We start from the raw sequence: 72,089 nt of genomic DNA on the forward strand, positions 1-72,089 counted from the left end.
GGAATGCCATCCAGTCGGGGTCATGTAGATCTGACAGGTCATGTGAAGTAGGGACTAGGGCTTCGTTCCTGTCTCTAGGTTAAGGCAGTTATCCCTCCATGGGGGATGTGTTCACAAGGTCCTTTTGTGCACCAGGGATACATCCTGGCTCCACTGTCTGAGGTCCCTTAGACTGCTCAGTCCTTCTAACTGAGACCCATATTCAGGGGGGCCTGAGTCAGTCCCATGCTGGCTTCCCAGCTATCAGTCTGGTGGCCCGTTAGATCCTCCTTGTTCAGGTAAGCTGTTTCTATGTGTTTCTGCCGCCTGGTCTTTTCTTCTCCCTTTGCATCTGAGTTCTACTTTGACTCAGTGTTTATGTATGGGTGTTTGCTGCTGTTTCCAACAGGCATTAGTTGAGGGCTCCATGGATAAGTTAGTTGTTGATCTCACTATCCGGGAAGGACATTTATGGTAGCCTTTCCATGGAAGCTCAAATTGTTAGTTGGCGGCAGTCTTGTAGTTCTCTAGACCTTTCTCTGTGTTCAATTTTATCTTCAAACCAATATTGGCCCCTCTTTTATGTTCTCTCTCTCTCTCTCTCTCTCTCTCTCTCTCTCTCTCTCTCTCTCTCTCTCTCTCTCTCTGTCCTGTATTCTATTCCTAACTGAGCTCTATCTTCCTGGTCTCACGTGTTTTCCTTTTCTCCCCCTTGTTTTCTCCTATTTCTATCCAAGATTATATGTATTATCACCATCTAAAGACTCAAAGTTCAAAGTCTCTAAGACATCCAAAGCCTCTCTGAAATTACATTCTCACTAAAATTCCAAAGCCTTACCAAACTTTGTACATCTTCCTACAATTCCAGGATGTCTTAACTGTGAGCTTGTGTGGAGTAAAAAAAATAACCTACATATTTCAAAAAGGAGGAGCGAGGACAGAGTTACAATCATATTAAAGCAAAAACACAGTCTAACAATGAAAACCCAGTGTCAGACTTCTGTGACTCTTGACCTACTGAATCCAAAGCAACCAGGCAGCCGCACATTTTTGGCTCTGCCATTTACAGCACACAGATCTTGTCTCATAGACTCTGGACACGTGGTTTCTGCTGTTCCTAGTGGCTGCCCCACAGTACTGACATCTCTATCTCTGGGGTCTCTATAACAACTGTGCTCACCTTTAACTGTAATCTTTGCTATGCTCTCCTCAGGGATTCTGACTTTGCTACATGGTGCCAGCTCTCATCTTCTTTCCATGATCTCTTCAATCCTGGAACTTCTACTGGAACTGAGCATGCAACCTTTATCAATTGCCTTTTCGGGTCTCTCGGTTCCAAGCTTCAGCTTCTCTGATGGCCCTTCCATATCTCCAAAACCAGTACCAGATGGAAATTTATACCTTATCAAGTTTGGCTGTCAGTACAAATAACAGTTTTGGAACCCACAGATTCTGTGTGCTGACCTAAAGGAAATCCTTCCCAAAGGATTTTGCCTTAATAATTGTCATTATTATTACAGTGGATTCTTCAGTTCCAGCCAGCTCGTATTGATTATCCAAGCAAAGAGAACGTTTTGCCTTTTAGTAGTTTTTGTCTCCTATAAAACACAGCTGATTATTCAGATTCAGCCAACCAGAACTATAGAGATTCTTAATTCAAAATATTGAATGGCCTGAAAGAGCCCTGAAAGGATTCCCAAACTTCCCTATGAAACTCCATAAAACTCCATTGTCTCTCCTGCTCTCACAATTGTATTCCATATTCTCAAAAGAGTTTATTAAGCTCTGGACAGTCAATGGCTTTTCTAGCTCGATGTTCCAAAGTCCTTCCACAATCCTCTGAAAAACATGATCAAGTCTATTATAGTCATGTCCCATGAAGCTGGTTCTAATTTTTGTCTTCATTTTTATTACTTTGATAAAGGCCATGACAAAAAGGCACTCATAGAGTAAGGGGTTTATTTGGTTTTCTGGTTAAAATCCTTCTTCAGGGGAAGCGAAGGGAGGAAGTGAAACAGAAGCAATAGGAAAATGAACTGGCTTGTTTTATATGGCTTGTTCAATCTCCTTTCTTTCACAATTCAGCACCATCTTCCTAGGGATGTTCCCAGTGAACTGCTCCCTCCTGCTTAATCCTTAACCAAGAAATTTTCCCATAAACTTACCTATCAGTCAATATTATAGAGGATTTTTTTTTATTGAGATTCTCTCTTCTCAAATAACCCTGTCTTGTGCCATAGGGGGAATAATAATTATTATTTTGCATGGTGCAAAAACCAACTAAAATTACCAGTTTGTATTCATTTGTAAGTCATTATTTTTAAGTATTGTCTTGTGAGTGGACAATTGAAGTTTCTCTAGAGCCATTTCATAATAGGCCCAGCCTACTGAAGTTGCTGAGCTTTTCTAGGTTAAAAGCACATTCACAGGACTCTTGCTTAGTCCAGGGTATGAATGAGGATGAGGCAAGGCCTAGAAGAAGGTAGAACATCTTCACAGTGTGAGAGATGACACCTGTCATGTGCAGAGAGTTTAGAAAGGATGCAGTATAGAAGCCTATTATGGCAGATGCTCTTGTCAGTAACTGATCTAGAAATATCATATTAGTGATACTATTCATAAAAGAAAGGTAGAATTTTGTCATCATTAAATCTCAACAGTACATTATAAAAGGGAATGAAATAAGTGTAAGAAAACTCATATAACTTATCAGGAATTTATTTACCTTCTAAAGCAAAATTCAATCAGCATATTTAAAGAAAAAGTACCAATTTTCAAAACTATCATTGAACCATTATAATGGCTATCACGGACTCAAAAGTTCCTACACAAAGGAAGCAAAAAGAATATGTAGTCTGCACATGAGATAAAATGAAACAGAAGCAAACACACATTCCTACAGGGCTTGAGATGCTGGAATTAGCAATGGTTTTACAACAGACATATCAGGACAGGAAAGGCAATAATCTTATACCAATGTTTTAACAATTGTCTTTACCCAATTTTCTTGGAAAGCTAATTTGCTCAAACAGAATGCATCAGAGAACCTGAAAACTCTAGTTACTAAAACACGGACTTAATTATCCAGTCCTTCCTCAAAAAGGTCAGTATGGATCTAGGTGGTTATGAAGGAAAATTCCATAAAATATTGAAATCAAATATATTATCAAGCATGTATACACTCACTCATAAAGTAGGTGAGGAAATCATGTATGATCCATTTCATTAGAACATAGTCCCATACTTAAATATGGCAAGGCTGCTTAAAGATAATCAACACATGCCTTTTGATCCTACACAAATACACTGTTCTAGGATATTAGCAACTACACAGGGCTTGGTGCACACACAACCAGTCCTGACTCCCCAGCTCTGGACACTGAAATGATCAAGAGTTTAAGGCCAGGCTGGAAAAAGAATAAAATTTTATCAATGCATACCAGAGATATAAAAACATGACTATTTATTATTCACAGATTAAAGAAATTGGTGTTCCTCTTTTAATTTTTTCATATTTTCCAACAATTATTGGGAGCTTAACAGCAGATAAAAAATATAGATTTCTTTCTTTTTTTTTTTTTTTTTTTTTTTTTTTTTTTTTTTTTTTATAAATTTCTTGCTTTTGGTTTTCTCCAAAGGTCTAGTCTAATAGTGTATCTTAACCATCAGATCTCCTTGATGTTATAGCACGACTAAGAGAGTTATGTCCTCTAACTATTATTTTTATTTCATGCTTAGGACTACTGGAAATCAGATTCATGATTGTTGCATCACTCATTTTTGAATTTCTGAAGTGCCTGGTAGAGTCAACTGCAGTGGTGGGACACTAATTTTGTTTCATAATTTCCATTTATCACAGTGGGGAAGGCACTTCAGAATAGCCTAATGCATACAGACAGGAGTGTATAGCAAAGACTGAAGATAGCAAGATGATAATAAAAAGGGTGGTAAGTCTGTAATGTATGAAGTCCTGCCTAAATCTGCCAGTGCTTCTCACTGTCTTGTTCCTGGCATTTACTCTGAGCCCTTAGAATAATTTACATGGTGAACCAGATCTCGGGCCACATTCTATGTAAGGCAAACACTTGGCTATTGGTATTGGAAGAAGTAAATTTGAGAGGTTGAATTCAGTCCTGTCAGTGTTATAGGTCTTGTCGTGGACTGATGTTTGGTGTTCGTGGTGGCTGTAATCAGAACCGAAATCAGCCCCCGTCCAATCCTGTGTGGTGGTTGTGGATGAGGGAAAGGCTAGCTATAGGCAGAGACATAGGTTAGTGTCAGGAGAGCAGATTCAGTCCATACTGAATGCGCCTAGTTTATTAATACATCAATTTAAGTAATCAACCAAAGGTGAGGACAACAGCTGAAGACTTCTATTACCAAGTATAAAGGGCAAACAGCAATTACTTTCCTTAATCCTAAAAACACTCCAAAGCCTTCAGGGTGAGTGTAAACCCCTCTGGGCCAAAGTCTATTGTTATTTAGATAGGAGCCATTCACCACCAAGGAGATCCAGGCTTCTTGGAGCCTTTATGCTAATGTCATAGAGACAATCGGAGTGATTTGACCTCTTTGAACTCAGGGCAGGATGGAATCTCAACAAAGTCTATTTGATTAACACCTGTTGAAATTCTGGACACCAGTGCCTGACCTGGTAGATCATGGTCAGTAAAATGTTTGAATATATTATATGTAGTACCCTGGGGAAATTGATAGATAACTGTGGGACTTCATGGGAAGGAACCTCCAGAAACCTGCATGATCTGCCAGATTTTCATCTGTTTCTCTTCCCTAGGACAGTTTTAGGTGGCTTGTGAGTTCCTCCAAATATTGAGCCTGACAATAATATTGATTCAGCCAGTAACTTTTGGGGTAGGAGCCTCTTCTGAGCATGGTCTGATGGACATGGCTAGTATGAACTGATAAACAGGTAGAAGAAGTTTATTCTCTCCTGTGATGGTTGGAGATCTGATCACAGCTTCTAGTACCTTGGACAGAAGACTAAAGCAGCTTGCTGCTGCCATTTATTAGAGCTCCCCAAGTAAATAAAATATTTGATAACCCTTTATTTTGAGATCTCATGGACTGTTACACCATTCACTTTATCTGGCATCCAAACAAGACAGCTGGAAATAATTCTCAGGAAACAACACCAGTCTCCAAACAATTGGGTTAGATTTTGTTTTCTTTTTGCTCAGTGTTACAGATAATCATCAACTTAAGGGTTGATTGTAAGTTGTAATAGGATTGTGGGTGGCATAACTCAGGAACTTCTTTGGAAAACAAAAAGTGGGAATGAATGGGATGGAATAATACGTAGATTACTGTGTCTATTTGTGAACTATTTTAGCAAATATTGGTTATAGACTATTTACATTGGTATGGATACTTGTATATTGATGCACATATAAAATTACTTTTGTATTCCTATCTAAAATAATTTGTATATTGGTACAAATTCAAAATTATATTTGTTATATTGTGCATATTACTATTTCTGCTTGTAATATTTTGCATACAAATATGCAGTTATTTTGTCATACTGTATGTATATATGTTTCTACCTCTGCTAAGGATATTTTTCTCATATTACACTATACAGTTCTATCTCTGATCAGAGACAAGTTCAAAGTCATTGTCCACATTGTATACATCTGTTTAAAGATTGTTTATTTTTATATGTGTAACTTTTGTCTATAAGCTATATAGGTTATTGAGAATTTCAGGAAATATTCACCCATTCTTGTCATACCTAGCTATGTTAGGCAGGGTCTCTAGATGATCAAAGATGTACTCTGCCTAGACAGATGATCTCTTCAAACACTTCAAAGACTTATGTAAAATGACATTTAATGTTTTAATAATTTAAAGTCTGTTGAAATTATTCTAAATTGTTCCTGGTAGCACCAAGCTATTTCTCAAGAGATTGATGGGAACTTAAGACACTGCATTTTGAGCTTATTTTCTTCCTGGCAAAGCTGACCTTTGGGCAAAGAAATGCCCTTTCTTCAATTGCTGACAATAAGCATGCTGCCCAAACTGAACAAGCAGGTTAGAAGAAAAGTTACAGCTAAACCTTGCCAAGACAAGGTAGGAATGTCTTTCAAATTTTCCTGCTTCTGCTTCTGTTGAGGACTTTCAGATATTCTGGTCTCTTGGCCACAGTTGACTTCCCCAACATTGCAGAGAGACTTTGGGTGACTTCCAGGGAATCAGCTGTTTCTGTCATTTCTTGCTCTTTTTGAAAGTTCCTTGCTTATACTTCCTGCGTACTCAGGGTTGAAGAGTAGATAGTCACTTTCCTCTCATTACTTAGATAAGACACTTTAGGTACAAGACTTAGACTCCTCAGGATAGAAAAACTATTGAAATAATCTCTATTATTTGCTAATGACTTTGTTGTATATAGATTTTTATTAAGTTTAGAACCCTCTTATTTAGACAAAAATGGAATTACTGTGGGAATTCATTCAGTCAATACTTTTTGGGATATAGGCTCCATCTGGGCTTGGTCTGAGGTGCTACATGTGGACTGATTATCAGGAAGAAGAACTGTGCTCTCTCTCTCTCTTTTGTGGTAGTCAGAGAACTGATCACACCTTCCTGCAATACTGGACAGAAGACTGCAGTGATGCTCTATTGTATTACCATTCTCAAGTGCTCCCCAAATAAATAAAATATTTGATATCCCTTTATTTTGGGCTCATGTGGACTCTCATATAATTCACTTTAATTGTTTTTGTTTGTCTTTCTTTGTATTTTGATGAGACAGGAAATTCAACATATGTTCCAGGAACTTTTTCCAACAAGCTTCACTTCTGAAGTATATTTTTGCATCAGATCCTTCCCAAAAACCAGCTTGTAGTGCCCTTCTCCTTGCTTCTATAGGTACCAGCTGACAGCTGTTTTAGTCCCTTTGTTCATAATCATTCCCACTAAAAGGAGTAGATTTTACAGATTATAATGAAGTGGGAGAAAATTCATAGAGAGGGAGGGAGATACAAAACCTTAAGTAATTCAATCTTTAATAAGATATGTTATATAAAAGACCTTACTCTATTCTTGTAACTTTTCTGTGTTTATGAATATGCATAAAAACTGATACAAAAATAGTAAGATAAGTAGGGCTGTGATGTGGTGATACCTTGCTTGTACAAATAAAGCCCATCTGAAGATCAGAGAATGGATCTTGCCTCTAGCTAACCATAGAAGTCTGGAGTCCTATAAAGACAGACAGGAAGTGAGATGTCTGGGAAGAGGGAAGAAGTAAGCAGGAAGAAACATGAACTATATTTCTTGTCCACAAAGATGCTAACGAGGTACTAGTAGCTTTGGCTTGCTCCCTTTTCTATCTGATTTCCTAGCAATTCCCTGTATATATGACTCCAAGCTTTTATTATTTAGAACAATTAAGATCTCCTTCTTTGCAGTGTGACATGGTTTTAAGCTCACTGTATTATTGCCAGAGATTGATTGTTGCCACCTAGCTCAATTATAGTTGCTCAAGAAGTCAGAAGCTATAACTGCCATTTACTCTCTGAATGATAACACAGACAATCCATTGAATTCAGTAGTAGATGTAAGTTGTAGTCTATATTTAATGCTATCATACCTTCCAATGGAATATTTCAGTATTTTATTATTATTAAAATTATTTTTTAAATCTCATATATTGTAATTTATTTACATAATCTTTTCCCCTTCAACCCCTCATTCTAATGCCTTGCATGTTCCTTCCCACTTCTTCTAAAATTCAGGTTCATTTATCTTTAATTATTATTTTACACACACACACACACACACACACACACAGAGAGAGAGAGAGAGAGAGAGAGAGAGAGAGAGAGAGAGAGGAAGAAATACATAAATACTACCTTTTGAGTCCTTTTAGTGTTGCTCATTTGTACATGCTTTTAGTGATGACCACTTGATTTTGAGTAATCATTTAGGAAGCTGGTCCCTTGAAAACATTGATTCTGACTCTCTTAGGAGTCAGGAAGTGCCTGAAGCTCTTATACAAGTGCAGGGGGGGGGAGGGGGGATTTCTTCCATTCCCTTTGACATATCTGTTGGTATTGTTATTGTTCAGGCCTTCTTTGGGAAACTGAATTGTTGAACTGTTACATGTGTAGCTTTCCTATCATACATATAAGACACAATCTCTCAGCCAATTTACTGAACCTTTGACTCTTACAGTTTTTTCACCACCAATTCCATGAGGTTTCCTGAGGCTTAGTTACAAGGGTTATTTTAGTTACAAGGGTTATTTTGTATCAGTTGAGGCTGGACTTGTCCAGTGAGAGCTCTCTGCATATTGACCAGTTCTGGTTTTCTGCAACAGTCTTTGCTGTAAAAAGGAGATTCCTTGAAAAATGGTGAGAGCTACACTTAGCTCTGGGAATAAGGTGAATTATTTAGGAAATGTGGTACATGTAGATGATGGGGAATTATTCAGTTATAAAGAAAAATAAAACCTTCAAATTTGCCAATAAGTGAATACATCCACAAAACAGTATTTAGTAAGGTAATCCAAACCCAGGAAGACAAAAGTTTCATGTGTGCTCTGAATTTTTGTTCCTACATCTAAATCTGTAGATATCATAATGCAACCTGGAGTAAGCAAAGAATCCAGGAAAATAAAAATGGACAATGTAAGGTAGAAGACACCTGAGTAAGGGGTGATATAAATGGGGAATTGAGAAAACTATCACCTATCATCTGTCTGTCTATTTAACTATCATGTATGTATGTATGATGTACTATCTATCTATCTATCTATCTATCTATCTATCTATCTATCTACTTGTCATTTGTCTGTCTATCATCTATGTATGTATCTGTCATCTATTTATCTATCTACCTATCTATATGTATCTACCTGTCATCTATCTATATATTATCTATCAACTTTCAACATTAAAAAAATAATGCCAGTTGTTCTGACAGTGGTTCCTACAAGAGCAATTGACTATTTAATAAAGTCACCAACACCAAGCATGAGAAATTTTCTCTAGAGTTTTTGGGTTGTAGTGTCCACACAATGATCAAAACAGTATACATAGGCTACTGTTACTGCTCTTGGTATATCCCAAAATTTGAAGTCCTTATTACTAAATTTTTATGTCTTTTAGACATGGGCCTTAAGCGACCCAAGCTGGGTCTAACCTGAAAGCCTATTATTGGAAGATTAGATCTTATAGTACCCAATGGTGTTAGACAAGCTGCCAAGGGAGAAAATCATCAGTATTCATTTCTTGATATAACACCTACGAACCATAGTATCTAACAGCATGGAAAGAAATCACTGAAGGTGATTGAAGGTGTTGGTTGAAATAACCAACATTTTTCCAACTGGCCTTAAGGCCAGATAACAGGAAGCAATCCATGCAAGGTACTGCCAATGAAACTACTCATAGATACATTCAACAAAAATATAGAAGAAAACTTTCCCAACCTAAAGAAAGACATGCCAATGAAAGTACAAGCTTACAGAATACCAAATAGACTGGACTGCAATGCAAAAAAAAAAAAAAAAAAAAAAACAGTCCCCTCACCACATAATAATCAAAACATGAAACATACAGAATAAAGAAAGAATATTAAGAGCAGCAAAGGAAAAAGGCCAAGTAACATATAAAAGCAAACCTATCAAAATTACATCTGAATTCTCCATGGAAACTCTGAAGGCCATGAGGTCCTGGATAATCTACCAATACTAGGAAACCACATATGCCAGCCCAGACTATACCCAGCAAAACTTTCAATAACCATAGATGGAGAAACAAAGGTATTCCATGACAAACCAGATTTAAACAATACTTACCAACAACCCCAGCCCTACATAAAGTTCTGGAAGGAAAACTCCAACCCAAGAAAGTCACCACACCCATAAAACCATAGGCAATAGATAATCCCAACAGCCAAAAGAAAAATGGGGAGAATTCCACACGTAATAAGAACACCACAAGCAAATCCAAAAGAATTAACAACAAATGGTCATTAATATCCCTCAGTAGTAATGGTCTTAACTTGCCTATAAAAAAGCACAGGTGAACAGAATGAATACAATGACAGAATCCATTTTCATACTGCATACAAGAAAAATACCTCAACTTCAAAGACAGATGTTACTTCAGAGTTAAGGGTTGGGAAAAGATTTTCCATTTGAATTGACCCAAGAAACAAGCAGCTGTAGCAATCCTAATATCTAACTAATTAGATTTTAAACTAAAATCAATCAAAAGAAATGAAGAAGGTCATTTATTATCATCACAAGAGAAATCCAACAAGATGGCCTCAATTCTGAACATCTATGCCCCAAATACAAAGGCACACACATTCATAACAAAAACATTATTAAAACTCAAATTGCACATAAAAACTCACACACTTATAGTGGGAGATTTCAACACCACACTAATAACATTAGACAGGTCCACCAGACAGAAACTAAATAAAAAAAGAAAGAAAGAAAGTAACTAACAGAAGTTTTGACCCAATTGTGTTTAACAGACATTTATAGAACATTCCAGCCAAATACAAAAGAATATACCTTCTTTGCAACACTACATGGAACCTTCTCTAAAATCAACCACATACTCGGCTATATAGCAAACCTCAATAGGTACAAAAATATTGGAATGACCCACTGTATCTTATCAGACTACTATGCTTTAAAGTTAAAATTCAACAACACAAATTGCAGAAGCACTACAAATTCATGGAAGTTGAACAATGTGCAATTGCACCATTCCTGGGTCAAGGAAGAAAGAAAAAAAGAAATTAAAGTCTTCCTAGAATTCAATGAGAATGAAGACACAGCATACCCAAACTTATGAAACACTTTGAAAGCAGTACTAAAAGAAAAGTTCATAGTAGTAACTGCCCACATGAAGAAACTGGATAATAGTCACAACAGAGAATAAACAGCACAACTGAAAGCTCTAGAACAAAAAGAAGCAAACTCACCCTGGAGAAATACACATTAGGAAACAATTAAATTGAGGGGTGAAATCAATAAAATAGAAACAAAGAAAACAAAACAATGAATCAATGTAACCAATAGTTGGCTCTTTGAGAAAATCAACAAGATGAATAAACCTTTATCAAAACTAACCAAAAGGCAAACAGAGAATATGTAAATTAACAAGATCAGAATGAAAAGAGAGACATAACAACAGACACTGAGGAAATTCAGAGGATCTTCAGGTCATACTTTGAAAACCTGTACTCCACAAAATTCAATAATTCCATGGAAATGGCAAATTTAGTGGATAGATATCTCTTACCAAAATTAATCAAGAACAGATAAGTTTTAAATAGACCTATATCCACTAATAAAATAAAAGTAATCATCAAAAGTCTCCCAACCATAAAAAGGTCCAGGGCCAGATGGTTTCAGTGCAGAATTCTACCAGAAATTCAAAGAATAGCTGATACCAATACTCTTCAACGTGTTCCAAAGAATAGAAGCAGAACAGTCATTACCAAACTCTTTTTATGAGGCTACAATTACCTCAGTACACAAGCCACACTAAGATGCAACTAAGAAAGAGAACTACAGACTAATAGCCCTCATGAACATTGATGCAAAAATACTCAATAAAATACTGGCAAATGGAATCCAAGAACACATCAGAGAAATCATCCACCATGATCAAGTAGGCTTCATCCTGGGATGCAGGGAAGGTTTAACATACAAAAATCCACCAATGTAATCCACCATATAAACAAACTGAAAAAGAAAAACCACATGATCATTTCAATAGATGCTGGAAAAGCCTTAGATAAAATCCAACAACCCTTCATAAAAAAGGTCTTGGAGAGATCAAGGATAACAGGAACTTAACTAAACATAACAAAAGCAACATGCAGCACACAAACATCAAACATCATACTAAATGAAGAGAAACTCAATGCAATTCCTCTAAAATAAGGAACAAGACAAGGCTGTCCACTATCTCCATATCGCTTCAATATTGTACTTGAAGTTCTAGCTAGAAAAATAAGAAAACAAAAGGAGATCAAGTGGATACATTAGAAAGGAAGAAGTCAAACTCTCACTATTTTCATATGATATGATAGTTTACATAAGTGACCCAAAAATCTCAACAAGGGAACTCCTATAGCTGATAAACACCTTCAGCAAAGTCGCAGGATACAAGATAATCTCAAAAAAAATCAGTAGCCCTACTGTATACAGACAATAAAGGGGATGAGAAAGCAATCAGAGAAACATCACCTTTTACAATAGCCACAAACAACATAAAATATCTTGCTAACCTAACAAGTGAAAGACATATATAATAAGAACTTTGAGTGTTTAAATCAAATAATTAAAGAAGATACCAAAAATGGAAAGATCTCCTATGATCTTGGATAGCTACGATCAACATAGTAAAAATGGCAATCTTGCCAAAAGTAATCTGGGAAAGGGGAAATGATGAGATCTCCCTTGCAAATTAGGAGCATGGGGGAAAGGAGATGGAGTTAGGAGGAAAAGAAGGGCATGAAGCAGCAGGAATATTGAAGCAGCAGGAATATTGAGTCAGGAAAAGAATATAGGACAGCAAGAAAAGAGATCCCATAATAGAGGGAGCCAGTATAGGTTTTAAGAGAAATCTGGCACTAGGGAAATGTCTAGAGATCTACAAGGATGACACCAACTAACAATCTGAGCAATATGGAGAGGCTACCTTAAATGACCTTCCCCGATAATGAGACTGACGACTACCTTGTATACCATCCTACAGCCTTCATCTAGTAGATGATGGAAGCAGAAACAGACACCCACAGCTAAACACTGAGCCTAACTCTTGGAAACCAGTTGCAGACAGGGAGGAGTGATGAGCAAAAGGATCAAGACTAGGCTGCAGAAACCCACAGAAACTGTTGACCTGAACAAGGGGGAGCTCATGGACTCTAGTCAGGTAGCTGGGAATCCAGCATAGGACCTACCTAGATTCCCTGAATATGGTATTAGTTGAGAAGACTAGGCAGTCTATGGGGCCTCTGGTAGTGGATCAATATTTATCCCTACTATACGAATGGACTTTGGGAACCCATTCCACATAGAGGGATACTCCCTTAATCTAGACACATGAGGACTGTGTGGGTCCTGCTACAAAAGATATGACAGACTTTGAAGACTCCCCATGGAAGGCCTCACCCTCCCAGGGATGCAGAAAGGGAATGGGATTGGAGTTGGTGAGGGGAACTGGAGAAGACAGGAGGGTGCAGAAACTGGGATTGAAATGAAACAATCTTATTTCAAATTTAAACAAAACAAAACAAAATTAGCCATAGCTACTGAGATCCTTGATCGAAGAGGCAAAACTGACACCACTGCTTTCTAAATAACTGACTATTTTAAAAGCATATCCCAGGCTTATGTGTATTTCTTTCTAGAAGTTATTTGTACATTATACATTATTCTCCTTGTATTTGATTTTCTCATGTACAGCATAAAGTTGATGCTGACAAATACTCCTTCTTCATTGGATAGTTATGAGTGTTCAGTAGGCCCTTTTATTGTTCAGGGGTGTTAGCTGCTATCATGGTTTCATAAACTGAGCTTTATGCCTTTAATAGTATTCTCTAATAGACTTCTTATTAGGCAGAGAATAGAGTTCTATCTCAGAATATTTGAGAATGCCCAATGGATCCAATGAAGAGCTTTATCAACCAAGTTTACAAAATATGCAGAGTAGTGCATTAGATGCTATCGTACAAAGAGATTTTATATAACTAATTTAAATAGTGCAATTGTTTAGAGAATATTTTGGAAACTAATTTGGCTAATCATGATTCCAATGGCTCCTCTATATAGATCACATTGCCCAGTATCTATAGCTTGCACAAAGTTTTCTCTAGAGTTATTCAATGGGCTACTATATAGTAGAAACATTTTTGAAAGTAAGTGAATTGATGAGTTATTAAGTTCTCTATAAATGAAAAGATATATACTATAACAGATTCAGATGATGTTTCACTGGGCAATCTTTTCCTCCTCTGCCTTCATTTCTGTCTCACTTTGAAATGAGAAACCAGACATTAGTGCTGCTGAAACTTTTAGCAGCAGTTTTTAATTGTTGCTTTGTTCCATGTAGGGGCTTTCGATACTGCTTCTGTGACTTTCCTACTCACTCTTCACTCACCACTACCCAAACTGGACATCTTCTGGTTCTTGAGTCAAAGAAACCATCAAAATGTATTTTAGTATCTAGGCTGTTGCTTTGGCATTTTTATCTTAACATAAATGGTATGAAATATAATTATAACATCTGAATATAAATGTAAAATTTGAATTAAGGCTTATAACAGTGTTTCTTTGATGTTAACATGCCCACAGAATTAATTTAAATGTTTTAATTGTGGAGTTCTAACCTCAGACATTTTGATTTAGTTATTTTAGGGTGGGGTCTGTAACTGAAGCAGACGCCTAGATTTTAATCTGAGTAAACAGTGATGTCATATTTAGAAAGGGGACATCTGTGGAGATGTATATGTTCATATGTCTATATGCATCTTTGCCTTCTCCTCTTTGTTAACAAGAAGCCCACTAGAGGGCTGTGTGATGGTTAATATTAACTGTCAACTTACAGATTTTATATTTCCCTATGAGTCACACCTCCTGAATCACCCAGTTATCTAGTTTAGATTAAACTCTACAAGGGATTTTCTTGGTTAGACTAACTGAAGTAGGACAATCTACCTATCTGTGAGAAGGAATTTCAAGGGACAATCTTTTTTTTTTTTTTTTTTTGTCCTGCTTCTTGTTACCTCATGTCGGTCAGTGAATACACTCTGTTGCTCCTGTGGTTGCTGCTGTTTCTTCTGCCATTCTTGGCTACATCAGTACCCAGATAGTTATAAGTTCCAATGCAAAATTGCTTCAGCCAGACAAGTCCATTGGTGAAAGAGTAGCATGAGCATCAAAGAAGTAAACAAATACTTTTTATAAAGATTCAATCTAAGAACTGCAACACAAGTTAAAAGCTTTTCCTTGCACTGTTATTTGTAGCATGAACCTGTGATCAGAAGCATTATCGGCCCTAGCAGAAAACCTACTATTATTAATTTGTTTTGTGGACATAGTTTTAAATTCACTTCTTCTGATTCATTACTATATCCAGAAATTAGTACATCATCTGTCAACTCTTTTTAGACAATTTTCTTTTTAACACTAAATGATAATTGACATTGTGTAAGGCACAAAGAATAATGCTCAGTCTTAAAAGGAGCATCTATATCACATCTCCTTCTCAATGCTCATGGAACATTGTGGAAGAGATGACAGAAAGATTCTAAGAGCCAGATGAAGTAGATTCCTCAAAAAAAAAAAAAAAAAAAAAAAAAAAAAAAGAAAGAAAGAAAGCGGCGGCGATGCAAGTGTCCCTGGCTGCTCTGGAATATCTGGAAGAAAGCAGATTAAAAAGGCGGTAGAAGTTCTGTTTGCACACTCCAAGAGAAAAAAAAAGTAAGTTACTTTTGAATGGGAATGAGGATTTATTTTTAACGGTGATATTATGGAAAATTCCAGTGAAAGAACTGCGTGTCAGAGTGTCTTTGCCTCATAGTATCCTATCTGATTCATCAGAAGTCTGTTTACCAAAGATGACTATGAATCACCCAAACAAACAGAATGTTTTTATAAAAAGCATTTGAAAAAGCATGGCGTTAAAAGCATCTCTCGGATTATCCCTCTTGAAACTTTAAAAACAGAATATAAAGCCTATGAAGCCAAGCTCCGCCTCCTGGGTAGCTTTGACATCTTCATTATTGAAGAAAGAATTTGAAGTCGTTTGTCCATGCACATAGGAAGGCAATTCTGTCAGACGAAGAAAGTTCCAGTACCTGTGAATCTTCAGGCCAAGAATCTGTCCAAAGAGATTGATGTATCACAGGGACCATCTTAAACATCTCTAAGCAGGGGTCTTGCAGTGCTGTGCATATCGGTCACACTGGAATGGAGCCGGAGACTCGGCACATGGTTGAAAACATCCTGGCTGTCTCAGAAGTGCTTTCAGGGAAATTGCCCGAGAAATGGCAAAGCGTGAAGCTCTTGTTCCTGAAAACTGACACGTCCATTTCTCTCCCCACCTTTTCCTCATTTGTTACATGTCAGGATGAAAACACATCGTATCCTTCCGTAGCATGAGGAGAAGGGAACTAAAGAAAAAAGTGAAGCATGGAAAAGAAAAGTTGAAAAAGAAAAGCAGAATATTAAGGAAAATTTCCAAGAAGGATGCGTCCCTTTTAACTCAAGGTGACTTAGCATGTGAAACCAACAGTACTCCAGTGAAGGCCCCAAGGTCCCAGAAGAAAAAGACCGACCGGCAAAGAAAAAGCACAAATTGAAGGGACAGACGAGTGTGAAGAAACAATTCCACAACTGGTACCAATAGGAGAAATACCAAATAAAGAAAACTGAAGATGCAAGAAAATGTCACAGGAAAAAAAATCTCCAAAAAATAGGACTGGTCCGAATAAACTTCAGGGCAAGAAAAGAAAGGCCCTACCAGCTACAGAGACCCGGGAAGCTTTAGAGCTTGGGACCTCAGGAAACAAACAAACAAACAAACAAACAAAAAATGTTCGGGAAATCAGAAAGCCAAGAGCCAAGTTCTTTATTCCCAGAAAAGCTTCCAACACACCCAAAGACAAAAAACCCCAAGTGGGCCATGAGACTAAACAAGTTCTTCATCCTGAAGAAACTATCAGAGTTAACCTAAGAGTTTTTCAAGAATGCTTAGACAGGGTGTGGTTGCACACATTGTGGGACATAGATGGGCAGATTCGTGTGGGTTTGAGACCAGCCTGGTTGTCTACCTGGTAGTTTAGGCCAGCCAGACTACATAGGAAATGTTGTCTCAGCGGGCAGACAAACTTGGCCGAGATTGGTTGTGCACATCTGCATTGCAAACAACTCAAGAAGCCATGAGGGAAGTCTGGAGTTCAGCCAGAATCTGTCCTTAAAGGACTTACTTCAGTCCTGGGCTGGGTGGTATAACACTTTGCTAGCATGGGCAAGGTCCTGGGTTCAGTACCCAGAACTTTGAAAAGTACCACACACCTGCACATAATAAAGGGTACCCTATTGAAGACCTTTTTGTTTGTTTGTTTTTGTTTTCCAAAACAGGGTTTCTCTGTTGTAGCTTTGGAGGCTCTTCTAGAACTCAGTAGACCAGGCTGGCGTCAGATATCCACCTGCCTCTTCTTCCAGAGTGCTGGGTTTAAAGGTGTGTGCTACCACCGCCTAGCGTTTTGCAGCCTTTTTCAGTGAGTCCTTGAGTCCTATAATGTTTTTGTGAAGTTTCCAAGGGTGATTCTGAACTAATGTTCCTATTTGTAAAAACTAGTGGTTTGAGGCCAAAAAAAAAAAAAAATTTTTTTTTGTTCTTCAGTGTATTTGATGATAAGAGTGTTGTGTGTGTGTATGTGTGTGTGTGTGTGTGTGTGTGTGTGTGTGTGTGTGTGTTTTAATTAAAGTATAATATCTACTTCTGGGCAAAAAAAAAAAATAGTATCTCTCCCATACATCATAGCACTGCTATACACTCACAGGAGTTGAGACAGCATGATGTACTAAAGCTGTGCAAATTCAAGCCAAAGTCTCAGCTTGTGGAGAGATGATCTTGAAGTTCCAACCCTAGATAAGGAATTATTGAGATAAAGAGAGTCAGTTTTGTCTAGTGGTGAAGCCCCTGACGGGCTGAGCACTCTTTATGAAGACCACACTTCCAAGATAATGTAAATAAGCAACAGAAATTGGACATGATCAGTTTTTTTTTTTTTTTTTTTAAAAAGAGGACATAATATTGAGTGGGTGGGTTTGGAGAAGATCTGGGAGGCATGGGGAGGGGGTGAATATGGTCAAATTACATTGTTTGAAATTGTCAAGGAACTCATGAGGAAATGGTTTTTAAAGAACAAGAAGGTAAAAGCAGAAAAAATGTAAACGTTTTTAAAGAAAGGAATTATTAAAATAAACAAAAAAAGTTAAGTGTGGAAAACAAGATCACAGACACTCACCTGGTCCCATTCCAAACCAGTGGGGTCAGGTGAGCAGCTGAGGCAGAGAAAACTTCCAGCTGCATGTGACACTCAAAAGTTTCTCAAGAATTTCCACATAAGACCTGACAAAAGCTTAAAAAGGGATTCTAAACACACAAGAACAGAGCAGCATGGGTTGGTGGGCTCTGTTTGCTAGACATAAGCAGAAGAGGAATTCCTTTAATAGAGGGCTTCCTGACTCAGCGTTAGAAGAAAAAAATCTAAAAACAGAATAGCTCTTTTAAGAGGAGCTCCCGTCATTACCTCTGCTGTGAAGTTAGACCCTCAGGAAGCCAAGGAATAGGGCAGAGTCAGCCACTTTGGTACTAGCCAAGCTCACATATCATTTTTAAAAACTCTCCTGGTCAGGAAAGGATTAAACAGCTTCAGATAAAAAGACCTCCCAATGGGTCACAGGGCGTTTAATAAATGTAGATGGATTTGGGAGAGAGAAGATATAAGAAAGACACAGTCATTAAAAAAAAATTGAAGGATAATAAACTAAGGTCTTTAAAAGCCAAATAGAGTAAAAAAAAAAAAAAAAGATAATGAGTCATGTAAATGGAAAAACACTATTATGTTTTCTTTGATTTTTTTTTGACAATTAATGAGCTAACTAAATACAGACATTTGATTGTGGGGTCTGCTAAGCTAAACCAATACATATATTTTAAAGGTATCTTGACTTCAAAATTTGGATCTAAGGATATGTTGCTTTGGAAAAGAGATTCTACTTTTGCTTCCGCAGAAGATGAGAACCTATGTATTTCTTCCAGGTTATTATGATTTGATCAAACAAAACTCCCCTGAAATGATGGCCCAGGTCATCCAACATCCAAGACAGCTTCAGGACGACTGTCTGAGGTAGACCAACCACACAAAATACCCCAGCCAAGATTTTAACCATAATTCTAATTTTTCTCAGGGTCCCCATAAGATCACTATGCCCAACAATCAGCACGAAGTAGTCTAGAAAAAAACTACATTGAAATTCCCAAATATTGTATATAAATATGTGTTTTCAATTAAAGGGGATTGGTTATAAATGGTTAATGGTTACAGCCAATCTCTAAAGAAAAAGCAGGGGATATTATATAGAAATGAATATATTCGTATGGACTTTAGTTTATCAATACAAATTTAAGCTCAATTTTGTTATACTGTTCATTTCTACTCTTATTTAAGGTGCTGTGCTAATGCAGCTCATTTAAAAATGCAATGTATAATTAAGAAATACTGATTAATAGATCTATCTATAATAGTCAATCCTATAGTCATATTTCAACTATGTTTTCTAGATACACAAAGATATATTTCTGATGGATAAGTAATCTTCAAACAATTAAAAGACTTATATAATATGGCATTTAAAATGTTTTAAGACCTTTGACTTTTCCAGGAACACGTTTGTTCCTGGAAGCACCAATTACTTCAAGAATATGATGGTTATCAAAGAAGCTCCTTATGGAGTTTATTTTCAACAAGGCAAGATTAAGCATTTGGGCAGGAAACTCTTCTTGCCTGATCTATGCTATATAAAATGTACATGTAGGACCCACAGGAACTTGACTACTAAACTTGCCGACACAAGACAGAATGGTCCTTCAAGGTTCCTGCTTCACAGAAGAAACTGCCAGACATCCTGTAGGATACAGAAGGAAGCAACTGATGAACTTTGCCGGAACAAGGCAGAACAAATCTTCAAATTTTCTACTTCATTGAAAGTCTGCCCGATGCTATGGGCCTATAGGGTGAAGATGGATGCCCCAATGTTACAGAAGAACTTTGGGAGGCTGTCCAGGCAGACAGATATATGTCATTTCTAAAGTCTTGCAAGTTGCTTACAATGCAATTTCTGTTTGCTTAGGTAATATTATATTCTTCTGGGGTCTTTGATGGATCAAAGACAAGTAGTTATAATTTCCATTAATTATGACAAAAGATAAATTAGATATAAAACTTTAGTCTCACCAAGACAGGGTAGATGATAGAATAGTTTCTTGCCAAATTAAAATGAACTAAATATTATAACTATAGTTCTTGTTTGATAACTGTTTTGTTATATATGAATTTATTTGTTAAAGTTAAAACATTCCTTGTTTACTAGACAGAAAAGGGGAGATGATGTGTGATGTCCTTCTGTATGCTGGGAATATGTGTTGTTTTTATTGGTTGATGAATAAAACTGTTTTGCCAATGGCAGGGCAGGATACAGCTAGGTAGGAAATTCAAACAGAGATAGACAAAGAAAGAAGATGGAGTGAGGGATGCACCTGGTAGCTACTGGACAAGCAAAGTGTGAGGTAATAAGCCATAAGCTTTGTGGTAAAATATAGAATAATAGAAATGGGTTAAATTAATTGTGAGAGCTAGTCAGTAATATACTTGAGCAATTATTCAAAGAATTATAATTAATATTAGTCTTCGAGTGGTTATTTGGGAACTGACGAGTGGGTGAGAAACCTCCAACAACTCCATATGTGACAGATGTCTACCATCATAATAAGACTGGGGCATTTTAGGAGAACTTCTCAAGCATAGACTGGAAGAATGTGTTAAACTTAAAGTGTTATAAGAAACAATTTAAAATGGGTTTAATCCCAGCATTTAGGAGGCAGAATCAGGCAGATCTTGAGGCCAGCCTGGTCTACAGAGCAAGTTCCAGAACAGGCTTCAAAGCTACACAAGCAAACCCTGTCTCAGAAAATAGTAAATAAACTAACAAATAAATAAATGAAGATTTAATTAATAAAATTCGGCCCTGATCAAATCATGAACAGAAAAAAGAAAACAATTGGTAAAGTGAACATTTTCTACATGATTACCATCATTTGTAGTTAAACATCATAACAACAAAAATGTTACCTTCAAAATATGTAATTTTCAAGGTAGAACATATCTAACATCTAGAAACCATATGAGATTACACATATACAAATTATAATAATTACTGGTAACCCACCCCAAACACTGTTGTATCAATGTTCAAATTTTGCTGGGAAGATATAAAATACAATTTGGTGCCACCTTTTTAGAAAATACATATTAAGACTTTAAAAATCACAATATACTTGAGACAATAATTTTACTTCTTAGAATTTCTCTAAAGTCTCATGTAAATGCATATATTCTTGATAAATCAAATGTGTGTTTCACAGTAGAAACATATTTGCCTAAGAGCGTATATTCACTATTGAAGCATTGCATTTCTCCATACTCAATGACGTAGGTCCTGCTAACATTATTTTGAAAACGCCATAAATGATAGCCAGAGACATTAGTGATGTGTTCAGCCACAATACTAAGCCAAATACTGTCAGAATAAATTTCTGCATGCTTAGTCTTAGTCATAGATGGTAAAATTATCTTATTATTATTTTGACTAATGGGTCTTGAAACTGTTTCCTGCTAATTGAGACATTCCCTTCTGGAGGGAGGAAAGAGGCTCATAAAACCAGAAATCTAACATGAAGACTGTGAAACTTGAGAAAGTTACAAGACGCATGTGCCAACTGTCAAGGCTCTGGAAGCAGCTAACAATTGCTAAGGAGTGGAATTGACTGCAAATATGTCACAAAGCTCTTGGGCTGTAGCTTTAATGAGTTGGTACCCAAGCTGGCGGGTGCTTTTATGTAATACAGCTGCTATTGAGTCACCCACGCTCCTGTAAGTAATCCAAATAAACTAGTTGTTTTATCCGTCTAGACTGGAATAGGGTAATTTCTTTGTTTTGTCAACAGTATCCTATTTGGAGTAAGAAGACATTTGTTCATATGTTTACATGAAAATTCACATAAGATAGGAAAATTTCAAAAAGACCTACATTTATTTTGCAAGTAAGTAAAGCACATACATCGAGGGAATTTCTCAGTAAGTCTAGGCAATAGCAGATAGTAGTTGTATCCTGTTAAATATAGCAACTAGCTGACTGCCATTTTCAGGTGCACACCTAGAGACACACAGAATCACACAAACTATCACAAAAGGGAGAAAACAAAAGTACCGTTTTTCATGTTTCTATGAACACAGGTGTTTCTTTCCAATTTTGTATTTCCATATTTTGTAAATCATTGTGAACTGATGCACATTAATTTACTGTAAACAAATGTCAATTGAAGAGGGAACTATTTGCTGGGCATTGGTGGTACACACCTTTAATCCTAGCAATCCGGAGGTAGAGACAGGTGGATATTGAGAGTTTGAGGCCAGCCTGGTCTACACAGTGCATTTGAAGAGAGACTCCAGAGCTACAGAGAAACCCTGGGGGGGGGTGGAGAGGGGAGAGAGAGAGAGGGAGGGGGAGAGAGAGAAACAGGGAGAGAGAGAGGGAGAGAGAGAGATACTCAAAGAAGAAAGAAATAGGTAGGGTCAAATACATAATCAAAGATTAACATGCCCATTTAAAATTTTTACAGCTATTGTATAGTGAAGGATATCACAATAGCAGTCACTATAGATTACAATGAGTGAAGCTTGTACATAATGTATTTTCATGGCTACTTTTAAAGGAATTATTAAGGCACATTACTTATGCTTTGGAATGGGATGAATTATTTACTATACTACTTATTTGAGTCTTATGGTCAACTTAAAATTTAACACTTTTCACACATGAAAATCTGAGAGTCGCATTTGGGAATCAATGACACCATTAGATATTCATGTACACTATACAATACCATTTATTTTAATCCATATGCTAAATGTGGGTATAGAGTTACCCAATTCAAATTTAATATTCAATACAATAATGATGTAAAGCTAAATTCCGGGATTTCAAGCAGAAATAATAACACACTGCTCCCCTAAATTTGAAATACCTAAACTTAGGCATTTCAGGCTGCACGCATATCTAAACCAGACCCAGCATGACCTTCTGTGGACTGCTGTGTCTGTGGCTTATTCATTCCCTATTCTGTCTTTAATATGTACATTTGAAGCATTGACATCAGGAGCTTTTTCCTACAGAGCAGCACTCTTCAAGAAGGATGCTTCTTTGCAGGGCTTGCCAATGACTTTAGTTGGAGCACAGGAAAACAAAACTGATGAATGAACCACAACTTGTGGATCACGTCTGTCCTTCCTGCCCAGGTGAGGGACAAATGAGAGCATGTGGCATCGGTCAGCACTGACATGTTGTTAACAGATCTTTGACACTTTAAATTATTAATTTAGGCTCTCTGCTCCTCCCTGTTCTAGAGACAGCCGCATCTTTTCATGCATTGCCAGACTCGTTTCTGAGACACAATGGTGAATGTCAGAGTGAACGGATTTGGCCGTATTGGACGCCTGGTTACCAGGGCTGCCATCAATTCTGGCAAAGTGGACATTGTTGCCATCAATGACCCCTTCATTGACCTCAACTACATGGTCTATATGTTCCAGTATGACTCTACCCACGGCAAATTCAAGGGCACAGTCAAGGCTGAGAATGGGACGCTTGTCATCAACGGGAAGGCTATCACCATCTTCCAGGAGCGAGATCCCGCCAACATCAAATGGGGTGATGCTGGTGCCGAGTATGTTGTGGAGTCTACTGGCATCTTCACCACCATGGAGAAGGCTGGGGCCCACTTGAAGAGTGGGGCCAAGAGTGTCATCATCTCCGCCCCTTCTGCTGATGCCCCCATGTTTGTGATGGGTGTGAACCATGAGAAATATGACAACTCCCTCAAGATTGTCAGCAATGCTTCCTGCACTACCAATTGCTTAGCCCCGTTAGCCAAGGTCATCCATGACAACTTTGGCATTGTGGAAGGACTCATGACCACAGTCCATGCCATCACTGCCACCCAGAAGACTGTGGATGGCCCCTCCGGGAAGCTGTGGCGTGATGGACTTGGGGCTGCCCAGAAAATCATCCCTGCATCCACTGGTGCTGCCAAAGCTGTGGACAAGGTCATCCCAGAGCTGAACGGGAAGCTCACTGGCATGGCCTTCAGCGTTCCTACCCATAATGTGTCCATCGTGGATCTGACATGCCGCCTGGAGAAAGCTGCCAAGTATGACGAAATCAAGAAGGTGGTGAAGCAGGCATCTGAGGGCCCACTGAAGGGCATCCTGGGCTACACTGAGGACCAGGTTGTCTCCTGCGACTTCAACAGTGATTCCTCCTACTCTTCCACCTTTGACGCTGGGGCTGGCATCGCTCTCAATGACAACTTTGTAAAGCTCATTTCCTGGTATGACAATGAATTCGGCTACAGCAACAGGGTGGTGGACTTCATGGCCTACCTACATGGCCTCCAAGGAGTAAAAGCCGATCCTGGACCATTCACCCCCAGCAAGGACATGAGCAAGAGAGAGGCCCTGGCTGCTGAGCAGTCCCTGTCCAACAACCCCCGACACTAATCTCCCTCACAGTTTTCATCCCAGACCCTCAGAATGAAGGGGCTTAGGGAGCCCTGCTCTCTTGAGTACCATCAATAAAGTTCACTGCACCTGTCAAAAAATTATTAATTTAATTCTTTGACACTATTAATTATTAACGTAACTTTGATAAAACACTGCAAACAAACATGCATAGTCTGTTAGGCCCACTTAGCTTCAGAAAAGTCTAAACAGAATACTTTCTGAAACTGAGAAAAGTTTTCTTAGGGTAGTGTTGACTTTTACAGGGAAGCAGGCCCTACACAACAGGTATCTACTGGCTTAAACCATGAACATATGGAAATGGGAAATCCCATCAGATTCTCCGCATGGGATGAGGCTGTACCTTAACCTAATTTTGAGCATGAGGCTGTGGAATGAGTGTGTGACATCATCAGGGCTGTGTGCTTCAGTATAAAGTGCTAAAATATTGGAAGGTCTGCCATGAATGGATACAAATACACAGCATAAATAAACACTGCAGACCAACTGCCTGTGGTTCAAACATCTCTACCTCTCATTTCTCCTTTGTGCATCATGGTTTCCATAGTAATAAGGGAGGCAAAATACATTTAAATCAAACAATATATTTAAAGAATACAGTTGATTTTTATATTACCTAAAAATCCCAACTGAACTTGAAAAGATCAAGTGATGATAGCATTTCATATTTCTTGATCACAAAATAAATGGAAGCTTTATTAAAATTATTCTTTGAATCTGTCCTTCCTTATCATTTTCATGGAGATGAAAGGGAAGGCAGAGCACAGAGGTATAATAGTTCTTATAATAATTCAGTCTCCTTTAAGTATGTGGCATTTCAATAAGAGGTTGCTTACTGCATGCTGACTTTTCAGTAGCAACAGTAACCTGAACACTCCTTACTACTTTCTCTAGAAAGTTAGTAGACATTACAGGAACAGTTTGAGGAGTGAGCAAATACCAAAATTCAAATCTATGGACTCAGTAGTAGCCAAGGGGATGATATACTCCTGGAACAACAAAACAGTGCCTGTGTCTATTCCTCACAACTGTAGAAACAGTTTCCCCATGGAGCATTCAATATTATTTCCACTTCATGCCTTCTGCCACCTGTTTGATAAATTCCAATCATGCACTAGTTCCATGACAATGGCAGACCCACTTATCTGAGTTTGTGCTTTCCAAATAATTGTTGTGTTAGTACATATGTAAACTAAAGATAAAACAAGATCATAGAGGAATTATAATTCTTGTCTGTGATTATTTTTGTGGGTGTCATTTGTCCTCAGGAACCTAGTGGAGAACAACTTAAGGAGTCAGCCACCTCCTTCTACTACATAGATGTTGAGGATTATCCTCAGGTAGTCAGGCTTGGTGGCAAGTGCCTTTATATACTGAACCATTTTCATGCATTTCCTGTGGGTTTTGAAATACCCAAACTCATAGAACTCTTAAAGTGATCCCTGAGATTAACTTTGAGTTTAGTTACAATTTTGTGTGTTTTTTCCTGTGCTACTCTTCTGTGTACAATGGGATGATATTATATTTTAGGAAGAAATGCAAAAAGAAACACACTAGCTAAAGAAACACACTAGCTATATAATTCTAGCCATTAGGAAGGATAGTCATCAGCTACTCTTATTGTCATTTTCTGTAGCCTTATATTCCTTGCCACAATATTAGTAACATTGTCACATAGCTTTTATTCATTTTATTACTATATTATTACATATAGTGAGACTATATTGCTCTGTCACCACAAGGTATTATATTTTATTGAGTAGTTTTTAGAATACTCTTGCTTGGGATATGTTGTTGAATTATCACATTAAGATACAATAGTAAGTAAATTACAATGATATAAAGCAGATGAACATGAATAAAATGAATGTGCTTGTATAAACAATGCCCAGCTCAAGAAAGACATTCAAGTCAGAGGTTCTCCAAGGGTGGTCTCATCTGACAATACTAGTTATGCTTGCTTGTAACTTTCATAATCAGACTTCTCAGTGAGTTTTTCTTCTATATCATTGGAGTTAGCAATGATTCCTCCATTTTTGTTGCTTAATGCTGCAGAAGCCAACTGGAGAATCCTCATGAGCATTGCCTATCAGATGTTCAGGTTGTGTTCACACTTGTACCTACTTACCCTACAACTCACTAATTGACCATAAAGATGCTGTTGTGTTCTCTAATATTTACATGCCTTAGTTCTTTTACCCATGAATACTAACCATGAAAGACTGCTTCACTGACTCTATTGAGCTTAGCATATGGGCTTTCTTTTCCCCATCAGTGCGATGGAGTTTGAAGTTACTGTGCAACTAAGAAATTTGGCACACAATGGGAACATCTTTCCTCCGTGAAGATTAAAGTTCTGTCAAATATGCTCCAGTAAAGTTTACAGGTGACAGTGTCCAAAGAAAACTGATCACTTACCTGACTTCAAAAATCATTCTGTAGATTAATGGTCTCTGTCTGGATGAGTCTGCCTCCAAATAATCTGGAAGAATGCTCCCATGAAATTCAGTATCTGAGATTTTGCAAGAAAGGCATAAAATCATGGCTCCTATTCATAAACAAAAATAATTGGTCCACAAGGTACATAAAACATTAATTTTTCCCCCTGATCTGAGACCAAGCAGGAAAGGAATATGTGACCTATAAAAATCTAGTTCCAAGTCATAACTCAAAGACAGTTTTATGATGGCCACCTGAGTTCTGAAGTCAGTGGGATATTAAATTTCTGTTCTGAGATTATGAAACCAGGAAGAAACTGTTAATCAGAAAACAAAAAGTACAAGAAGATCAGACACAGAAATACAGAAATGTCTTTGGATAAAAGGGATAGCTATGAAAGGCTGACCAAATTGAAATTTCTTTTTTCTGTTCAAGATTGATTTTTATATGTGACTTTTTTGGCAATACTGTTTACTTCCCTGGGATCACTACTCCCATCCTCCACTCCAACATGATAGGTTTTAAAGCACTGATAATAATTCCTTCATTCTGTCCTTGTTACTTAATATATAGCAAACAAATTGCTGTTATGTGGAGGCACAAAAATCCCTCTCAGTGTATGGCTTTCTTTATAGTGCATACACACCTTCTTTTCAAAAATTAGTGTTCAACTACACAGAAGGCTTTTTTTTTTTTAAAGGATTGAATTGTGGTTCTAAATTGAAATCAAGAAATCCTATAGTTTGAAACTTAAGAATCATTTTAGAATAGGTTAATGATTTTTTTTTAGTATTCCTTGCTTTTGACAATATGAAGGATAGTAAAGTTGGGTGTCTCATAGTAAGGAAGGATTGAATGTGAAGTGTATATATAACATTTTATAGGAATCATCAGGTGACAACTAATCAAGAATGAAGAATTAGCTTACCATAATAATGCATTCTAGTATTATAATGTCAGATTTCAAAACCTGATGGCAAAAGCCAAACCATCCTACTTACACATGACTGACAGACACAATCCAAATCGATGCTTTTGGCTTTGTGTGCTATTCATTAATGAAGAAATTCAATCCTAATGCATAAGACATTTAATACCCATGACATTGATGGTCCATTAATTTGTAGGGTACACTGATATTTACTATCTTGATAAAGCATGTGATAAATAAATTTGTCCTATTTTTCTACATTGTATATGTATTCTGTAAATCATCTTCCACTCCAAGACTAGAACTCTTAGCTTTTAAAGAGGAATACAATGAACTTAAAGCTAAAGTGTAGAGGCAATCCTGGGAGACTCAAGGTAACTTCAGCATTTTATTTTTTCAGAGGTGGCAAAATATCTATTTGTGAAAAATTATTGTCAAATCCTTGTATTAATTTAATTATATTATGTAAGTTTTTATAGTAACTTATTTATATCAAGAAGTCTTAGTCACAAATTCTGTCTTTTCCTTACTTTTAAAATGTCTTGGCCAAGAAATATGTTGTTATGGTCTTACTTGAAGTGCTATTTTAATAGAGTGTACGCATGATTTATGAGATCTATGAGATTCAGACTCTTATTTTTATCTTATATCTTTCCCTATAATGTATAATGTGGAATCAAAAATATCCCCTGAAGCTTCAGTAGAATGTGTTCTTAAGCAATGCTTTTCTCTGGCTCAGAAGATCTAGAAATATTTCAGTTTAAAACAGCCACTCAGTTACAAATGAAAATGAAGCTGGAGAAATGGAGCTATTTTAATGTTTTACTGCTTGGAATCTTATTTTGCCTAGATTTCCCTGAAGTAAGAGGGTCTCATCTGTGTAAGATTTCTTTGATGGCTTAAATTTATACTCTAACATTGGGGACTCTGCCTACTTCAACAAGCCACTAGACCAGCCTCAAAACACAGTGTTTGAAAATTTGTACATTCTTTGAATATTCATATCACACAGTTGCTGATTCTTAAGAATGTGGCATGCATACAATTTCTCGAATGCTGTGCCCACAAAAGAAGCTGCTTCCAAATTCCATTGGCAATACAGGATTTATGAAAGAAAGAAAGGAAAGGAAAAAAAAAAGGTTAAACATTTTCCTTCATCTAGTGTGGAGCTGCATAAATGTTGAATTTGGAATCTAGCAATACAAATATTAATGAGAGACAGTAAAAAAATATTTTCCCAACATGTATTTTGTAATGTTGCAAAATGTAATCTTTAATCTTATTACATGGAGACAATACAATACTTCAATTTTTAATTTGTTTAGTGTGGAAACTCTGATGTTTAATTTGTCTAGTTAGAATTTTAAGGAATGCCTTCCATCTGTTTAATTTCTCACCACATACACTACACCTGAATTGTGTTCTGATAATAATGCCTTTCTAGATCAGTATGCTACAAATTTTGTCTTCGTTCATGTCTGTCACCTTTGCCTGAGAAGATGAATAGGCACTAGTTTATGATAAAAATGAATAGTATAAAATGGTGACATTGTTAATCAATGGTGATTAAATAGAGCTATCTGAGGAAAAACATATCATGACAGTGTCAGTGTGCTCTGAACCTGATCAATTATTTGTTGTACTCAATAACATGAGGAGCTTTGAAATTACATTGTAGGTGTTTGCATATTCAGAAATAATGGAATTTATTCCCATTTCTATGGAAAAAGAAGTTAGGAGAGCTGCTGAAAAATGTTGGGGTTTCACTAGTGTCCTAATTTGTTTTCTGTTGCTGTGATAAACATTAAACAAAAGAAAACTGGAGAGTAAATTGTATATTAGGGTTACCAATTCAGAGCAGGGACTTAAGCAGGAGTAGGAACAGGAGCAGAACCCAGGGAAGAACATTGCTTAATGGCTTGCTTCCTATTGGTTGCTCAGCTTGCTTTTTTATACCAGCAAGGGCTGCTTTGCAAGGAATGGCACCGCCCAGTAGGCTGTCATATTAAACAGCAATAAAGAAAATATTCCCGTCATGTCAATCTGATGGAGGTAATTCTTTAGTTCCAGTTTGTATCAAGTTGACAAAGCCTATGCAGCACAAGGGAAGAGGAACATAATGAAGATATCTATTGTGTAGCATGATGACCACCTTTTGCAGTCTGGGACATGAGGAATATAGTCAAGACATAAGCAGGATATCATGATGACTACCCTCAAAATCTGGGTATTCTTAAAAACTGGGAAGTCCACAGCATAAAATAATACTTGTGTGAAATAATACGTTTGCCGAAAAGCTAGGTATAGTCATTATATAATACACGTGTAATTCAAATCATGTTGTAAATAATGAATTCATAAAAATTATATATGGAAATCTAAGGTGAAGAAAGTTAAGACCAAGAAGAAATTAATAAGTCATTGTATCAGAGGTGGGCTACTCTAAACACTATTATTCTTTATGAAGATATATTGATAAATGGGGGATTAGATTTGGTAGTCATACTTTTCTTTGTTAAAGCTTTTTTATATAACGTACAATATTCCAGTATCCTAGTTCTTACATTTCATACTTTATATCACAAAATTAGAAAAGAAAAAAGAAGCCATGTCTTTTTCTTCTTTTCACTTAAGACGTTGTGACACCCACTTTCTAGTTAGCATGTGAATAACTGAATAGCAATCCAGTGAAACAATTCATTTAACTAAATCATGCACTTTATAAGTTCTATCCACTGGTAAAAGCACTCAACATATGTTTCACTGACATCTTTAAAAACTAAAAATAAAAAGTAAATCAAGCTTACATATTATAGATAAATCTTGTGCTGATGAGGGAGAATACTTTATTTGTGAGTGTGTGTGTGTACGTGTGTGTATGTGTGTGAAGTTTATTCAATCTTATATTATATTGCTAAATATTAACAATGACAATATCAGTTTCCTATTGCAACAAAATTTGTGAGGGTAAATGTTTCTTCTTGCAGATGGTGATTTTGCTACTGGTGTTCTAACACTACCAGAGTATTGGATGATTATATTTTTTTTTATAGCAATGCTTTACCACTTATGAAAAACTTCCAAAACTGGGACCAGATTAGCAAATGCTGGTTAAAGAATTCCCTGACAGTTTAGAACAAATGCATATTCCATGATTGTCTTCATTTGGTACCCCCACAATAGCAGTCAAAGATAAAATACGAATACAAGTCCTTTAGTAGCCATTCAGTGACATCAAGGTGTAGAAGTATGGAAAATGGTACTAGGAGCTGAAGAATTCAATCCTGGAGTGTCTCTGCGAATGTATTTTGAGTATATCCTCTGAGAAACTGCATTAGAAGTGCTTTTGGGCAATTGCACTGCAGGATAGGAAAGCACAGCATTTGTATACATAACTACAGAGGGATTGAGAGTGATAGAACTGTCACTAGCAACAGCACCTATCTGTCCAGGGAAATTTGATCCTACTGTGTGAAGGTGTGTCTTTGTCCTTCCTTGCCTGCCCAATGTACTTCCTTCCTGGTTTAATAAAGAGATGAATGGTCAATAGCTTGGCAGGAGAGGATATTCAGGACTTTTGGACAAAGATAGGAGATCTGATTAAGAACCTCAGAGGCAGGGGATGTGGTAGCTAGATGCAGAGGAAGTTGGATGCAAGGCATTGAGGAGAGATAAAGTCATGTGGCAGAATGGAAATTAATGTAAACTCATTAATTTATGTTTTAAGAGCTAGTTGGAAACATGTCTAAGTTAAGTCCAAGCTTCCATAATAAAAAATAAGCAAATCTCCACACCAGGCAATAATGGCACATGCCTTTAATCCCAGCACTCAGGAAGCATAGGCAGGTCTGCTAAGTTTGAGACCAGCTTGATCTATAGAGTGAGTTCCAGGACAGTCAGGGCTGTTGCACAGAGAATCCTGTCTAGAAAAACAAACAAACAAACAAACAAACAAACAAACAGTCTTCTTGTCATTATTCAGGAACTGGCAGTCCAAAGAATTTCCAACTACACCTATCAACTTCTTATACTGCTGAGAAATTCTAGCACTCAGTGTAGTTCTTCTTATTGACATTTCAAAGTGGCAAATTTATTCCACATCTAAAATTGGATTAAGTGAGAGTGACGGTGATGTACCTGTTCTCATGGCCTAATATTCATTTTTATAAGCATGTCATCGTAGGAGTTTCTAACTCTTTACATTCACAGTGGGGATGATATTCACTCCTAAGGGTTCAAAGTCTTCAGGTACTTTGAATTTTGTATCTATAATTGTGGGGAATGCTTGTGTAGAGGAGGTGAGGTGTGGTGATAAAGGCCAGGGAACCCTTCCACTTCCCACACAGTTTCCATGTTCCCTTATTCTCTAGCCCAGTGCTAGGACTTCATTATGGACATTGTATGCAGAAACTTTCAGGCTTCTTGGAGTGTGAGGCACCCAATTGTCATAACTCTTCGCCAGAGGCATTTTTGAAGCATAGGGCTCTTTTGTTTGTTTGTTTCTAGGCAGGGTTTTTCTGTATTGCCTGGAGCCTGTCCCGGAACTAGCTCTGTAGACCAGACTGGCCTTGAACTCACAGAGTGCCTCAAAATCACAGAGATCCTCTTGCTTCTGCCTCCTGAGTGCTGGGATTAAAGGCATGGGTCACCAATGCCAGGCTACCATAGGGCTTTTTGGAAAAGTGGCTTTCATTAAATACTTCCTTACTGTCTTGCCACACTCTTATAATTGGATAGTGTGGTGGTTATGAAGAAAATGCCCTCTAAAAGGAGTGGTACTATAAGTAGTCATGAATTTTTAGTTTTGTCCTTGTTTGAGGAAGTGTGTCACTGTGGAGGAGGACTCTGAGGTCAGATATGCTCAAACCACACCACTTCCTGTGCCTGCAAGTCAAGATGTAGGCACTCAGATACTTCTCTAGCACCATGTCTGCCTGCACACCACCATGCCACACCACAATGGCAATGGAGACGAAGCCTCTGAAAATGTAAGCCACCCCAGTTTCCTTTATAGGAGTTTGCTGTGGACATGTTGTTTCTTCACATCATAGAAACCGTAAATAAGACATGTAGACTGTGAGACTTCCTCTCAAGTTCTTATTTCATTTCCTTCTTGCTTTTACAAGTGAGAGCCTCATCATAAACAAGGTGAGTTTGCTCATGATTGTAGTCCTAGTGACAAAAAGGAATATGCAGGACATATGAGGAGACAGACCAGGCCTAGGAGGTCTACAAAAGAAGACCCTGTCTACAACAAAAACAAAGAAACAAAAGTAAAGAATTTAAAAAAAAAGAAAGAAGGAAAGGAAAAGAAAGGAAGGGAGGGAAGAAAAGGAAAGGAAAGGAAAAAAGAAAGGAAAGAAAGGAAAGAAAGGAAATTAATTCTCATTGTCTGAGGATATTTCTAGCATGTGTCTCATTCCTTCCCATTCTCTCTCAGATTTGCTACCATGTATTTCCTATCTAATTCAGTCTTCACACCTGCCTCCCAGAGGACCTTAGACTACACTGATGATGCCATGATAATGAACTTTATAGAGAATTCCCAGTGGACATATTAACAGAGAATGACTGTTTAACATGGTGCTAATCCTGTTTCATATTGAGTACTTTGTCAGGCATGGTAGCTAACACCTGTACTCCCAGCGCTCAGGAGGGCCGATCAGAGTGATTGCAATCAGTGAGAAGCATGAATTGGATTCATACTGATGCCCAGGCTAGGGCTGGCTGCAGAGTGACACCCTGTCTCAAAGTAGAACAACAAAAACAAAAACAAAAAACAAACAAACAAAAAAAACTACTGCTCTTAATTATACCATGAATGAAGTTAATCTCTGAAGAGCAGCGTCTTCACTGCTGGGGTTGCTGGAGGTGCTTTTATAACCTCATTAGCCTGGTTCAAGTTCTTCCTCCCCTCCCCCCTCTGGCTTCTACACTGTCCTTGTGATGTGTTACCATTTACAAATAATCCCCTGCATAGGAAGGTCTCTCTCGGCATGGCATGGAGTTCAAGGTATGTGCATGAAATGTATATGGTATGGTAGTTCTAAAAACTCCACATTTTTCACTAAGGGTTTTTTTTTTTTTTTTTTTTTTGAGTAGGACTTGAGCCTTGGTGAGTCCCAGTCTGTTCATCTCTTCAATATCACAGTTTCTATGAGCACTGTTATTTCCCTACCATGGCTCCCTAATAATTATTTGACAATTAATACATGTGATATGTAAGGAAATGAGTGATCCTATGTGAGTTCCCTCCTTCCAGATTAGAAAGACATTTCATTCTCTAGAAATATGATGCTTGAATCTGGCATTAGAGTAAGAAGATGACTTTTACCATAACTCATATTATGGTAGTATTTTCTTGATTACTTTTCTGTTACAAAATAATTGATCAAAGGAGCTTAAGATCGGGAATTCTGGTTCAACATTAAAGGCTATCTATCACAGTGGGCAAATCATGGCAGCAAGTGCTTGAAGTGGTTGGTAAGGTAGAGTCAACTGACAGGAACAGAATGCACTGAGTGATCCTGCTTAACTAACAACTCTAGAAATAGAGGGGAGGACCCAAGACAAAGCATAATGCTGTGTTCTTTTAGAGTAGATCTTCCCATCTCAGCTAATCTAAAGTACATAATTTGTTACAGGTCTTCCTAGAGGCATATCTCCTATTTGATTTTGGATTCCTCTTGCTTTTCCAAATGTAGCTTCTATTTTATTTGTTCTAGGTTGTAATTTGAGATGAACCATTTCTACAAAACTGCCAAGAGCTGAAGATATTTTGAGTTGCAGGACTTAGAATTAACAGGTACTGTACCTCAGTGGCCATTGTTGCAAATATGAAAAACTCTGTGTTCAAAATAGAGGAATATATTTTTATTTATTTATTTATTTATTTATAATCAACTCCATTTAAATGAAAACAAACATTTATAGACAATATTTGGGAATTTGGGCGTCGTTCTTTCCAAACTACTTCCTGCTGGTAAGGGGCACTGTCATGGGGGATCCTAAGACGATGCAGAAATCCTGGCTGTATTCTGCAAGGCTGCTTTGTCCAGCTGTTTTGAATGTAGGATCACCTGTTACTCTTGTTTAGGCGGTCTGGCTTGATTAAACCACATTAGTCTGGAAGGAATCCACATTTTTTATTTTTCTGTGGAAACAAAAATAGAAATCCTTTTCCCCAGTAACTTGTCCTTGAACTTAAATTTTGGAGTCAGAGCATTTTTTTTTAATTTGGGGTGGGGGGATGGGAGGGAAGTGTGGTTAGGGTGCATGTGAGAGGGGAGAGAGGGAGGGAGGGAGGAAGAGGGAACTGGGATCGACATCTAAAATAATAAATTAAATAAAAAAGAGGAATATATTTTTAATTCAATGATGCAAATAAGTAGCTTCATATTATGTGGTTTAATTCTACTTACCTTGAATTCTGTGCTTGAATTTTGACAGGCAAATATAAAAGGTAGATATCAGTAATATATCAGAATCTAAGACACTGATAAAAGCAATGTCCCAAACAATATGCCAAGACAAAAATAATAAAAGTAGGGTCATTTTCACTAAAAATTTGTACAGATAGAGAGTTACATTTGATTAATTGACAAATTTTTTAATATTCCATTTATCAGGATTAGAGTCTTAAACCAGATGTAACTCAGTGACTCTGAAAACTGAAACAGAATAATAAATGGGAGTATATAAAATCATTCAAAAGCAGGAGAACAAAGTTATGTTGACTGCTACAATGTCAGTCTCCAGAAGTTAGAGACAGGCATTGGGTTCTGTATGAGGAAGAAAGCTGACTGACAATGTGGCTGTTAACAGCTAAGGTTGGTATACTAGTTAAATAAGAAGATACATGCAGCAAGGCTAAGAACTAATTGTGAGGTTCAATTATGCAACACATTCTCTTTTGTTCCTGTCTTCCTCATAAAACACTTTAAAGTACATTATAAGGCCATAATTATAAGGCCATAATTGATTTGAGATCAGAAACATGAATATTCTCCTCTGATTTCCTATAGACTCAGCACTGCATTTCCATTGTTATATTGATAGGTGTAGAGGTAAAGCATATGGACACTTGGGAACCGGTGTAAAAAGCCATTTGATTTAGTGCCATGCAGGGCAGGCACAATAGCTTCCCAACATATTCTTTGTTTATTTTTCTCTCCATATTTACTATTTTGTATCAAAAGAGTGTTCAAGTTATAAATAGACTTCAAAACAAAACTAGTCAGAAGATATGGGGAGAGAAAATATTGATTATGAAACTCTTAACATATATTCACCAAACACATGGCACACAAGTAAAAGGAACACTATGACAGCAGAAATCACCTGCCAAATACCATGCAATGATAGTGGCTGGCTTTTAATAGCCTGTGACTGGAAGTAGACAAGTCATTGAGACCAAAACTAAACAAAGAAATGCTGAAGCTAATTCATGTCATAAACCAGCTGGACCTAAGAGATAGTAACAGATCATTTCCCCAAAACACACTTTGTCCTTAGCATCTCATGAAACTTTCTACAACTCTGACTACATGCCTGGACACAAAGCAAGACTCAATAGATAAAAGAAAATTGAAATAACACTCTGGATTCTATCTGACCATCACAGCTTAATGCTGGAAATCAACAATAAAAACAATAAAAAAAAAAAAAAAAGCATAAAAACTAACGGAAGCTGAACAACTCCTTAGTGAATGGAAAGTGGGCCACACAGAAACTAGAAGAAGAGAAATGAAAGACTTTCTATAATCGAGTGAAAAAAAAAAAAACAAAAAAGAGAGAAAAAAAAATCTTACAAGGCACAATGATAGCAATTCTAAGAGGCAAGCTCATAGCGCTAAGTACCTACATAAAAAAAGAAAGAGAAAGAACCCCTACTAGTAACATTAATCAAACTAGAGGCTGGCAGCAATGAAACAGGCACAAACAAACAGCACAAAGAGTAAATGAAACAAGGATTTTGTTCTTTGAGAAAATAAGAGAGATTGACAAATCCTTAGTCAAATTAAATAAAAGCACAAGGGACGATATACAAATTTTAAAAATTTGAGACAAAAAAGGTGTGGGGGCATATCACCTGTCACTAAGGAAATCCGGAGAATCATAAGAACATTCTTTAAAATAATGTACTCTACAAAATTGAAAGATCTAAAAGAAATGGATAATATTCTTGAAATACAACACCTAACAAATTTAAATAAAGGCCGACTAAGTAATTTCAAGAGACCTGTAACCTTCCTTGTTTGGAAGCAGTAAATAAATGTCTCCCAACCATAAAGAGTCCAGAACCACATGCTTCTATTGCAAAATTCTACCACTTTTGAAAAAGAGTCAATGCCAATGCTGTTCCAATTATTTCACAAATCAGACACAGAAGGAACATTGTTTTTAGTTATTCTGATACCCAAACATTTTAAAGACCCAACCAAAAACAGAATTACTGGGCAATTTCCCCTATGAATATAGATGCAAAAATTCTTGTTAAAATACTTGAAAGGCAAATCCAAGAACACATAAAAGAGATCATCTGCCATGATCAAGAAGGTTTCATCCCCAAAATTCAGGGAGGGGATTAACATATGTAAAATGATAAATGTAAATTATCATACAAACTTACAGAACATCTGAAACCACATTTTCATCTCATCAGATGCAGAAAAATCCCTTAACAAATTCCAACACTTCTTCCCATAAAAGTCTTGGAGATATTAGGGATACAAAGGACATAACTCAACACAATAAAGGCAAATTACAGCAAACACATAGTCAACATTAACTTGCATGGAAAGGAATTCAAAGCCTCCTGACTAAAATCAGGAATGAAACAAGATTGTCAACTTTTTTCATATATATTTAGCATAGTACTTGAAGTCTTAGCAAGAACAATAAGGCAACTGAAGGAGATCAAGATGATACAAATTGAAAAGGAAGAAGTAAAATTATCCTTACTTGCAGATGAAATAATAGTACATGGCAATGACCCTAAAAATTCTACCAGGGAACATCTACAGCTGGTAAACACTTTAAGCAAAGTAGCTGGATACAAAATTAACTAAAAAAATCAGTAGCCTTCCTATGTAAAAATGATAAATTGATTTAGAAAGAAATCAGGTATATAACACATTTCACAATAGCCTCAAATAATGTAAAATATGTTATAATTCTAACCAAGCAAATGAAAGATTTGTATGCCAAAAAGAAAAAAAAAATGACATAATGAAGAAATTGAAGACAATATCAGAAGACAGATAGTCCTCTCATGCTAATGTGTTGGTAGGTTTACATAGTATAAATGGCATTCAATCAAAAAAAATCTTCAGAAGCAATGCAATCTTTATCAATATTCCACCTGTATTCCTCACAGTTCTTGAAAGAACAATTTTCAGAATCATTTGGGGAAACAAAAAAAAAAAAAAAAAAAAACAGACAAAAACCTGGAAAAGTTATAAAAAATACTGAATTAGAAAAGAATCCCTTATTCATGTTTTACTGCATATTTATAGTAATAATATCTGCATGGTATTGACAAAATTCAGACACACTGATAGAGAGAAAGAATTGAATATTAAGAAATAAGCCACAGACAAATGGACACCTGAATTTTGATAAAGAAGCCAGTGATACAACTGCAAAATAGACAACATCTTCAAAAATAGTTCTGGTGAAATTGGATGACTGGATGTAGAAGAATGCAAATATATCTTTTATTACCCTGCACTAAACTCAACTCCAAACAGACCAAAGGCATCAACATAAGGAAAGATATACCAAATCCGATAGATGAGAAAGTGGAGACTAGGCTTGAACTCATTTAGACAGGAAAATACTTTCTGAAAAGAATACCATTATCTTAGGTACTAAGACCAACAATTAATAAATTAGACATCATGAAACTGGGAAGCTAATGCATGACAAAGGACATCATTCTGACAAAGTGGCAGCCTAAAAATGGGTAAGAGCTATCTATCTACCAAAGGGCTAATAGCTAAGTATATATAGATCTAAAAACAAACAAACAACAACAGCAACAACAAAAAACCCTAGCAAACAAAGAAACAGAAAATTAGGTATCAAGGAAACATCCAATCCAATTTAAAAATTGGCTACAGATACAAACAGTATTCTCAGAAGAGGAAACTCAAATGGCAGGAAACAATTAAGGGACTGCTTAAGATCCTTAGTCATTAGGGAATTGCATATCAAAACTATTTTGAGATTTCATCGTACACCTGTCAGAATGGCCAAGTTCAATTTAAAAAAAAAGTGACAGCTTATTCTGGTGAGGATGTGGATCAAAAGGAACATCCATTCATTTCTGGTGGGAGTGCAAATCTGTACAGCCTCTATACAGACCAGTGTAGTGGTTCCTCAGGAAAATCGGACTTTGTAACATGAATAATACAGAGCCAGAGACAGGTACTGGGGTGCAAGCTGAAGATCAGAGAAGCAAAGAAGCCAGTCATAGAGAGTTCTCATCTTTACCAATGCTCAGACCAAAAGGGCAATCCACTGAACCTCAGATTCCATCTCCAAACTGCACTGCTCTCTACCAAGCCTCAGACTGCTTTTTCAGATTGCAATGCTCTCTTCAATGTGGCTGGAGACTATTTGCCACATGAGACCCTTCCTTTGCTTGTTCCTTATATACCTTATGTCTCTAGTGCTGGGATTGAACGCATGAGCTCCGTTAGCCTTTTAGACTAAGTCACTCTTGTGTAGCCCTGAGTGGTCTTGAACTCACAGAGATTCATCTGCCTCTGTCTCCTGAGTTCTAGGATTAAAAAGGTATGTGCTACCACTGCTCAGCTTTAACGGATATCTAGTATGGCTGCTTTTGCATTCTGATCCTTCAGGCAATCTTTATTAAATCATAAATAATGTATCACCACAGGAATTGATCTTCATGATCATGGCATATCATTCAACACACAGGCATACACCCAAATATACTTTATTCTACTATAGAAACACTTGCTCAACTATGTTCATTGCTTCTGTCTTCTTAATAGATAATAGAAACAACCTAGATGCCTCTCAGTCAATGGATGAGTAAATAAAATGTGGTACATTTCCATGATGGAATATTGTTCAGCTGTTAAAAAAAACTGAACTCATTAAATTCATACATAAATGAATGGAACAATTAACAAATCATCCTCTATTAGTTACCTCAGACCCAGAATGACAATCATCATATTCATGAATATGTAGATTTTGACTCATGTCATTGACAAGCATGCTACAATGCATATAACCACAGAGGTTATGTGCTGAGTAAGGCACTAGGGAGAGAGGAATGGATCTTACTAGAAGAGGGAATAGAAAAATAGGTATGGATGGTTGAGGGGAGCACTGGGATGGTAGAATCAAACGAAATTAGGAAGGAGGGTGGCAAGGCAGGGGATAGGAGGACAGAAAGCTAAAACTAAGGTTTGTTTGAGGGATCATATGAAAACATAATACAGTAGTTGCCTCCTATAATATACATATGAGAAGGTGACTTAATGAAATCACTAGATTACGGGGGAGACAGAGCACCAACTGGCCACCTCCCCTCACCCAAATGAAGGTTCTAGTACTTGCAATGAATTACATCTCATAAAATTGTTGGCCAAAAGGTGGTGCAGGAAGCCTCAAACAATCCAGGTTTTTGGCAAGGCTATTGGTAGCTCTCCATAAACAGACAGTAATGCCCTATTGCTGAAGACACCACATATCAATTTATGGACACAAGCAAGCTGACCTTGAGCCTCAACTCTTATGGACCAGTATTTACGATACTGGAAGATACTGTGCATACTACCAAAGGAGAAAGGTGAATGCGACCATAGCTCCAGTGACTTCAGTGTAGGGTGATAACTTGCTTTTAACATATGCTGGTGCAGTAGTGGCACAAAGCTTGTGGGAGTCACCAGCCAATATCTGGCTTGAATTTAGGCATAGTCCATGAGATGAAACCCATATACATTGCTGCTTGGGTGACTAAGCACCCAAGACTAAATAACCTAGGGAAGGGGAAATCAAATACTACTGTTCTGCTAAAGGAATATAGCAATAAAATGACTTCTCTATACTCATAGATCTGTGCCTCGCTCAGCCATCATCAAAGAATCTTCCTCCTGTGGCAGATGGGAAAAACTACAGAGACCCATCACCAGAAAATATGCAGACAGTAAGAGATGTTGTAACACTCAACCTAAAGAGACATCTCCATCAAATCCCTCCCCTCAGGCCTCAGGAAACTCTTATCAAGTTTAAGTGAAAGGCATATAAGAGTCAGAGGGGATGCAGGACCCAGAGGAATCAAAGCTTTGTCAGCCCAACAAGACTGTGCACATATGAACTGTGGTAACATGCTCAAGGACTGCAGGGATCTGTACTACATTGGGTCCTAGAGCTAGGGGAAGTAAACAGTTAAGAGCACTTTTTCCCAACAGCCTGGTCCCAGAGCCTCATCAGCCCCAAATAACACACAGAGACGCTGTATTAGATGTAATGCTGTTGGCCTGCTATTAGCATTTGTTATTGGCTAGCTCTGTCTTAAATATTAATCCATTTCTATTAATCTAAGTGTTTTCACATGGTCTTATCTTACCGGAGAAGCCATTTCCAGTTGATAGCCATTTGCAAATGAGAAATGTGTTTTCTCCAAGAGAGTTTCACCTGGGAAACAAACCATTTTTAAGGTTAGGACACAAGCGGTACAGTAGCATATGGTTAACACAAATGAACTCAGTGGAACCTTTGGAGATTCTTTTTCTAATAATGTTAAGTCAGGGCATTGGTTTTGTTTGGCTTGGTCTGTGCACTGATTATGGCTTCATGTTTGAGATTGTTTAGGGACGCCTGTGTGTGTGCCTGTGTTTATGTACTTATATGCCTGTGTGTGTGTGCCTGTGTTTATGTACCTATACGCCTGTGTGTGTGCCTGTGTGTTTATGTACCTATATGCCTTTCTTGTGCCTTTCCTGTGGCTCTGTGTTGTGTTTCATTGTTTTGTCACCTTCTAACTTTTTGTTTTATTGTCACAGTTTATTTTATTGCGATTCACTTGATGCCTCTTTGTTTGATAATGAGAGACAGACAGGGTTTAGATTCAGATTTGAGGGAATTTGCGGGAGAACCGTGAGGCGTAGGGGGAGGAGAGACGGTAGTCAAAATATACCGTACAAAAAACCAATTTTCAATAAAAGACAAAAAGATAATGCTAAAGAGTGGATGCTCTAAGAAGATTCAATGTCATTTCCTTACCATACTTTTCTTAATAGCATAATGTCAAAAAAGGAAATGAAATTACATACAATAATTATGAGTTTGTTTGATTTATTGTGCATGTATCCTCCCTCCCTCCTCCCTCCCTCCTCCCTCCGTCCTCCCTCCGTCCTCTCTCCCTCCTTCCTTCCTTCCTTCCTTCCTTTCTTTCTTTCTTTCTTTCTTTCTTTCTTTCTTTCTTTCTTCCTTTCTCTCTCTCTCTATTTTGAGATGTTCTGGGAGATGTGTCGTGACCAGATCAGAACAAATTGGCAGCTAACTGAAACTCAGGTTTATTGGTGCAGCTTTCCATTAAGGTTCACCTGTCTCAGTGCACAGGGCAGGAGAGCTCCTGATTGTGGGAGGGGGATTCTTATAATCTTGGGTAAGGGATGAGTGACATGGCAGGCAAGAGATGGCTTTATTCTATATAAGGTCCTGGTTTGAGTGCCTGGTAGTCATTCAGGTTTGGTGCTGGTGCCACCAAAACTTAGTCTGGGCACTGTTTGTTTGGGTAAGGGGGATCTTTATAATGCTGGGAGGGCTTAGAGAGAGGAACCATGCCTCCTTTTAGCCTGTGCCATGCTGGTCTTTATCCCGAGCTAGTACAACCTGACACTTATTTAATTATATTTATTCTCCTCTCATTCAATGCATCAGACCACACTTTCTTTTCCCTCTAATTCACTGAGTCCCTTACTCCCCCATCTCACCACTGGATCCACTCCTATATTTTCCTTCAGAAAAGAGCAGGTCTCCCAGGGATGTCAACTGAATAAGGCATAAGATGCAATAGGTATCATAGTTTCATATTATAATCTTTTCTAGCAATGTAGGTTTTAAAGAGAAGTTAAGTGTGAAATATTAAGACTAGTAGTAATTGATCATATAGCTCTTTGTAGATTACTTTGTTGTTTCAAAGCTTTGTTGTCTGCAAGAGAGTTGATAACTGGGTACCAGATGGGACAGTTAAGCTAATTTTCTCTATTTTCAATTTACATTTATTTCAAAACATGTAGCTAAGAAAAGGAGAAGCTAAATTATGTTTGCATGTTTCAAAACTTAGATATTAGCATGTAAATTGTTTTTAATATACATAACTAAATTTGGAAGATATTTCAAAAAGAATGTTAAAGAGATAGACAATAAAATTATCTTATTATGAAGCTTTCACTAAAATATATCATGTAGGATATTTGTTCTAAACTCCTTAAAATGCATCACCTAGCAAAATCCTAGTGGAAGAGTAGAAAGGAGTTTTCTATTTTTCCATTGTCAATTTTTCTTTTTCTTTAACTTCTTAATATATCATGTTAACAACTTTGATATGAACTGACAATTAAAAGCAGTTATTTACATTAACTCTTAAATCTCAGAATTAAAAACACAAACTCTGGGTAGTTACTGTGACCCTTAACGTCAATTAGAGCTGAAATAGAATTAAGGCCCTTTCCCACAGTAGTACAAATATTGTTGATACTTTATCAGAGCAGCAATATGCTGATTGATGTGGCTGATGTACTACAACATGGCATGCCATCTATGAATGTCTTTATTTTCTTCTCTATCATCAAAGAACAACTGCCAAACACTTAAAACCTGAACCCTCATAAATATGTATGATGCGAACCTTTCAAAATGTTATTTAACATACAAATAGGGGGTTTGGCAAGATGAAACATCTGATCCAAATGGATATTAGAACACAGACTTCAGATACAGGAACTGAGGAAGTTCCTGAGATAAACTTACAACATTATGGTGAGATTTTCCAGGAAAAAATCTCCACAAGGGTAGATCTATTGGTCCAAATACAATTTCTGCAACTTGTTCTCTTAATGTTACAGTAAATGACAAGCTGAAAGTTAATTTTTTATTTGCTATTTTTTTCTTATTTTACATATCAACCCGTTCTCTCTCCCTCCCACCTTCCCATCCTCCCCTACCCCCCACAGACCCCCACATTCCATCCCCATTCCACTCCCCAGGCAGGGTGAGATCTTCCATGAGGGATCATCAAAGTTTGTCAAATCATTTTGGGTAGGGCCTAGGCCCTCCCCTGTGTCTGTAGTCTAAGGGAGTATCTCATGGGAAATGGTGAAGTCTGTTCTTGAATAGGGATACATCCTGGTTCCATTGTAAGAGATACCATACACTTCTCAGGCCTCCTAACTGAGACCCACATTCAGGGGGTCTGGGTGGGTCTTATGCTGGTTTCCCAGCTATCAGTCTGGGGTCCATGAACTCTCAGACATTCACATCAGCTGTTTCTGTGGATTTCTCCAGCCTGGTCTTGACCCCTTTGCTCATGACTCCTCCCTCTCTGCAACTGGATTCCAGGAGTTTGGCTCAGTTTTCAGCTGTGGGTATCTGCTTCTGCTTCTACCAGCTACTGGATGAGGACTCATTTTCATCTCTTTGTGACTGGGTTACTGGGTTACCTCAGATGGTTTCTTCTAGTTCCATCCATTTGCCTTCTAATTTCGAAATTCCGTTTTTTTTTTTTTTTTTTTTTCCCACAACACTTTCTTCATCCATTCTTCAGTTGAGGGGCATCTAAATTTTTTTCAAGGTTCTGGCTATTACAAATAATACTGCTATGAATAGTGGAACAGATGTCTTTGTTGCATGAATGTGTATTTTTTGGGTATATGCTTTAGAGTGGAATTGCTGGATCTTGTGGTAGACTGATTCCCATTTACCAGAGGAACTGTCATACTGAAAGTTAATATTTTTGTGTCACTGTGTTTAACAACCCATTAGTGAATTGATTAAAATTTCTGTTATATTCTTGTTTTAGATAATTTTTCTTAACAATAACTTCTTATTAAGATTCAAATGGTGACTAAGAATAAATTTATATGTGGATATATTCTGTATTTTAACAAGAAAATAATAGAAGAGAAATACTTCATTTTTGGTATTTGAATTTGAATGGATCTGTTTGTGTGTAAACTCATCCATTGACAGCCAAATACTGCCTTAAAAGGAAATTACATCATTATACATCTTGTGGAGAAATATTTATAAACTTAAAATCAAATTTTTAATGCTTCTCTGCTTGTACCTTACTGTAAGGTCTCATTTAACCGGGCTGATTTCAAACCTGCCATATATATCAGATGACTCTGAACTCTTCGTCCCCTGGCTATTTAAAAAATGGTAAACATGAAAGAAGGACATTTGCTTTAAAATCATGCGATTTTAGTTGTTTGAATACTGCACACTCGAATGCTCCCTTCTCTCTTTCACTTTTTACTTTTACTCAAATCTATAGTTTATTTGAGTATCTTTTAAAGGGACTTTTTTCAGGAAATTTGAAATTTCTCTAAGTCCAAGTCCATAACTAGAATGTTCTCAACCACGAATCACATTCCCATTTCTTTGCTAATGACTGCTATAGGAATGGCCAGGGAGAAGTGGGAAGTTAATTGCTTATAAAGTTCTTCCAAAATCCGAAGGAATGCCTTCTTTTCACTTACACATAAGTCGAGATATTCTGACTAGCAGGTCACAGGCCATAAGGTACAAGATCTTCAGAACTAAAGTCAACTACTTCAAATGACAGCAAGCAGAGTTGTAAAAGTGTGAGTACTTTTTGGTGTGTATGTGTGTGTGTTGGGGGGGGAGGAGCTAAGAGAAAGATACATTTTTATGTGTGCATACACGTCTGTTTTGGATGCTGGATCACTTGGAGCATCTGTTTTCACTGGTCCCTAGGCCTCTTGCTTTGAAATTCCATGAAAATTTAAAGGTAACATACATATTTGCATTAATATAATTATATACTGTGCACTGTATTCAAAGCAGCCAAAGATGATTTTTTCTATGTTTTTTAGTAGGTAAAACATACATCATGTGTCTTGTAGTTCCTTATTTCTTCATATCTGTAGCCAGGATTTTTCAGGGGGTCTTCCTCAATCATGTTTTATTTTCTTTAACCTGGAATGAGTCTATAACTTCTCATTTCATGTGGAAGTAAAATCTTAACATCTCACCTAAAGCAATATACCTTTTGAAGTCAAGATATTTTAAAATGTAAGTTGGTTTGATCCAGTAGTTTCTACAATCTAGTGTTTCTTTTTAGCTCTCATTCCTTCTTCAGCAATAAGAAAATTCAAAGACAACACAAAAACATACAAGATCCAGACTGTGTATTTTCCATCTTTAAGCTGTTTATCATATTTTTCATTACTCTATTCCTTTTTAAGGAATTTATTATTTTAAAATTACTTTTAGCCTATGACTATGTCTACTCCTTCTCTTTTCTCTCCCAAGCCTATGTATATTTTTAAACACAATGTGACTAATTTGGGGGTTTTGTTTTCTATCTGAAACTGCCTTCACTTTTTATCGGAAATCCTTTTCTGTCTGCAAAACTCCAAACTGGCCATGCAGCATGATGGCAAAGCTTACCCTGGCAGCTTAAGCCCTTAGGCAGCTGCTGAGAGATGACTCTCTGTATGATGGTCCATGTGACAGGCATCAGGAACCCATTATTCTGTCTATCTCTTGGCTTGTTGACAGCTGCTAGGAGATGTGCCTCTGTACTGTGGCCATAACAAGAGACATGAGACTGTGAATGTGAGTTTGGCTCCTTTTTTGTGTGTTTTAGAACTCGTTCCCAAGCTCTCTCAGGTGTTATTTGAATGTAGTTGCTGAATACTTAGATGTCATTTGTAGGAAGACATTTTTGTCCCAACAGGAGCTCCCAAATAAACACACTGAAGCTTATCTTAACTATGAAGGCTTGGTCAACAGCTCAGGCTTATTGCTAGCTAACTCTTATACTTAGATTAACCAATAGTTCTTATCTATGCTCTGCCATGTGACTTGGTTACCTTTTACTCAGTAGGACGTGCTCATTTTGCTTCTCACTGTGTGTGCTAGCAACTTCTCTGTCCACCCTTCTTTCTCCCAGCATGGTCAGTTTGCCTGTCCTGCTTCACCTTACCTTGTTCAGCTACTGTCTAGTCAGTTTGTTTATTAAATCCATCAGTGACATATATTCATATAGTATAAAGGAATATTCCATGTCTGCATCAGGTTGATATGGAGTATCTTCTACCACTATCTTATTTTTTGAGACAAATTTTCTCACCTAACTTGTAGCTTAACAAGCTGTAAGAGGTTGGCCAATGAGTCAGTAGGATCCTCCTGTCTCTCCATAATAGATCTTATATTACAGATCTATACTGCCATGCTCAGTTCCTTCCTTGGATGCAATGGCTCCAAAACCAAGTCCTCATGCTTGCATATCAAGCACCTTATCTAATGAAACTCTTCACAGTTTCCAAAGGTTTGAACTGTTTACAATACCATTGAAATAATTCTAATTTTATGAAAATAATGTTGTTTATGACAATTTATGGTATTTTATGTAGGAACAAAAAATATTCAAGGTGATAGCAGTAAGACACCACAGAGGTCCCATGGTAATGTCCAAACAACCTAGGCTTTATTATTTTAAGTTGCTATCCAAAAACAAAACAAAGCATCATAAACAAAGCAAAGAAACAAACAAACAAAAAATTCTATAGCAAGTCTCCCTTGCTGAATAACTCCTCCACAACTCATTGAACATGGAGTAGTCAAGCTGGTGCCTACATAGAGCCTTCATCCCTATTTTCTAGCATCTTTGGTATTGGAAGGTACTTTATACACTACCTAAAGAAAAACATGAACACTAAGCCAATGGTGTCCTGCCTGCACTATATACTAGGGAAATTGTGGCACAAATTTGGTGTGGGTAGCCAACCAATATCTGATTTGATTTAAGGCCCACTCCTTAAGATAGAACCTATTCCAGACATTGCTTGGGTGACAAAGAACCAGAAACTCAATAACCCCGAGACCTAGGGTAAGACCAAATACTACTAGTCTTTGAAAAAAAAAAGTAGTGGTAAGAGGCCAGGTCTCTTGGTCCAAGCTGGCCTGAGGACAGCAGCACCTGTCTAATGTCGATTTCCTGCAGATAGGGCCTATCTGGGACCTCCTCAGCAGCAGAAGAAAGTCAGCCCAACTCTTTTGGCTCAGACTGGCAGAAAGATAGCCAGGAACCCTCTCATTTTAAGTAAATGAGGGGCAGAGAATTGGTAGAGTTAGAGGAGTAGATTGGTTCATAAGTCATGGAAAGACATAAAAGAAGAAAGATAGATAGAGAGGAATAGGCAGATGCTGGAGACCAGATTACCACCTGGGTCCATGGTGATGATGCTGAGGAGTAGTCTGAGGAGGGAGGTCTGCTTGCCACTGGGGACTTGTCCCTACAGTAGACAGAGTCTGTGTTTATATCCATGGTTCTTGTTGCTGTTGAGAGACATGCTGACCATTGTTGAGGGTTTTGACTACCTCCTGGAGTTGAGATCAGGTTCACTAGCAATGCTGCCCCTGGGTCCTTATTGATCTGGGTGGCTTTTGTCATCACCTAGGGCCATGGTGACATTCAGGATGAGGCTGCTGTTGAGGACTATGTCTGTGACTGTGATCTTACTGAAGCTGAGGTCTCTATTGATACTCATGTTCCCATTGTGCCACCAAAAGCCACATGAAGCCAGTCATCTGAGCTGCATCCTATGGTCTTGTTGGTGTTCAGTGGCCATGCTGTCATCAGAGCCATCTCATCTGAGTCCCCTGATCTACCCCTCAGAATAAAGATGTCGACCACACTAAGCTGCTGCCTGAGGCCATGTCTAGGTCCTTGGTCCAGCTGCAGCTGGGGTCTATGTTGATATCTGTGTACCGTAGCATTAGGAATTATGCAAGATGAAATTCAAGACCTATACTGAGCCAGTCCCACCCTTCATTGCCCTGGGAAGCTTGCCTTACCTTTTGTTGCCCACTGAAGCAAGAGAGCTGGCCTCTACACTCGGAAAAAAGAGGGCCCCCACACCTCAGCATAGGCAAGGATGAAACTATCCTGAGGACTTACATGTAGGGGAGTTGACTCCCATCACGACACCTGAGATGGGTGTCCTCAGTAGCTCAATCTGACCTGACTGGCTAATACCCAGGCCTGCAGCCTGGCCTTGGGTTGACCCACCCTAGCATCTACCCCATCTTTGTCCTGCAGGAGCTCCTGAAGGGACTGATTCTATGGAACAATACTGGCAAAATTTCCAAGACACAGGATACCCTAGAAGAGCTTGGATGATGATCCAGTGAGGATGGTGTAATAAAAAACCAGATACCTTGAACCTGACCAATGACTCATTGTGATGGACAGTTGCAGACAAGCTGATGGGACAAAGGGGTACACTAATATGAAACACCAAAGTCTCTAATGCCATCAGAAGAGGTGATGGAGAGGGAGGGGCAAAGGAGAAGCAGAGATTTTGCTGTTTTGAGTAAGTTTTTTTTTTTCTGTTTTGGCTTACTTTTTTATTCTTGCTTTTGTTTGCATTCTTGCTTACTTTGTTTTAGTGTGTGTGTGTGTGTGTGTGTGTGTGTGTGCAACAGGAAAGAGGGAGAAATATGGGAGGGTCATGAGGTGAACAGAATTGTAATGCATGATGAGAAACATCCAAAGATTTGATAAAGATGTTTTTTTTTAATTTTAAAGTAGTGATAAAATTATTTCTAATGATACACTGCTGTATTCATAGGTCAGTGCCTTGTTCAGCTGTCATCAGAGAAGCTTACTTTAGCACCAGGTAGGAATAAATTCAGAGACCCTCCTGGAACTTTCAGCCCTAAAGGGGATGACTCCATCAAATCCCTCCCTTCACAGCTCTAGGGAGCCCACAGAAGAGGAAGTAGAAAGGGTATAAGAGCCAGAGGAGAAGGAGGATACCATGGAAACAAGGCCCTCAGAATCAACATGAGTAAAGTTCACATGAACTCACAGAGATCAAAGCAGCTGGCACAGGACCTCCACTGTTCTGTGGTAGGTCTTCTGCACATGCCTTATGACTTCCAGTTCAGTATGTTTGTGAGAATCCTGAGTGTGGAAATGAGGTCTCTGATTATTGTCCTTTCTCTTGGGTTCTATTCTTTCTGTTGGTTTGTCTTGTTCAACTTTTGATGTGATAATTTGTGTTTTATTATTTTTTATTAAGTTACATTTTATTATTACCACTTAGAAGCCCATTCTTTTTAACTTTATTTTTATTTATTTATTTATTTATTTATTTATGTGTGTGTGTGTGTGTGTGTGTGTGTGTGTGTGTGTGTGTCTTTCACATAATTTCTCCTGATCCCATCAATCTTCCTCCACTTGGACAAGTTAAAAAAATTAAGGGAAAAAGAAAAAGAGAAAATAGGAAGAAGGGGGAATGTCTCATGATGGAAGCTTCAGTGTGACACAGTGAGTCAATCAGTAAACCCCTGTATCAATACATTTTTATATGTATCTGGTCATCCCAAAGAATCATTGGTCAGGTTCAAGGCCTTGGGTCTTTGCTGTACTCTCAATGCTGGGCTCTCACTGGGCCTCTTCCTGGACATCCATTGCTGCCCTGCACCATGGAGATGCTACAGCTCTGGATCCACAGGACCTACCTCCACATAGACATGTGCTCCAGCAGATCATAGATCTTGTTGATATTGGGGTAGGTCAACGTAACCCTGGTTCTGAGCCTGGGTAGTTGCAGTGTTGATCAGTTCTCTAGATCTTCGCTGTCTTTGACACCAGTGTGAGCTCATCAGCATTGCCCTGGATAGTTCACCCCTTGCAGTGATAATCAAGGGGTGGGGCCAATTCTTCTGTTTTCATGTCTTCAGGCTTGGTTCTCCTACACCTACACCTTCAGGGCCAGCTCTAATGTGTTGCCCAGGCAAGCTCTAAGAGCCACTTTCTCAAGTACTGCAACTACTGGGGGGCAACAACAGCTCTCCTGTTCTTCTGACTTCAGAGCTGGTTCTACCACTGGCCTCAGGCACTGATGGGGTTTAATCTCACCTCAACCCATGTGGCTGCATGACAGTTGAGTAATGAGATCAGTTCTCTCATGTTCACAACATTGAGGCTGAATCACCCGCAACTCCACCAATAGGGTTGGCTCTGTTGTGCTGTTCTGGTGAGGTGCACTGCCAGTTCTCCCGAGTGTTGCAGTTGATGGGAGGCAGGGTCAGCTCTCTCACTCTTATGACGACAGGACCAGCACTCCCACCAGTTTCAGGCATTGATGGGCAGAGTGGGCAGTGGGGAGACCGTCTCTTTCCACTCTACATGCTGCCACAAGACCTGAGTAATGGGGAAAGGCTTGATATTTTCTAATTAGAGTCAGAAAGAGGTCTGGAAGGGAGGGAAGCTGGGGAATAATTGGGAAGAGCAGAGGTAGAGGAAACCATAATCAATACATATTATATAACAAAGCAATCAATTTTCAATACAAGGAAAACAAAACAGAAGACACCAATAGATTTACTCAGCAATGTGTAAAATACAGACTGGACAGGCAAGATGTATTCACTGATGCAGTAATGGCAAAATTATTTATGGGCATAAGCAGCCTCTCTTTTGATTGGATTTATGGTCTTCACAAAAGGGAAGTCATGTCTGGTACTATTACCATGATCGAATCCATGGCTAGGAAGTCACAACCTAGGAGAGAACCTGTTAAAGCTACGTTGCTAAATGGTTATGTTATCAAACTTCCTTTTACATATTTATGTATATATCCATAGACTCTGTTGCCCCCAGTCTTGGTAACAGCTGTAATCCTTTTTCTGGAGAGGGTAGTAGTTAAGTAAGTAAGCAGTTAATGTTGAGATTCATATCTGTTCATAGTGCTGGGATAAATAAGGAAATTGAGTGTTGAGCCAATTATGGATATCTTTGTCCGCTTCCTCGCCAAGGCTTAGCAAACACTATGAAAGAAGGGTAAAAGAATCAAATGGTTAGAGGGTACAGAGGAGCATTAGAAAAATGCTGGCCTCTGGCCATGAGTTGGTTGTTATACACAGGAACTCACAAAGGCTGTGGGAACCTCTGAAAGACCTATATAAGATCAAAAAATTCAAAATTTCCAGTGAAACAAGGGCTGAAATAATATTACCCCATTCCTAGGTTAATAATTAGTGGGGCAGTTGATGTCTATTGAGGGAGGAAGAATCACTTTTCTTTGGCGGTAGACCACATAGAGATTGTCCATGTTCCAGTGGATGACCTCATATGTATTTTTTTACATGGGCAACACTTATTGCATTTAGTGGGCCATAAATATAATTTAAAAATAAACAAGATCATGAAATTGTGAGAGAGATGTGTTAGTGAAGCTGAGGAGGCTTGGAGGAAAGGAGTAGTGGGTGGTTATAACCACAATATATATTGTATATCTATATAACTGTAGGTAGACATATATATGAAAATTTCAAAGGATAAAAATGCAATACAGTAAAAAAAATCACAAACATGTCTATGGATCAAAATAAAAAATAACATTAAACTGAAATTGAGTGAAAAACAGTTTTGGACTCCACTTTTTAAATGAAGCCTTTTTGACCTATAACTATTGAATGAAAATAAAGCAAAAGAAAAGTTGTGACAGATGTGAGTCTGAGTTCAGAGGACACTGCTGGAGTTTCCCAGGCTCTTTATGACTGTCACAATGTACAGACACACATACTAATTACAGGCAAAATGATAGCTCATTAAAGGTTTGCAATACTTGAGCAGGAAATTGTCTCAGGCTGGACTATGGTTCTGTTATTGATTCTTTATATATTGTCAGCTTTTCTGTGTATACTGTGGCCCACATGTTACAAGCAGTTGGGGAAGATTCTTGCCTCCTTTTATCACTGCTTTCTTTTATGTGTTAGTCTCTGAAATCCCCTCCTCTACCCCAAGTCCCACTCCTCCCACACTCTCCTGCTGTGCTCCCAGGAATTTCTTTGAGTTGCATAAAGTGATAGTCTGTGTTTTATAGATTATAGGCATAGACTTTGATGAAAAGTAACCAAGGCTATCTCTCTTTATTTTGTCAATGAATTGCAGAGATCTTTCCGTTTTAAGTTTAGACTTTTCTTGTTCTTCACGTCGTGGGTAGCCTGAGTGAGTCAGACTTTTACTTGTAGAAGTTGTTGGATGTTAGAAGACAAATGTTAAGTTTACAATATAAGGGCTCCAGCTATTAGCTAGAATCAAAAGTATAAACGTTTGATTTATGGACCTAAAGAATTCTATTCTCCAAAGAAAGCTCCTCATGAATCCCAAGAGTTACCTTAAACGTCTCCTTTAATAGTATAAGATTTTTGCATAGCTTTTTGTTTAAACTACTGATCCAAAAGCAACATGTTTTGTTAAGCATTTCCAACCCACTGCTGCCTGGATAGCATCTTTGCATCAGAGAATCAAAGATTCCTTCTTGTGCCTTGATGGTAACTCTAGTGGCCTCCCATATGTATAGTATTATAAATGACATGGTTAGTGACTCTTTTAATATACATATATATATGTATATATATATGTATATATATTTGAAATTATATACATTTAATATTGAATATATATACATATATACATATATACATATATACACATATACACATATATGAGTGTAACCTTGTCATATCCACTTCAGTTCTGGGTTGTTAGTATGTAAGATACCAAATTTAGTAATATCTGGTAGCTCTGGAGTCAAATCTCTCTTCTCTTTACCTGAAGTTGATAAGACATGAAGAAGTTGGGGACTTTAGAAGCAAGGGTTGGAAGGGGTACACAACAGTTTATCAACTTCACCTCTTGACACAAGAACTATCCAGTGTCCTTTAAGCAGTGTCCTGTAGATGGCTCCAGAAACAAATTTTATAAAAAATATACATGGAACATTGTGGTGATATATTATTTATGATTTATTAAAGTTTGCCTGAGGATTCAGAGACCAAAGTCATCCACAAGCCATAGAAGCCAGGCACACATGTTTAATCCCAGTATTCAGATCTAAGAGGTATATGGATCTCTGTTAGTTCAAGGCCACACTGAGCTATATGAAATTAATCCAGTCTGAAAGAGAAACAGCTTGCAAAAAGATGGTTTTAGCACTTGGAATCACATGTTTTTAATCCCAGGACTCATGAGAGGTATTTAAGACAGAAACAGGGTCTTAGAACTGGCATTCACTCTCCAGCCCCATTGAAGATAGGAAGACATTGAAATCTCAGGATTCTCCAGCCATGCTGAGGACAGGCAGCAATATGAGGTTTGGTGGAGCTAGCATTGCCTTTCATTCTGAGGTAGAGTGACAGCTAGTGGCCAGCTTCTTTCTTTTCTTGTCTTCGGATTGAAATTTGAACCCCAAAATCTGTCTCTGGGTCTTTTATTTATCATGCTACAGAAAATCATTGGAGTGAAAGAAGTGGGATTCCATACTCCTCAAGCCCGACAGAAGAAGGATGGTTTCCAAGGAAGTAGTTATGCTTTACACTAGAGAAAAAGACATGGTATTGTGCTGAGCTTGACCCCTACATATTGGGAAACAAGGGTGAGGAGACTGAACAAGGATGAAGGAAAATAACCTGGGTAGTCTTTGTTGTGGTTTGTGCTATCAAAATAACATTAGTTGGACATAAGTGTACAAAAGGATTTTTCCCACTACCATTGATTTATGAGACAGAATTTAAATGAGTTTTCATCATCCTTTCTATATTTTATTATGTGTTTCTATAGTTCAAAGATATGGTTCAAAGTAGGAGCCTTCCAATTTGAGTATCCAGGCTTGGGCCACTTCTGACTAAGCTCCTGATGGTTTCACTATACAGTGGATAATAAAACTTGCCTTAGGCAGGACCATTTCCTCCATATGTACTAGAAGACACATAAGGGACATTGTTCCTCATGTGGTTATTGTAAATTAGGTTCAAGCCAACAACCACAGGAGTTGGTGTTTTCTGCTTATGACATTACTTAAAGTCAGAATCAGTGTCAGTCACAGATGTGAGTTTTCCCCATGTAGGATACTTGGATTTGAGGTTGCACATTTTTTTTTCTGGAAATATGAATCCAGTTGTAGACTCCCAGCACTTTGCCACCAATGAGGGTAAAGACTTCCCCTTTTCCAGGTCTAAGGAGGACATGGTTTCTAAAGACCAGACCAGTATCTCTGCCGACATAGCATTTGGATTCTGCAATATTTCTGTGGCATTTCTTGAACATACATATACATTTATATATATATGTATGTATGTATGTATGTATGTATGTATGTATGTATGTATATGGGTCATCTGTTGGGATTTGGGATTCATAGCCTTAGGCCATTTCTAGTTTAAGAAGGGCCTTCTATATAGCAACATATAGGATTTGAGCTAGGTGTCAGACTTTGGAGCTATTCTAACTAGAATGAGGGTGACATATGACAATTTAGCCATTTTCCAGAGTTCTTTGGACAAATGTTGCTTTGATCTCAATTGTCTGGTCAGTCCTTTCACAATTTGTCAGATGTCTGAGGTCTCAAAGCAGAACGCAGGTAACATGTCATTCCTAGAACTGTAGACACACAGGGTCAAGTGTGATGTTAAAAATGGTCCCCCATGACTCTGTAAGAAGTTTGTGAGGCAAAACCTTAGTATAATTTACTTGACAAGGGTCTTTGCTAATCCAGTGGCCTCATTCATATTTGAAGAAAAGTTTATATCCAGACAGCAATGATATGGTGTCTAAAAACATAAATATCTGAAGCTGATACCTGTAGTCATGCAAGTAAAGTATCTTTGTGAGTCCTCTCCTGAATAAATGTCACTCTTCTGATGTGTTTCTAGGAGTGGAATCCCCAAAACAGTTTTATTAACCCAGGGATGAAACACTCAAATATTTGAGCCCATGGGGCCATTCTTACTCAAACTACTATAACAAATATACCAGATTTTAAAAAATTACCAGGGATATAACTGAGGCAGAAGTTAGGTTGTCTTATATTTGGATACTTGCCCTCTACCTCTAATTGCCTGGAAGGATTGCCTGATACATTGCTGATCTGCTTTCATAGTTGCCAGGGATGATGGGAGGGCCTTTAATTGTTTCCCCTCAGATAGCTTACAGGTTTCTTTTCTAAGAGTGTGGACATTACTGTTAGAGAAGAAGGTTGCTTCATGCTACAACTCTTTTTTTGTAGAAGACTCAGCCCTGTGTCAAGGTTTTGAGTCAATATTCAAGGGACAAAGACTTGTTCTATGTTTCAGGAACTAGGCTAACATAGTGCTTGGCTTCTATATGCACTAGTTTTATTTAGTTGTGGAATTGCTCCAGAAGAGCATCCTACTTGAGTAATTCAGGGTCTGGGATTTATTAACCTCACTGAGAGGTTTTGCTATAAACCTGAAATTATGAATCCAGGTTCAAAAACTCTTGCAAAAGATGAAAGTTGTCTCCTTGGTATACCAAAGTCAACGATGGCTTTAATATGAGACAGGGAAAGCTGTAGCCCAGCATTTTAATACATTTCAAATATTCACTTCCTGTTCAGACATCTGGGTATTTTGTGGGACAGCAAGTAGCCTGCTAGGGCCGCATATCAAAGTCAAAGTGTCATCTACATCCTGTAGAATATCTTCTTGTGATAAAATAGTTTCTAAGATCTTTTTATAATGCCTTAGCAGAAAGGACGGGACTCCTCATTCATCTTTGAGGAAGGAGAGTCCAAGTGTATTGCTGACAAACTCCAGTTGTTTGCCCCACCTGTTTAAACACAAACAAGTACTGAAAGTCAGGGAGTAAAGGAAGGCAACACAAGTATCTTTTGTATATAACACAGTGTGTTATGTCATAGACTTGAGGACTGGAAAATGCAATGTGAGATCACTGCTTTGTTGACATCCCTCAAGTCCGCACCATGTGCATTCTCCATTTTCCTTGGTTAGTTAGAGAGATATAAACATTATAGACTGTTTGGTAAGGGACATCAACTCATTTGGTCTTACTTACTTTCCCTCCCTATTATAGGCTATTTTTCATTGGGATAAAATCCTATAGTTTAAATGGATTTTGATTGTACAGAAAGACAGTACTCAACTTTGGATCTTTGCATCCCAAACAGTTGAGTTTGCTTTTTTTAGGATCTCTTGGAGAACTTTAGATGCTAAGTTTCTCAAACATAAGGACATTAAAGAGATGTAGGATTATTCTTATTCTGCCTAACAGACTTCTTTCCAACAGGGTAGAATGGCAGTGAGAAGCAACCAGAAATGCATTACTAAAAAATTGGCATTGAATTTAACAGATTACTAAGGGGAGGAAAGTCCTGTCTGTAGGGGGTTACTTCTACCTCCACTAAATCTATACAGTCAAAAAAATCCCAGACAAGGGTCCTGTCACTGTCCCCTCTTCCTCCTGCTATGTGCTGTTAGCACATTAACTTCACCATTACCACAGACCTAGATACATATCACTGTGCTGTTCTGCTCAATTAGTTGCCATGGCTACCAGGCCAAGGTAATCTCTAGTCCAGAATGGTGATCTTGTTATGGAAGAAAAAATAAGTAAATAAAAAAAAAGGACCACATTACAGGATACTTAATCTCCAATCTCCTTTTTAAATATCTATTTTATTATTTTGATTGCCAAAGCAATTTCTTTTGACCTTTTGTTAAATTTTTCCTCTATAAGAAGCAAAGTTTAGCTTTTTTCCTTTTATGTAAAACACATTCCAATTCACACTTAATAGAAGGTAACTATGGAAACAGCATCTCTGGATCTGTTTTTGTTGTGAACTACAACATGATAGACTACTGTAGACTGCACCTCTACATTCTAGTAGGGAGAGATGTGGTCCCTTCATTGTAGAAGTGTGTAATTCCTACTACTTGGAAATACTTGAAGACGGCAGGAGTTTGTAATGCCTTATCTGCACGTATCTTCTTGTTAGCTGTGATGAAATATTAGAACAACATGCTCAATGTAATTATTTAAATGTATGATCATAAATCATTCTGAACAGAACAGCACTGAGCAGGCGTAGCATGAATTGAGAGATTATTTGTAGTTAGAAGTGATTCTTTCTAACAAGAAGGTAAATTGGAAGTTAATCTAGCAAACTCCAGGGTCAGCTGCTAACTGCAGATTTGGTGTTTTCTCTGGAGGGTGCCACAGAATAACACTTTAATGTGAAGTTTCATGAGAACAACTTAAACACATATATAATTCTAGATTTCTTTTACTAATTTGACATATCATAATCAAGTTACCACAGACTTATACTATAAAAGTCAAGTTATTGTCATCTTTAATTAAAATTTTAATTAAATTAATAGTTGCACAATTATCATGAATCATGAATTTCCACAAAAATAATTTTTAGTTTATAATTAATATGCAATTCTTTAAGAGTAGTTTTCTATGCATATAAAAACAGCTACTGAGACAAAACTCTAGGACCATTAATTTTTGTGTTTTCTTGGAGATGCTCAAAAGAAAAAGAGACACTATTCAATGTATGAGTAAAAGAAAATGTTTTCTATAGAGATAGGCCTTATGTGAAAATTTCCTTTTATTTTAGAGGTTGAGAGAGTTTCAATGACAGCAGTTTATCATGGCCAGTACTTACTCCAAACACACAGATGGTTTCAGGTGAAGGGTAATGAGGGACATCTTTGACTACATTGTTACATGGTCACCACTTTACTGAATCCAGGTGAAATCTATGATAAGTTCCCTGATAGAATTTTCGTACACCCATAAGTCCCTCTAGAATCAATTCATCCTTATAAACTTATAGTGTGACTTTCTTTCTGTCATCCTCAATAAGTCACTTATCAATATGTTCTGGCTGGACAGTACCTCACAAATAGTGCAGTTTTTGAATCCACTAATGGGGCTCATCACTGTTACCCTGTTTCCCTCCAAACATATGAGGGTAAAATGCTCCCTGTAAATGAAGTTTCTTAGGACAAGGTGTAGCTTGAAAAGAAAAGAACAGTGTTTTATACCACATAGAATAACTGTAGGGATTAGCCTGATCTTCACAATCCTCTACTCTTTACTTATGATTTTGTATTTTTAAATCAAATGTATTAAAAATGTAGTTTCTGGAAGGAAGCTTCTTCTACCCCAAACACCAGCATATTCTCCTTTTGGTCTAGCTGCACTGTTTTGTTTTAAATTTCTGGAATGATAGGCAAAATAATGTTCTCTTTTATGCATAATAACATTAGGAAATTCGATTACTTGTACTTTAAAATGAACTATAATGAAAGAAATTTAATCGCATGAGAGATTATACATGGTAGATACTATTTTTCAACTGGATAAATTCAAGAATCACTTTACAATATAAGTGTTGTAATTTCACCACACACACACACATACACACACACACAAATATATGTAAGGAGGAGAACATGGGCTGAATCCATTATTTTTTTATTGGCAGCTGAATATTTCACCCTTAAGTCTTTGTATCTCTGCTAAATATGAAGCTCCTATTTCTTTTTTATCTCTAGAATGGGAGCTGATTTCTCTTGTGCTACAGCAATAGCATGTCCACTATGCAGGAGAACCCAGTATTCGTGATGACACACTCTCACCTGCTGTGTGTGCAGACTCAGGGAACTGTATTGAAGACTGAAAGCAGATACCCAGTCCATCACTCTCTGGAACCATGGTGTAGTGGGCCATCTCTTAGTGTTTGCAAGTCTCTGTAGATATCTAATGTAATTGAAGAAAGAGAACTGTACTTTAGGACTGGCAAAGGTGTGGACAAAAATGTAATGGTTTTTTTTATTGTCGCTCAAATTACTTCTGCAGTGTTGTTTGGACAGTCAGAACAAATTTGTCCAATTTTGAATAACTTTTTTAACCTAATAGCTTTGTGTTGGCTAACTTAACCTGCCCTCTCAAGTTCCAACTTAATAATTAATTATAGAGAAATAAAATTACATGTAAGACATGAATGAAATGAAAAGCAAATAGAAAAGGACAAAAACCCTAAAGCACAGGAGTGAAACTCTAGAATTTAGTCACAGAGTGTGCTTTCCTTGTGCTGATGGCAAGGAAAGAATTAACTGCCAAACTGTAAAAACCAAATATATCTGTTTTGTTGTTTTTTAAACTTTTTTTTGTTTCCTCTTTTATGTTATATTTTCTTCTCAAATATTTGTCTCAACTAAAAACCAATTTTGGAGAATTTAAAAATTTGCCTCTGGGCTGCAAGGAGCAATACAGCAGATTCTTCAGAAGTTGATGAGAAGTAAAAGGAGGAAGAAAAGAAAAAGGAGGAGGATCCAATGCCCTTACCTGGGGATTTCAAGGAAAATTATATACCTTTATGAAGGAAAAGCACAAGAAGCATTTACAGAAGTTGCAGAATGTTGCTTTACCAGGAAGGCTGATTTACAGATACATCGTGCCCTTTATTTCAAATGGAAACTTCATTCACCTTTTTCCTAACCTGCAAAGGACTTCAGGCTTCTGCTGAAGTTTCCAAAGTGCATTCAGCTAAGGTCCCCAGGCTGGAACTGAACAGCCTGGCACCTCATGTGTACAACAAATCTTTGAAGGGCCATCAGAAGGAAAAAGAATTTCCTTTTCTAACTTAAAGAGAAGGGAAGGAGTGGGGGAATGTGTATGTCAATGAACCGTTAAGGGCAGGTTTTAAATACATATGCCATTGTTACTCTGAACTCCACCAAGCAGGTGCCTGAGCGGTAGAGGATTGCTTTGCACCACATCTAGCTCTTGGGAATAAACCACAGGGATACTGGCTTTTCTTTGAAGTTACTCTGCTTAGAAGCAGACAATGATTTCTGCAGCATGCGATGTTTTCCTCATTCTAAGTTAAAGCACACCAGAACTTTAGAATATTTCTACTACTGAAGATTTCCTCTGGCTGATGGTGGTGCTCCTCTGACAACTGATGGTTTGTCTTCCCGTGAGAATGTCTCTCCTCTGCGTGTGTCTCTGTCTCTGACATACCCCCACCCCCCAGTGTGTGTGTGTGTGTGTGTGTGTTTTCATTGATTCATTAGGTGATATTTACCTTATGTCTTATGGCTTTTATTCCTGTGAAGAGACACCTGACCACTGCAACTCATAAAGAAAACATTTAATGGGGTGGCTCCCTTACAGTACAGGCCTTTGTCATCGTGACAGGGAGGATGGCAGCATACAGGAAGACATGGTGTTGGACCAGAGAGTTCTACATCTTACAGACAACAGGAAGTTAACTGACAGTCAAACTGAGGGGAGTGTGAGCAAAAGAGACCTCAAAGCCTGTCCCCACAGCGACACATTTCCTGCAACAAGGCCATATCTTGTTGAGGGCATTTTCTTTCAAACCATTATAATCAACTTCCTGGACCCCAAAGGCTTATAGCCATAACATAATGTAAAAGTGCATATAGTCTAAGTTCAAAAGTCCCCATAGTGTATAATAGCCTCAAACTTATTTTAAAGTCCAAAGTCTCTTTTGAGACACATCACAATCCCTTTACTATAATCACCTATAAAAATGGAAATCAAAAGCACATTATATATTTACAACATACAGTGGCACAGGATACATATTCCATTCCAAAATAGAAAGTAGAGAACATAGCAAGGAAATCCTGGGCCAAAGCAAGATCAAAACCCAGCTTGGAAAACTTCACATTCTGTATCTCCATGTCTGCTGTCAAAACATCCACATCTACAACTCCTTTCAGCTTTGTTGAATGAAATATACTTTTTTATTTTTCCCACCTTGGGCTGATTCCACTCCCTATTAGCAGCTCTACTAGGCAGAAACTCCATGACTCTGTCATCTCTAACATCTTGGGTTCTCTAAGGCAATCCAGGCTTCACCTTCACAGCTTTAGGAAATGGCATTTCTGCTAGGCCTCCACTCAGGAACACCCCTGACACATGCCTGGCCTCTGTGGCTTTATTCCGTAACTCTTCTCTTCTATCCTTAACTCTAAAGCCAGAACCGCATGGCCAAAGCTGCCAAGTTCTGCTTCTGCTTGTTTAATTATATCTTTACCAGCTTTCTGTTTTTCACTGCCTAAACTTGACTTCCTGAAACTTGTTCTGTAGAAAAGGCTGGCCTCAAATTCAGAGATCTTCCTGCCTCTGCCTTTCCAGTATTGGGATTAAAGGTATGCCCCTCCATATTTGGCTCTAAACTTTTCTTAATTTCTTTTCATTAAATTGGAAAGTTAGGTGTGTGGGATCTTCCTGGGTGGTCACCACTGCTTTTTTTAAAGTTTTAAATCTATTTAGCTCCTTTTCACAATCCGGTGATCTTTTTCTCCTCAAAATTTACTTTTTGTAATTTGCCCTATTTAGCTTGCTCCTTTTCATTATAAATCTTCATGAGACTCACCTTTAATATTCACATAACAAAGTCCATACTACTTTGTTTTGAGATTTCTTTTGCCAATGGAATTAATCCAAAATTCTTCACATTATCTCCAGGCAGAATCTTCAGACAAGAGCAAAAAGGTAGCCCCTTTTGACCAAAATATCACAAGAATGATCTCTAGGCAACATACTAGAATTCTCCTCTGAAACTTCTAGAGTGAGCCCCTGACAGTTCAAATAACACTGACTACCTCTGCCTTCCATGTTCCTACTATTATGGCTCATTAAGCAGTGTTTGAAGATATTCAATAGCTTTCATGACACAAGTCCAAATTCCTCCAAAGAAATACACATTCAGGCTTATCACAGCAATATCCCAATCCCTGATAACAACTTCTTTCTTAGCGAAGATTTCTATTGCTGTGAAGAGATACCAAGAGCATGACATCTCTTATAAGGAAAATTTTTAATTTGGGTGGCTCATTTATAGCCTCAGAGGTTCAGTCAATTACGTAAAGGAGCATGGTGGCACACAGGCAGATGTGAAGGGGCAGAGACTGCTATATCTTTCAGGCAATAAGAAATCAACTAATAGTCACACTAAGGAAGCTTGAGCTCCTTAGTGTGCCTACCACTCAAAGCCTACCACCCCTGATGGGGGATGTCATTCTGTAAATGTTTCTCATACTGGTTAATGAATAAAGCATTGTTGGCCAATAGGAAAGCAAGATAGGCAGGACTAGGATACAAGGAGGATTCCAGGAAGTAGTAAGGAGGAGTCAAGATGGAAGACAGAGAAAGCAGAATGCTGGCGGCCTCTCTCTCTAGTAAGATAAGACCATGTGGAAGTACTTAGATTAATAGAAATTGGTTAATAATTAAGACAGAGCTAGCTGATAAGAAACTAGTACCTGGCCAACAGCATTTATATATAATACAGAGTCTCTGTGTGTTAATTGGGGCTGGTGCGGCAGCAGGACAAGACCAGGGGTAGGTGGAAAAACCTTACCCTTACACATCCCCCTTAACACTCTTCCTCCAACAAGGCCACACCTCCTAGTAGTGCTAGTCTTTTTGGGGGCATTTCCTTTCAAACCACAACACTTTCTTAAAAGTAGAGAGAAGACAGAGGAAATCTCTACATTAAGTATAGCTAACATTCTGAGAGATAAGTTTGACTTCAAGGAGAAAGTTTGTAGATGTAGGCAAAAACAAAACAAAACAAACAAAAAAAAAAAAAAACAAAAGGAAATAAAATAAAATAAAAATTAACTGGTCAAATGTTACTATTTTGAACATAAAGAAAATTAATGCCTCCCCCTTCCTAGTCTTTATTATCATCCTATTTTTATTATTTTAAGCATTTTCTTTTTATTTAAATTTAGTTTAATATTCTTACATACTGATCCCAGTTCCTTCTCCCTCCCTCTCTCCCAAGCCCCCCGACCCCCCCTCCCATCCCATTCACCACCTACTCCACAGGGAAGGTGAGGACTTCCAAGAGGGATCATCAAAATCTGTCAAGTCATTTGAATTAGGGCTTAGGCCCTCCCTCCTGTCTCTGGGCTAAGGGAGTATCCCTCCATCGGGAATGTGTTCTCAAAGTCCTTTCATGTACCAGGTATACATCCTGGTTCCACTGTCAGAGGTCCCTTAGACTGCCCAGGCCTTTTAACTGAGACCCACATTCAGGGAGTCTGAGTCAGTCCAATGCTGATTCCCTCATAGGTCCATGAGCTCTCCCTTGTTCAGGTCAGCTGTCTCTGTGGGTTTCTGTAGCCTGGTCTTGACCCATTTTCTTATCACTCCTCCCTCTCTGTAACTGGATTCCAGAAGTTCAGCTCAGTGTTTAGCTGTGGGTGTTTGCTTCTGTTTCTTACAACTACTACATGAAAATTCTAGAATGGCATTTAAGTTAGTTTTCAATCTCATTATCAGGGAAGGACATTTAAGGTAATCTCTCCACTTTCGCTCAGATTGTTAGTTGGGGTCATCCTTGTAGGTCTCTGGACATTTCCCTAGTGTTAGGTTTCTCTTCCAACCTATAATGGCTCCCTGTATTATGGTATCTCTTATTTTGCTGTCCTCTCTTCATTCCCCGTCTCAATATTCATGGTCCCACATGTTCTCCGCTCCTCCCCTTCTCTTTCTCCTAACTCCCTTTCCACTCACTGCCACCCACCCTGCTCCCAATATTATCAGGAGATCTTGTCCCTTTTCCTTTCTGTGGGGGACCCTGTATGACTCTCTTAGGGTCCTCCTTGTATCCTAGCTTCTCTGGCGGTGTGAACTGTAGACTGGTGATCCTTTGCTCTATGTCTAAAATCCATATATGAGTGAGTACGTACCATGTCCTTCTTTTTGTGACTGGGTTTCCTCACTCAGGATAGTTTCTTCAAGTTCCATCCATTTGCCTGCGATTTTCAAGATTCCAATGTTTTTTTATCCACCGAGTAGTTTTCCAATGTGTAACTGTACCACATCTTCTTTATCCATTAATCAGTTGAGGGGCATATAGGTTGCTTCCAGTTTCTTGCCATTGCAAATAATGCTGCTATGAACATAGTTGAAGAGATGTCTTTGTTGTTTGGATGTGTCAAATAATTTTTTAAATTTTAATACATTTTGATCATAATATTCCTCTCTCCCAAGTTCTTCCAGACTATCTCCCAGTCCATAGCCACTTAATTTTAAGTTCTTTCTCAACAAATGGAAACCAAATGAAACTACAGAACCTCCATGGAAAAAACAATAAAATAAAATAAAATCGCACCCTGAAAGAAAGAAAAGTAAAACCACCAAACACTGAAAAACTGTGGAGTTAGTTATATATTTTTCAACTATTCCTGAATATGAAGCCTGCCCTGGAGTAATTGATATACCCAATGTTACTATACTGAAGGAACAGATTAAACAGATTTTCCCTCTCCCAGGAGAAAGATATGGGTGGAAAGTCAGTTGTTAGTTGCTGTCACAATGGTTAGGTTTTCATTCATCCATCTATCATCTATCTATCTATCTATCTATCTATCTATCTATCTATCTATCATCTATCTACCTACCTATCTATCCATACATCCATTTATCCATCTCATCCATGTACTCATCTACTCTCCAATCTACCCTCCCGTCCATCTAACTACCCATCCATCCACCCACACACCCACCCACCCACCCATCCATCCATTTTTAAAGATAACAAAATAAAATATAGTAATATAAAACAAAATATATTGAATCATTGTTTTGGGCAATACAAACCACCAGAAGGATAAAAAAAGCTGAAGAGAATATATACAAATCAAAGACACATCGGTTTGCACACTCAGGAGTGCCATGAAAACATTAGCCTGTCAGCTATAATATATATGCAGAGTACCTGGTACAGAGTTTTTCAGGCCCTGTTCATGCTGCTGTGTGTATACACATGCTCCATGTGTGTATATGATGTTTGTTCATGTTGATTTAGAGGGCCTTGTTTTCTTGGTGCCTCTAATCACTTTACCTCTTGCATTCTTTTCATCTCCTCTTCCATGGAGTTCCTTGAGATCTGAGGAGTGGCATTTTATGGAGACATCCCATTTAGGCCTAATTGTTTCCATATATCTCTCTGTGTGTAATGTCTCACTGTGGGCACTATGCATTTGTGCCTATCTGATACAGAAGGGACTTTCAGTGATTATTGCTGAGCAAGGTACTGATCTGCAAGTATAGCAGAATACTATTTCGAGTCATCTTACATTTTTTTTAGACTAGTATTATTTGGTTTTCCACTAGTTTCCTGGGATATCTAATCTCAGGGTCTTTATCACCAAAGCAGCATTGGGTATGGGTTTCATTTCATGAAGATAGCCTTATGTTGAATCTGTTATTTGTTGGTTATTTCTACAAGCTTTGAGCCACCATTGCCTTAGCATATCTTGTAGGTCATACACCATTACTGGTGAAGGTTTCAAGGCTGGCTTGGTGTTTATGTTTCTCTTTTGACAACATAAAGAGTAATTTTCTGTACTAGAAACAATGGAATTTAGGGGTGAAGGCTCCAGCTTGACATCTTTATTTTGAATGAGTTGTGTGGGTATTATATCCAGGGGCCTTGCTGTGACTTTGTGGAGGGCAACATTTATTCTTGGCAATAGCCTGGGTTCTTTGGGACTCCATTGCAACAGCTTTGATCCACAACTCAATTAGATGTAACCAAATCCCAGCATAGGAAACTTCATTTAGTGACAAGAAGTAGCCTATTGAGATTCCTAATCCCCCATTATTTGGCTATGTCTTTTACATAGCCTTCGTCTATGGATATATTTTAGGAAGTGTCTATTGCACTAGGTTTCCATACAACCCCTCAGATGTCCTGTAATTTAAACCATCTCCTCTCACCCATATTCCCTCCAACAACCCTCCCCATTTATCTCCCCCTCCCCATTTGATTCTCTCATTCTAGCTCCATCCATATCTATCTATTATATCTCTCTTCCTTAAACAGATCAATTTGCTCTCTGTAGTCCACTGGTTCTCACCCTGGAGTCATGATCCTTCAGAGATCAAACAAACCTTTCACAGGGTTTGCCTAAGACCATCTGCATATCAGATATTAACACTATGATTCATAGCAGTAGCAAAATTACAGTTATGAAGTAGCAAAGAAGTTAACATTGTGGTCAGGGCTCAGTACAAAATGAAGAACTGCATTTATGGGTCTCTGCATTAGGAAAAGTTGAGAACCACTGGATTAGTCTATCACTCATACCTACCTTCTGTGGTTCTATGGATTGTAGCTTGCTTATCATTTATTTAAGAGCTAGTATCTACATATAAGCAAATTCACACCATATTTGTCACTCTGGATCTGAGATACTTCATTAAGAATGATATTTAGGGTCCTATTTGTTACCTAGGTTCTATGGCGTTGTGGCTTGTAGACTGGTTGTACTTTGTTTTATGTCTAATATTCACTTGTGTCTACATGGATCAGCCTAAGAAGGGGTAAAAGGTAAGACCTCCTGAGTAAATTGGGAACATGGGGGTAGGAGGAGGGTGGAATAGGAGAGGGGAAAGGGAAAGGGAACAGAGAAAATGTGTAGCTCAATAAATATAAAACTGTAAAAAAGGAAATACAGTCTCATGCATTCACTGCAAATTTCATGGTATTGTTTTTGACCTCTGAGTAATACTCCATTGTGTGAATGTACCACATTTTCTTCATCCATTCTTCTGTTGAGGGACATCTAGATTGTTTCCAGTTATAGGATATTATGCATAAAGTAACAATGTACACGGCTGAGCATGTGTACTGTGGTAGGATGAAGCAGAGTGGAATAGCAGCATCTTTAAGTAAATTGAATTTCATCTTCCTGAGAAACTGCCATACTGATTTCCATAGTGGCTGTATGAGTTTATAGAGGAGCCTTCCATTTCCTCAACATCTTCACAAGCATGAGATGTCACTTAACTTCTTGATCTTAGCTATTCTGACAAGGGTAAGATGAAATCTCAAAATAGTTTTGATTTGTATTTCCCTGAAGGCTAAGGATATTGAAATTTTCTTTAAGTATTTCTCAGCCATCTGAGTTTCCTCTATTGAGAATTCTCTTTAGGTCTATACCTCATGTTAATTGGATTGTTTGCTTTCTTGATATCTAGTTAATTGATTTTTTTATATTTTGGATATTAGCCATCTGTTGTATGTGTTGGTAAAAATCTTTTCTTATTCTGTAGTCAGCCATTTTGTCTAAACGATGGTGTCTTTTGCCTTACAGAAGGTTCTCAGTTTCATGAGGTCCTTTTATTAATTGTCAATTTTAGTAATTGTGCTATTGGTGCTCTGTGCAAAAAGACATTTCCTGTGCCAACGAGTTCAAGGCTGTTTCCTACTTTCTCTTCTAGCAGGTTTGTGGCGATGTATTCGTTATGATTATTAAAGTTTCTCTGAGGATTCAGAAAGAAAAGCCAACCTCAAGCTATAAAGATCAGACAGTAATCCCTTTAGCCACAGAAGCTATGTACTGGTGGTACACAACTTTAATACTCAGGATTAAGAAGTAGACAGATCTCTGTTAGTTCAAGGCCATACTGACTACACAAAATTGATCCAGTCCTAAAAGAAACAGCTCACACAATTGTGATCTCAGCACCTGGGTTCACACACCTTTAATACCAGCATCAGGGAGGTATATAAAAGAGGATCAGGGTTTCAGAGCTGGCATTTTATCTGAGATTTAGTCTCTAGCCATGTTTCTGGGTGCATAGCAGTCTGAGTGCATCTGTGGAGCCATGAAGTTGGGAGCAGTTTGAGGATTCCCCTTTTGTTTTGAGCTGAGGTAGAGGAAAGAACTAGTGGCTGGCTGCTTTGATTTTCTGATCTCCAGCTTGAAGTTTGAACCTCAATATCAGTCTCTGGGTCTTTTATTTTTCCTGTTACATAGATTCAGTGTATCTGATTTTCCCTTGATGTCTTTTATCTATTTGGAGTTGTCATGTATGTACAGGTTGTCATGTATGAATGCATTTAAATTCTTCTACATGCAGCGATTCAGTTTGACAAGAACCATTTGTTGATGATGCTGTCTGTTTTTCATATTATGCTAGATATAAACATATATAATATCACGTGTCCATAGGTGTGTGGATATGTCATGGTCATTAATCCTATTCCTCTGATCAACATGTCTGTTTTTGTGCCAATATTATACTGTTTTTATAATTACGACTCTGTACTTCAAATTAAAATTAGGGATGGTGTTACCTACAGCAGTTCCAGTTCTTTTGTTATTTAGGGTTGCTTTATTCATTCTGTTTTGTGTGTGTGTGTGTGTGTGAGTGTGTGTGTGTGTGTGTGTTTGAGTGTTTCCTTATGAAGCTGAAAATAGTCCTTTCGTGTTATATGAATAATTGTGTAAGGACTTTGGTAGTCATTGAATCTGTAGTTTGACAGTGTTGAATCTGTAGTTTGCTTGTGGTAGAATGGCCATTTTTAGTATATTAATCTTATATATCCATGAACACAGGAGATATGTCTACCTTCTAATGTCTTTACATGAAGATTTTATACACATCTCTCACTTTATATAAGTCTTTTGCTTGCTTATTTAGACAGATTATTTAAAGGGTGTTTTCCTTGAGTTCTTTGTCATATCTTTTATCATTTGTGTATAAAAAGGCTACTGATTTTTTGTGAGTAAATTTTGTATACATTTACTTTGCTGAAATTGTTATCAACTGTAGGTGGCACCTTTCAGATCACTTATGTTTAATAGCGCACCATCTGCAGATAAAGATACTTGGACTTCTTTTCCAACTTGTATCACTCTACTTTAGTTTTCTTATTGCTCTAGCTAAGATTTCAAGAACTACATTAAATAGGTACAGTGAAGATGAACAACCTTGTCTTCTTCCTTATTTTAGTGGAAATGTTTTGAGCTTCTTTCCTTTTATGTTTATGTTGGCTACAGTTTTGCTGGAAATTGCCTTTATTATGTTGAAGTATTTTCTTTGTTTCCATACTCCTTAATCCTTTATATTTTTTATCATTAAAGGACATAGGATTTTTGTCAAATGTCTTTTTTTTTTTGCATCTAATGAGATGATCATATGAGTTATTTTGTTGTTGTAGTAGTTTAGTTGGTGGTTTTAGTAGGTCACATTTATAGAATTTTTATTGTTTTGTTGTTGTTCATTTGATGGATTACATTTATTGATTTATGAATATTCAGCCATCTCTGCTTCTCTGAATGAAGCCTACTTGATCATGGTGGATTATCATCTGTTCTTGGATTCAGATTTTGTATGTTTGCATCTATTATTATGAGAGATACTGATCTGTATTTTTTTCTTTTTGGGCATTTATGTGCCTAAAGAAGTAAGCTCTATTCATATCACATTAATAGAATATGTTAAAGCTCTAGAACACAAAGAAGAAATCACACTCAAAATGAGTGGATGGCAATAAAATAATAAGACTCAGGGTTTATATCAGTAAATTAGAAAAAAACAACAAAACAAAAAATAAGAACAAATCAAAAACTCAATGATAAATATAGGGTTGTTTTTTGTTGTTGTTGTTTTTTGTTCATTGAGAAAAGGCAATAAATTGACAAACAGTACTCGTTACACTTACCAAAGTTATTTAAAAGGCAAAGAGAGAAGATACAAATTAACAAAATTAAAAATGGAAAGGGGGACATAACAGCAGACACTGAGAAAATTCAGCCTGTGCTTTACAAAATTGGAAAAATCTAAAAAAATTAATAGTTTTCTTGAAATATACCACCTACCAAAGTTAAGTAAAGATCAGATAAGCAAATTACACAGAGCTATAACTCCCAGTGAAATATAATCAGTCATTAAAAATCTTCCCACTACCCCCCAAAATAATCAAGGAACAGATAGTTTTAATGCAGACTTTCAAAGAAGAGTTAATGACAACACTCATTAAATTATTTCACAAAATAGAAACAGAAGAATTATTGACCTATGAGGCAAAAAGATATTGCAATATAGGACAAAAGTGTGCCCTTTAAGGCCACAGGTACCCTGGTACCCAAACCTCCCTTCTTTCTTCTTTCACTCTGTCTTTCTCCATTACCCCTTCCTGTCTTTAAAAAAGTGAATCATGTTAACATGAGAAAGAGAATTTACCTTCTTATGTAAGTCCTTGCAAAGTATGTACACATGACCCAGACCCCCCTGAACGTGGGTGTCAGTTAGGAGGACTGGGCAGTCTATGGGTCCTCTGGTAGTGGATCAGTATTTATCCCTAGTATATGAATGGACTTTGGGAGCCCATTCCACATAGAGGAATACTCCCTCAGCCTAGACACATGGGGGAGGACCTAGGCCCTGCTCCAAATGATATGTCAGACTTTGAAGATCCCCCATGGAAGGCCTCACCCTCCCTGGGGAGCAGAAAGGGGATGGGATGGGGGGGGTTGTTAGAGGGCAGGGGAGGAGGGGAGGAAAAGGGAACTGAGATTGGCATGGGAAACAAAATTGTAATATTAATTTTAAAAAAATTGTAAAAAATAATAATAGTATTTTTTTTTAACTAAAGAGAAAGTAAATGTTTGGGATCTCTTAACTCCTGTCTTTTCTTTTCTTTCATTCTTTTCCACTGATCTTTCCTCCATCCCTCTTATTTGGAAGAACTTTGCTACACTCCAGAGACACTTGGAACAACTCCAAGTTCTTACACATACTATAGTTTTAAGCAAAATCAATGGCGTATTAAGTTCTTGTATGGAAGCCATTAATATATCAGAGAATCATTGGTATCTCCAACAGCAATTTTCCACATTTTTGTCAGCTGTTTGTATTTGACCACTTCCATAGAAATGAGGTTAGATTTTCTCCACCAAAATCTTCCATCACTCTCAATTTTGACCAACAGTAGCTTGCCAAAGTACCCTTCTCCCCACACCTCATTTCAAATTTCAATTGATGAGTATTTCTAAAATGAGGCTCAAAGGGAGTTCAGATATATCCTTCTCTCCACAAAAGTTTCTTTGAAAACCTTTGTTAATGTGTTAAAGATAACTCAGCAGCACCAAAATCCACTGTTGCTACATCAAGAAATGAAAATAAAGCCCTTCCTCTTGGAATCATTTGATCAGGTGTGAGCTCTACTTTATTTTCTACATTGTTCAGTTGTCTGGAGTTTAAGGTTACTGGCCTGTTAGTAGTCTGTCAATTGCATCTGATTCATAGCTAATGTTTGACTGACCTTACGTATGACCCTAGGAAAAGGCTTTGCTATGCATGTATTGAACAGCACAAAGAACATAGCGTGGAAAAGATATGTGAATTATTAATATAAATATTTAACAGAGTTTTACAGTGTAA

At 37.7% G+C, this 72,089-nt stretch overlaps 1 protein-coding gene and 1 pseudogene across 1 annotated transcript; both read left to right on the forward strand.

The window, feature by feature from the left end:
• Positions 1-11,631: 11,631 nt before the first annotated feature.
• Positions 11,632-16,816, forward strand: LOC127235873 (ribosomal L1 domain-containing protein 1-like; annotated as a pseudogene).
• Positions 16,817-23,255: 6,439 nt separating this feature from the next.
• Positions 23,256-24,425, forward strand: LOC127235653 (glyceraldehyde-3-phosphate dehydrogenase-like). Its single transcript, XM_051202999.1, has one exon. It carries the CDS (start codon positions 23,281-23,283, stop codon positions 24,382-24,384), a length of 1,104 nt encoding a protein of 367 aa, XP_051058956.1. The 5' UTR covers positions 23,256-23,280; the 3' UTR covers positions 24,385-24,425.
• Positions 24,426-72,089: the final 47,664 nt, after the last annotated feature.

This window comes from Phodopus roborovskii, unplaced genomic scaffold (assembly GCF_943737965.1).
Source record: "Phodopus roborovskii unplaced genomic scaffold, PHOROB, whole genome shotgun sequence".
NCBI classification, from domain to species: Eukaryota; Metazoa; Chordata; class Mammalia; order Rodentia; family Cricetidae; genus Phodopus; species Phodopus roborovskii.

Coding starts and splice junctions, on each gene's coding strand:
- LOC127235653 (XM_051202999.1), top strand. CDS start 23,281: ATGGTGAATGTCAGAGTGAACGGATTTGGCCGTATTGGACGCCTGGTT.